Source organism: Nicotiana tabacum, chromosome 17 (assembly GCF_000715075.1).
Source record: "Nicotiana tabacum cultivar K326 chromosome 17, ASM71507v2, whole genome shotgun sequence".
Classification (NCBI taxonomy): Eukaryota; Viridiplantae; Streptophyta; class Magnoliopsida; order Solanales; family Solanaceae; genus Nicotiana; species Nicotiana tabacum.
Window position 1 is genome coordinate 107732488 of NC_134096.1, and position 72089 is coordinate 107804576.

The 72089-nt window shown below is 40.2% G+C and overlaps 1 non-coding gene and 1 pseudogene across 1 annotated transcript; one reads left to right on the forward strand and one right to left on the reverse strand.

The window, feature by feature from the left end:
* Positions 1-21813: 21813 nt before the first annotated feature.
* On the reverse strand, positions 21814-21920 carry LOC142172202 (small nucleolar RNA R71). Its single transcript, XR_012701578.1, has one exon. It is a non-coding gene; the product is annotated as a small nucleolar RNA R71 (small nucleolar RNA).
* Positions 21921-69885: 47965 nt separating this feature from the next.
* LOC142172273 (small nucleolar RNA R71) lies at positions 69886-69984 on the forward strand (annotated as a pseudogene).
* The last annotated feature ends 2105 nt before the right edge of the window (positions 69985-72089 follow it).

A 72089-nucleotide genomic window follows, 5' to 3' on the forward strand; every position in this document is an offset into this window, starting at 1 on the left:
GTACTAAGAATGTTCAGGTTTGGGATGATGGAGTAACTTGGTATTTTCAAGCGTGGTGAAATCTTCATACGTGATATGGTGTTGTAGTCCTTGATTGAATGTGTTAAGTTTGCCGGTGTTATGGCCTTCTTCAAATCGCCTTTTGGGCAGAGTATTGTGAATGGTGCCGGGGAAGAGGCTGTCAGAGGTCGCAGTGTGCTGTGGTTCAGAATCGAATCGGTGATCTTAATGTTGATGGCTCAAGGAAGATGATCTTCGGGGAGGTTTAGAGTTGGCGGCAATCTATTGGTTCAGGTTCTACAGAGATGAATTTTGATTTAAGGCAACAACTGGGCAGTGAATGATGAGGAAGGATATGTGGGAGGTGTCTTGCGGTGGTTAAACTTCTAGAAGGCCAAGTGTAAGAAAACAGAAGTTGAGTAGTTTCTTAAAGGAGAGGGTTTGACCAAAGTGGGAGAGTGGCCGGGTAGCATATGGGTTCGGTGGTAGGATTGCTACACGCGTTGAGGAAAGTTTAAAGAGATATGGAACTCATGGTGGATAGTGATTAAATATACGAACTTAATTTGGAATATTGGCTGCTATACGGAGAAAGGTTGGATACAACTGAAAGGATTTCCTTGATATGAAAAAGGATACAATATGACTTTGGATTGGAATGTATTGTCGCACCTTTAGTTAATGTCCATGAGAAGTGAACGAGATTGTACAACTGGTGAATGAACACAGGCTCGAGATGGTTTATTGGTTTCGTGGTAATTGTACTCGGTGCAGTGTTGTTGGAAGATATCGGCATGGAATTTTCAAATGTGGGTTATGTCCAGTAAGAAGGTTAACGGCTGTGTGGTGTTGACAAAGCTTCTGCGAAGAATTCTACTGGCTAACCGGTAAGAGGTCGAACATGTGAATGATGGCTAGTGATTCGGAGCATTCATGAAATAGTTAACATGAAGATTTTAAGGAATTTGTCGGGTCGATTGTGCGAGGTCATGTAAATGAGGAAGATGGAATCTTGGAAGGTTCCAGGGTTATGTAATTGTAGCTTGAAGCTAAGTGGAAGAGCCTCACCGCCTACAATTGGATTGCATGGTTGTCTACTTATGAGGTTTCTGGTTATCGACATATTGGTGGGTTATTATAACTAAGGAAATAGAACATCGGTGGTGAACTGAGCAAAGGATCACATGAATGTGTGCTATAATTGGCCTTATCGATTCATGTTCAGGCTTTGGGAGGACTCAGGATTTATGCTTCGTGTAGATATGATGTACAAGAAAGGTGATTTAGTCGGGTGCTTCTTTGAGAGGGTGTTCATGTGCTAGCAGAGCCTTGGAGTTGATTATATTCGGGACAAAGTCAGAGTGGGTGGCTCTCAACAATGGTCCTAGTGGATTTAAAAGTTAAAGTGTGGTGCCTATGGATTTTGAGTCCGTAGTATGGTTAAGTATCGAGCTGTTGTAGTGGAGTATGAAAGAAACTTGGAATGTTCTATGTTATCATTGGATATGCGGTGCAGTATTGTAGGAAGGGAAGAAGTAGCTTCAAATTTGTGGAAGGTCTTGCAGAACGGGTATACCAGTTGGCGATGCTATTGTGCGCTTAAGGAGAACATGAAATGGTTCATGGGTATTGAAACGACATGGTCTCGTGAAATAAGGTCATCAGGATTAGTGTGAATTGAGTTCGTTATAAGTTGAATGGAGCTATTGTTATTTCCAAGTCAAGTCTAGAGTAAATTAGAAGAAGTCGGATCGGTTATCAATGGTTGAATTGGCATGATAGTGGCAATGATAAGTTCCTTCAGCGTGTTAAGTTATACATGTGCTTTATGGTGGTACGTGCGAGGCATGACGACCGCCGTAATTGATTTTTATTTGGAGGCATTCGAGTATTATGGCATGTTATGCGTAGATGGATCCCAGAAGAATTATAGTGGTTTATACCACTACTTGAGGTTTGTATTTTCTGCGGGTATGGGAATTTAGTCACGTGTTGCAATGGTTCTCTTGAAACGAGTAAAGTGAAAGGTTTATATATGATGAAATTTTTGGGCTCTCGCATGTTGGTAATATAGGTGCGGTGAGCGTCATGAAATTTGAAAGTAGAGGATCAAGGTTGCAGTTCAGTGTTGACAGGGATGTCACGAGCTCGGATTAGCAGGGAAGGATTCAGATGTTTAGAGTAAGCTGGTATCATTTTTAACGTCATATGAGATTAGTGCCTTGCGTGAGAGGCTTTGTGTACTAATTTGCGGATTCTTATTTGCTCTACAGCATTAGTATGGTCGGTGGTATGGATGTCCAGACTTGTTACCTGGTGCGGAAGGTCGGGGTAGCGTATTCTGCGGGAGGATTGTATAAGTGTGACATGTAGTCACTTGATTGATTAAAGATTGAAATCAAGTATGGAGATTATGGTACTATCGCTAATGTGGGAATTTGTGCCTGAAGGGTGCTTGGTTCATTTGGTTATGGACTGTGGAAGGTTGTTCCGCATTTGACGACTGTTCTTATGTGTCATGGGAAAAAGGGTTATTGTGGATCCTTAAAAGTTTATTATCCCAGTACGGTGTGATCAGAATCAGCTTGAGGTCCATGGATGGATCTAAATATGATCGTGGGCTCTATATCAGGCCAAATGTGTTCATCTCAGCTATTCCGTGTAATCTCTATTGTGTCGTGTGGGTTGTGAGGCAGTTTGATTATTTGCACTCGTATTGAGATTTTCTTGCAGTTTGTGGTGTTATATGAGCGGAATGGCTCTCGAGATACAAATCATATATCGTACCTTAGTCGTGCTTGAGTTTTGTAGCATAAGGAGCTATCAGTCGCCCTAGGGATGGTATTATGCACTTGGCGTGCTTGTGGTCGATATTCGGGTATTTCGTAGTTATGAGCATTTTTTCTCGGTAAGTATTTCCTTATAGATTGTTATGTGTGGATCGGGTGGCACGCCTCCACGGGTATCATAGTTAGATCGGGTTGCACGCCGCAACGGCATCATGTGTGGATCGGGTTGCACACCGTAATACTGTGATGTTGAGTACAATTCCCCATATCAATTCTTGTGTGTTTTGTTTCCTATTTCTGAAGAAGGTTCATAGCATCCTTTCGGCTGTTTAATTAGTTATGTGGGCTGAGTAGTTCTTTCCAGGTTTCATTTTTCTTATGTATCACATTCGAGTTGGTAGCTTATGGGCACATTGTGTCATCATATGAGATTTTTGGCAGTATCGGAGGTGGCTTATTGCCTGAGCAGCTTATACTGGATGAGACGAGATTATTGGACCTGGGATCAGTAGGATCAGATTTATATGAAGCATATTAAAGAGAAAATATCGTTACTTAGTTTATAATGAGGTAATAGTTCTTGTCAAGAGGAGAATCTCAATGATTTGTTGACTCAACAGTAGGTTATGAATTTCTACACATCTCTTCCGTCGTGGTAGCATTGCAAGAGTTGGAACAAGACTTATATGTGTCATGCGGTGTGCTGTGGGCGTCAGATTCATGGAATTTCGGCTATTGTTATCGGAGGATGTTATTATGGTCATGTGAATTATGCGGTGTGTGGTGTGAATTCAGCAAAGGTATGCAATCATGTATTTGTGCATCGCGTAGTGATTGATACGGTATTCGTGTGTTGGAAACAAGCATGGTGGAAAATTCTAGATGTTGGAATTTGGCTCTAAGGCTTATTTGACTAAATAAAAGGGAGGATCTTCAGACTGGATCAAGCTAATGTGCTCAATTGGGTTGTGGTAGCATGAGTAGGTGCACGAGATGTTAAACAGTGATTTCGGATAACTCCAGAGCAGTTCTTAGCAGGTTCGAGGGCGAACGTATGTTTAAGTGGGAGAGAATGTAACGCCCGACTAGTCGTTTTGAGCTCTATCTTGTCATTCGGCAGTTTGAGGCCATGAGTAGCTTCACTTCGGGTATTATGACTTGTTCATGTGGTCGGAATTGAAATTTGGGAAGTTCAGAGTTGATTTGGAGAGAAAATTCTAATTTCAGAAGGTTTAAGTTGGAGGAGTTGGATAAGGGTTGATTTTTTACTAAACGGCCTAGGAATCGGGATTTGAAGGTTCCAACAGGTTCGTATGATGATTTTGGAGTTCAGCGTATGTCCGGATCAGGTTTAGGATGATTCGGGAGCGTTTCAGCGCCTATTGTGAAAAGTTGGCATTTGGAAGAATTTCATAAATTTGGGTTGAAGTGCATTTCAATATTATCGATGTCCGTTTGGGATTCCGAGTCTTAACACGTTCAACCATTTCAATATTATTATGTTGGCATTTGCAAGCTTAACACGTTCAACACGGACGACGATACCACATCAAAGATGAAAATTTCACCCTTCTCGAAAATACCAAGTCTCGCCACTCCACCAACCTAAACTTGAACATTCTCAGTCCGTTTGTCTTTCCTCCACTGGAAATAAAATACTGAATATTTGATTCATGCACTGAGTAAAACCTCCTTTCAAGTTATTCGTTGCCTCAATGCATAGTCAAGCGTCCCACTATTACACAAATACTGTGCGATATCAACACACGAATTATCATTACAATTAATGCCAAATCTCAAAACCATAGAAAATACTGATGCTGAGCTGAAACGATAGGACGGCCTTCCGCAAGGCGACGGTAATAGCCCAATCAAACACGCAGGTAGAGACATCCTGCACTACTTCCGTAGTACCATGACAATTCCTCGATTCCCATTCTATAACAAGCGCTTCACGTTGGTTAAGATTGAATAGGAAAGAAATGAAGGTACAAGACTCAAAAGAATCAATTCGCACGATGAGGAATCAAGAAGGGAAGTGCTCCTAATAGCCTTGTAGCCTCTCGAAGATAAGTACAGACGTCTATGTACCGATCCGCAAGACTCTACTAGACTCGCTCATGACTCGTGAGATCTAAGTGAACCTAGTGCTCTGATACCATGTTGTCACGACCCAAAATTCATAAAGGTCGTGATGGCGCCGGATACCACTGTCAGGCAAGCCAACAATAATTACTTAATTGGGTTCTTATTTTATTATTTTTTATATCATATTTTTCCTTCAATTTAAATAGTAAAGAATAGAAATTTACAGAGTAAATAATAATACTTTTAACAAATTCAATACAGAACAACCCATAATCATCCCAAAACCCGGTGCCACAAGTGCATGAGTATCAACTAGTAATGTAAAATAAAATATAGCATCTGTCCGAAAGACAAATTTGGGCAGAAGAAATATAAATACTCTGAAGGAGACTCTGCCAGCTGCGGTCGTAATGTGGAATGTAGCTCATGTAAGTCCCCATATGCATACATGCCTCTGCTCTCTCAAGGCCACTAGTCACATATGTACCTGCACAAAAATGTGTAGCAAATGTAGCATGAGTACGTAAACAACGTGTACCCAGTAAATATCTAGCCTAACCCCAGAGAAGTAGTGACGAGGGATCGACATCAACGCTTACTAGTGGTCTAATAAGGCCAATACAGTAAGAAGTAAAACAGATATGGGAAAGAATAAATACGCGAATTAAACAAATATAAATATGTGGTACAATCTTCCTCTCAACAATAAACTCAACTCTCGATTAGCAGTCACCTCCTCCCCCGATGTACATATATATATAATGGACCTACCAGATGGGTCGCCATAATTCAAATCAGGAAAGGACCTCACCAGATGGGTCGCCATATTTCAAATCAGGAAAACTCCCAAATACACTGGCCCTTTGTACAATTAATATGCACGATTCGGTAGAAGGAGTTTTTATAGAAATGCCGAGGCGTATATCTCGATCCCATCATAATCTAGTATATAACCATAGATATATCTATTATATATATTGTCGAGGAGAACGGCCCGCTCCTATGAGAGGGTGGTACATAATCATGCCGAGGCGAATGGCTCGATCCCATAAAGTGTGCACACTGCCGAGGGTCGAACAACACGAACCATAGATGTATCTATCCTGCCGAGGCAAACGGCCCACTCCCATTAGAATAAGAAAGCTTTGATGGGGCCTTGACCCCACTCATGAAGGGACACGTGAGTTTTAGGAAAGCTTTGGGGAAAGCCCTTCGATGAGAATGCGTAATGCGGAAGAAATTCCTAAGAGGAGTACAATTATTTCGTGGCAAGTCATAAAGTTCATGCGATCTCTACAATAACGAGTATACCGCTCTACACAAGTCTAGTCTTTTAACATGTAATAAGGAACCTAATAGGCAAGAGACAACTCGAATAGTACAGCTATAGCATGGCATGAACCTGAATCTACCCGGACAATAACATGAATATAGCTACGTACGGACTCTCAGCATCTCATGCGTATGTAGCCCCCGCAACAAGTAGAAAATATCAATTACAACAACTAGGGGTAGTTTCCCCCTCACATAGTTAGACAGGAGACTTACCTCGCTCCGAAGTTCCATAACCGGCTCCAACGTCGCTCTAACACCTCAAACCGATGACCGTCGATCCAAAACTAGTCAAATAAGATGCAACCCAATCAAAATATACTCTAGTACTCATAATTAATCAATTTATAATAAATTTCCAACTCCGCTCGAAATATGGATAAGGCAACCCTCGGATTCAAAAAATATTCGAAGATAAACACTACCCAAAGAATTACGAACTCCAATATATAATTTATTCTCAATTTCATGTCCAAATTCGTGATCAAATTCCAAAAATATCAATTTCTAAGTTTCTTTCTTCAAAATCCCAAATTTCTACAATTTTCATGCGTGAATCCATGTAAAACCCATGTATTTAACTCATAGTGTGAAGAAATCAGTTACCCCATTATAGTTGATGAAGATGGCACTAGAAAAGTGCTCCAAAATCGGCTCCCATGGACAAAATGAAGTGCAAAATGAGCCAAAACCCCGTTTTATAAAACCTCACTGCCCAGCAATCCTCGTACCTGTGGTGCAATAGCCTCCTCTGTGGCTCCGCACCTGCAGAAATTCAACCACATGTTCGGTACAAACTTAGCCCAACGCTCCCGCATATTCGCGTCTGCTTCTGCGGTTCATGCGCCGCACCTGTGCCCATCGCCTGCTCCTGCGTTGCCCACTTCGCACCCGTGCCTTCGCAGGTGCGCCCAAATGATCCGCACCTACGGTTGCTGACCAGCCTCCTCTCCTTCGCACCTGCGATCCGTGGCTCGCACCTGTGGTTCTCGAGAGGTCTTTCTATATTGTTAACGATTCTTGAGAGGTAGTCTAATTATGTGATTAACCTTGCCCTATGCATCTGTTTCCTTATTTTTGTGTCTTACTAGTTTTCAACTATGTATACTATTTTATTGTGTTCTTCTTTTGTGCAATCCAAATACTCTGGGCAGAGGATAAACCATAATAATAAGAATTAAAAGAGTACAAAGTTTCTACAAGTACATCTGTTTCTGTCAAAGCTTACTTCCCTTACCTAATGCACTTCTAATCAACTATTGGCTTTTAACAGTTCTTGTGTTACTGAATTGTGTTTCATCTGCATTCATGCATCAGAGAATGAGAATGAGACAAAGGTATATTCTTTTTATACAAGTGCAAAAAATAGCCATACCCTGCCACCAATTTCCTCGTGAAGCACAGTTTGAATTGTTTCCATTTTGATCATCATCTTCCCCATCTTTCTTGAATTGACCAAGCAAGCATAAACAATTTGAATAAATCAAATTGGTTGAATTAGTCATTCAAAGATTTTGTATCCCATGTTTAGAGCCTCTTAACAGATCTTGATTAAAATTCCTTTATATTTCTTTTTTGATTCTCTTCTGATGCTTGAAGCTTTATGTCTATGTCTCATTTTTTAAAGTTCTCTATATGTTTGTCCTTATTGGATTTACAATAAAATTAGTTTGTGATACTTGTAGCTTTATGTCTACATCTTATTTTGAAAAGTTCTCTGTATTTTTGTCCTAATTAGACTGAATGAAATTAATTTGTAATGTTTGAAGCTTTAATTTCATAATAGGATCAATGGTGAAGTAAAATTAGTGAATTAATATTTTCTCTAGTCTGATCAATTATTTTTGTTTTATGTGATGCAGGAGATGAAAGAAACTGGACGAGGAAAAAGTGACGAGTTGTGGTCGTGAAAATATTCAAGGATGTGGCAATTTTTGAGCGACGTCTTAGCCACACATACAAACCGGACGAGTATCTGATGCATCTGTAGAGATAGGACAACATGTAACCCAAGTCAAGGACCTTTACAGACCGGACGAGTATCTACTAACTCTCTCCAAATACCTTCTTTAGAAACACAATCGTCACAAAATGTAGCAGAAAATGTGCATCGCTCTCCAGAGGCTGAAAATGGTGCAAGTTAGTTTTTCTATTTTTTATTGTTTTGTGAAAATTATTTTTATTGATTGAGTGGAGCTACTAATGAACAATAGTATCATTTTACATTGCAGTTTCTTCCAGCAATAGAAAAAGAGGAAGAGGAAAATATATATCTAAAAGTTTAGATGTAAAAATTAAGTATTGTGGCAAAATCAAAATAATGATTCCAGATGACATTGATAGAGCAGTAAGTTCTGGGGCAAGAGATATCATTAATTACTGTTGTTTGATCATAAGGAGCACTATCTCCAAGATGGAAATTGGAAAAAAATAGCTCTGAAACACGGAGAAGCAATGTGATTAAAGGTTAAGGTAATAAGTTACTTTTAATATTGTATTCACTTTAAGTTGCAAGGTTTATTTAAGTGGTTAGGATATTGAATATAATGTTACATTTATTGTCAGGATAAATTTGAAGTTCGCAGCGGGCTGCGAGAGCATAGGTTTCGGGCCTTTGTAATTAGCACTATGCAAAGGCTTTTTAGAGCATGGAAAGCGCAAGAAACCTACTAAATTAGACTCAAAATCCGACTCCCGGCCCCACGTCTCGAAATATGACAAAAGTCACAAAAATCAAAAGCCCATTCACTCACGAGTCTAGCCATACAAAATTCATCAAAATTCGACATTATTTGGTCCCTCAAATCCTCAAATTATACTCTCCAAAATTCCAAGCCCTAACCCCCAATTTTCACTTCAAACCCCCATTAATTAGCTTAGAAATCAACGGGAAAGCACTATAGCTACGAGTATTAGAGCTCAAGCAACTTACCTCTGTGAACACCCTTGAATCCCCTTCAAATATCACCCCAAAAGCTCAAAAGTCCGAGTTATAAATGGTGAAAATAAGCAAAAATCACGAAGTCCTCAATTTATACATTCTGCCCAGTGAAACCGCACCTGTGGTCCTTTTTTCCGCTTATGCGATGCCTCACCTACGGAATTTCCATCACAGATGCGAAACTCACTTAAGATCCCAGGTTCTGCATCTGCGGCCAAATCTCGCACCTACGAAAGTGCAACTGCGCATCTCCCTCCGCTTCTGCGATACCAGCCAAATTCCTCCTCTCCGCATCTGCGCCCTAGGTATCGCACCTACAGGCGTACAAATGCGACAACCTTCTCGCACCTGCGGTTCAACAACGCACCTGCGCCCCATAATCCGCTTCTGCGACCATCGCGGGTACGGGAACTTCATCGCACCTGCGCCTTCTACCCAGATCCTCCAATATCGCATCTGCGATCTCCCGCTCGCTTCTGTGGTCTCGCACCTGCGATGAGACATTCGCAGGTGCGATTTTGACAGCTGAGTTCAACTTCAGCAATCCTCCAATTTCTAAACTAGTCCCATTAATCACCCGGAATCACCCTGAGGCCCTAGGGACCTCAACCAAACATACCAACATATCCCACAATATCATACAAACTTAGACAAATCATCAAATCACTCAAAACAACATCAAAACACCAAATTACACTCGAATAAACTAAGGACTTCTAAACTTCTAAATTCCACCAACGATGCCGAAACCTGCTAAACCACGTCCGAATGACCTCAATTTTTACACACAAGTCAAAAATAATACCGCGAACCTATTCTAACTTCCGGAATTCCATTCTGACCCCGATATCAAAATTTTCACTACCGACCAAAATTGCCAAAATTCTAACTTTCGCCAATTCAAACCTAATTCTACCACGGGCCTCCAAATCACATTTTAAATGCGCTCCCAAGTATAAAATTACCTAACGGAACTAAAGGGACCATAAAAATTTAAATCCGAGGTCGTTTACACATAAGTGAATGTCTGGTTGACTTTTCCAACTTAAACTTCTACTATATAGACTAAATATCTCAATTCATTCCGAAACTATTCTGTACCCAAACCAACTAGCTCGATATATCATAATATAGTTGAAAAGCACAAAAGAAAGCAGAAATGAGGAAAACAGGGCTATAACTCTCACAATGATCGACCGGGTCATTACATGAAGATTCTGCCAAACAAAGGGCACCATTCAGATCTTTGAATGGTGATTTATTAATTTGTTGACTTACAGGTTGTAAGTGAGCGGAACAAAAGAAGTAGAGAAGAACAAATAACTAAGCATACTTGTGTTACAAAGTCTTTTGCAGAAGTAAAGGAATCTACAGTAAAAATATATTTTGTCCCTTACTATCACACATGCTTATTTGTTATTTACATATTTATACATTTGCTTATATATTTTTTCTCTGGAACTATATTGCAGAGAAATCCTATTACTGGAGAAATAGATACACCGGATAAAGTTTGGGAGATCCAACATACATGCAAGGATGATAGAGGAGAATTGGTGTGGTTGAATTAACAATCACAACAAATTCATGTAATTATCTAAAAAGACTTATTATATTTCTGTAAGTTACATTTAAAATATTTTATTATGTTTTTTGTAAATGATTATGCATAAACGCAGGGTCAACTCCAGGAAGTTGTCGCTCAGCAACAATTTGAAGAGATCGAGCATCCCATGACTAGAGATGAGATTTTATCCTTCATTCTTGGTGAGATAACATGCTATGTTCGTGGAAAGGGATACGGAAAAAGCCTCCTAAAAAGAAAACATTCATTAGGCAAACATAGAGGCCAGTGTGTCTTCTGCTATGGATATTGTGCGTCAAGAGATACAAGCCGAGATAGATCGGAAGTTGCAAGAAGAACATGGACAAATGGCCACTGAGTTGCGAAGAAATATGAAAATTGAGTTTGAAAGGAAGTTGGCAGAGGAGCGTGAACACGCAAATGTAGAAGTAGGCAAGAGGATCCATCTAGAAGTGGACAAGAGGATTCATGAACCGTTTTCTAGTTTCATGACCAGAATGCAACAGGTACTTGCTCCGCTCCTTCTTAACAATTCTTCTTCCTTCTCGGCATTTCTTTTTCCTTCCTTCTGGACAATTCTTCTTTCTCGATAATTCTTCTTTCAATATTTGCTCTTCTTTCACGATTACTTGTCATGATTGCAATTTGCTTGGAAGATTTGAGTGTGATTGTTGTTCCTTCAGTTTATTTGATTTTTTTTAATTTATAAAATTTGTATGAGTAATTCTGCCAAGAAACTACCATCAGTATTTATTTTCACAACTCCATGAGGTGGTTTATCCTAGCAGATAAGTTTCCACCTAGGAATAGGCTTAAGACTATCTACTAAAACACACCATTCAAGCTATGAAATAGGATCTTCACAAGAGGGGAAGTCTATAGCAGCCTTCATATTCCAAAATATCTAGTGCTTCATGTTGATACTCGATTTTTTCCTCATATTTTTAAATATCTATATATAAAATAGTACGTATGCATCATCATTTAGTTTATAAGCATATACAAGCATTTTTCATAATTATTTTTTTCATAATTTTTAAAGGCTTTAAATCAATTTATTTCTGTATTTTATTATATAAATATCTAATAATTACCATATAAATTATTTTATAATTATTTAACCATCTAAACTTATTATTTATACTAATATGAGGTTTTAAATATTTTCAGTGCATTTATCATAATTACATTTGCATTATTTAGGGCCAAATTGCACATTTTACAATAATAGCCCATATGCATGTATAATTACCTTATTTATGCAGAAAATGACTTTTTATTTTTTTAAAATATTAAGAAATTATTTTTAATCATCTTAGTGCATAAATGATATTTTTTATATTTATTAATTACTTTTATAAATTATTTATTTATTAAATATTAGATATTTAAAATCTGGCCCCAAATTTACCTTAATTTCGGACCTAAACTATCTAATCCCAGCCCAATAACCTTTGATCCCAAACCAAACAACCCCCAACCCAACCAATTAACCAACCCGACCCAGAACCCCCAACCAATTGGTCGCTACAGAAAAATATTGTGTCTTTCACGGTTTAATATTTTGTGGTGACACCTGTCGCTACTAAAAGCAATTTGTAGTGGCGACAGAATCTTGCCACTGAATATAAATATTTTTGTGGTGATGCTAGTCGCTGCTAAAGGTGAATATACAGTGGCAACCCATCTAATATTTGTTCTTATAGAATAATTTTTTGTAGCGTGTTTTTCAACCTTTTGTGGCAACTATGTCGCCGCAAAATATGTTCATTTAGCGGCAACTTCAATTGTCGCCACAAATAACCTTCAGTTATGATTGTGCTTGTGGCAATACAAATGTCGTCACTGATACCTTTTAGCAGCGACCAATGGAGATATTGTAGCAACTTTGGTTGCCACAATAAGGCTGATTTCTCGTAGTGGGTGATGTGCCTTCATCTATCTTGTGTAACATGAGGGAAGCAAATTTTGAGGATGTAGCAAAACGGAGATGGATTTGGTGTTCAAGATCGAGAACAAATCTTATCTTCCTTGGTTGAACCTCTTCTTCTCAAATGAGAGAAATAGTAAAGAAATTAGTTTTCAAGCATCCAAAGAAAAAAAAAGGTATAATACATAATTACTTTATTGGGTTGTCCCACTTTACCAGATGCACTTATACTTTGCGGAGGTCCTATGACCCCCTGACTTTGTTTGAACTTGTCACGTCTCCAAATTCCGTATGTAGGATGTCGTGACGACACCTAGTCTCTAAGACTAGGTATACGTAAAAACGTGCAAAATAATTGAAATAAAAACTAAAAATTTCAAAACTTCAACAACTGCATAAATAGAATATGTAGCTCAAAATGTACAACTCCCAAAACCTAGAGAAGTATAAGTCACAAGCTCTACTAAAGTTTCTGAACAATCTTATACATCATTGTCTAAAATAGTATAATGACATAAGGGAAAAAATGATAGAAGGGGACTCTGAGGCCCGCGGACGCGGATATGTGTACCTTGAAATCTACAAGGCAACCTCAGCTCACTAATGCCGAGACTGATAGGAAGTACCTGTATCTGCACAAAGCGACTTGCAGAAGCATAGTATTAGTATACTACAACGGTACCCAGTAAGTGTCAAGCCTAACCTCAGTAGAGTAGTGACGAGGTAATCTCAATGCCCTGCTGGAGATAATATGAAACAAGAAAAAATATATAATAATATAATGACAATGACAATAGAAATGAAACAATAAGAAGTTTATGGAAATTTAACAACACAGAATCAAGGCAGTTAATAGAACATGGAAGGAAACAAGGATTTACAAGCTAAGGAAACAAACAACCAAGGCAAATATAGCAAATAGAGAAAGATCAACAAGGGCCACTACTGAGGTACCTCCTAGTAGTCCCAAATCATAAAAGTAAATCATAATCTTTCCTTATAATACAGCGGGAGCCTTTACATTTAGTTTTGAAAATTATTTTTTTTCCGAAATAGCATCCCTTGGTTTAGCCCACCTTGTCACACCGTATGACTTTTAGTAGTTCTCCTATTAGCCATGCGTATCAAGCACACCTTATCTCACTGCATTAGTTTCAACACCCAGACCTTATACCACCGCATGCGTATCAATATCACAATGTATCACAATTCACACCTCAAGTGCCCAATATCACAACTTGCCAGAAAAGCCAAACAATAACATAATTTCACAATAAGGAGTTCACGGCTCAACCAAAACATACACAAAGTCTCAACAATAACAACCGTATAGTGACACATTAAAATGATATTTCACAACTTACACTCTGCCTCAATAGGATTCACGGCCTTTGCAACTCAGTACCAAACTCAACGGTAAGATATTCCAAGAATAGCAATTTCAAATAAGGATTCACAGTTGAATAATGAATTCGGAATAAAAGAAAGCAAGTAATTCAACTAAAAATGTAGGTCAATTTGAAAATAAGAGATAAACAAGTAGACATGTGAAACTAGACTAAATATGATGACTACAACATGTTAAAGCAACTCAATTAAAGAATGAAAGGGAACTACATAACTAAAATCGAAACATTTATATTTAGCCCGTGTACCCACTCGTCACCTTGTGTACATGACTTTCACATATCATAATTATCACAACAATACCAAATCCTAAGGGAAATTTCCCTCACATAAGGTTAGATAAGTCACATATCTCAAACCAAGCTAAATCAATCAACTAGAAGGCTTTTCCCTTGATTTTCCAACTCCGAACGGCTCGAATCTAGCCAAAATAATTTCTTACTATAAATAAAACTATTGGAAACTAATTTAAACAATGAAATTACGATCTTTGCAAAGAATTGAAAAATTACCCCAAAACGTCACCCTGGGCTCGCGCCACGCAACCCGACCAAAATTACAAAAAATGAACACCCAATCGATATTGAGTCCAACCATACAAGAATTATTCAAATCTGACCTCATTTCGCCTTTCAAAACTCAAGCATTTAGCCTAAGGAGTTTCTACCATTTTTTCCCAATTTCAAACTCCAAAATACTAATTAAATAATAAAATTATCAATAGATTCATGGGAATTAATCAAAAACAAGTTAGAATTCCTTATTCCAAAGTCCTCTCTGAAACTCCCTCAAATTTTGCCTCAAACCGAGCTTTCAAAGTCCCAAAATGAATTATGAAATCAAACCCTCGAATTTCCCCTTTCTATCCAGCGATCCCCGCATCTGCGACCCTTGTGATGCTTTTGCGACGCCGCACCTTCGAAAAAACAATTGCATGTGCGGATTCCACATAAGTCCAGAGGTATATCTTCCGTAGTCCATGATTCGGACATGCGAGACCGCTTCTGCGGAGATGGATATCGCACGTGCGGTCCTATGCCAAGCCCCCTCCTCAACTTCTCTTCTGCGGAGAAACGTGTCGCGCCTGCGGAAGCGCATCTTCCCTTAGGCGTCCACACCTGCGAACCCAGGCCTGGGCTGGCTCCTCTACTTCAGCGATGACCAAGGCGCACTTGAATGACCGCACCTGCGGCCAGCCCCTCCGCAGGTGCGATGACACCGGAAGAACAACACTTCACTAAAATACTAAATCAAAAAATGATCTCATTTCCATTAGATTCACACTCGGGGCCCCCGGGACCCCGTCCGAATATAAAAACAAGTTCCAAAACACATAACGGACCTATGCTTGGCCACAAATCATATTAAACAACACAAATTCTATGAATCGCAACCCAAACTCAAGCCTATGAACTATGAACTTCCGAATTCCGAAACCAACGTCGATTCTTACCAAAACAACTCTTATTGACACAAAATTTTGTGCATAAGTCATAAATGATATTACGGACCTATTCCAACTTCTAAAATCGAGATCTAATCCCGATATCAATAAAGTCAACTCCCTATCAAACTTTCCAGAAATCTTTCATTTTCCATCTTTCGCCAAATCGTGCTGAAACGACCTAGGGACCTCCAAATCAATATCTGGACACGATCCCAAGACCAGAATAATCATACGAAGCTATTGGAACCGTCAAAACTCCATTTATGAGTCATCTTCACACAAGTCAAATTACGGTCAACTCCTACGACTCAACCTTCCAACTTAGGGACTATGTGTCCCATTTCACTCTGAATCTCAATCGAAACCAAAACCAAACACCACGGTAAGTCACGTAACTACAATATGACACATAGGAGACAATAATTAGAAGATCAGGGCTAGTACACTCAAAATAACTAGCCAAGTCGTTACATCATCCCCTCTTAAAACAAACGTTCATCCTCGAATGAGTAAAGAGACATACCTGAAGTGGTGAAAAGAGCAAGACCCACTCCCCAACCATGAATGCAATGTCGTGAACTTTCTTATCCACATAACATTTCTGTCTAGAATAGGTTGCGCAAAGTCTATCTTGAATCAATTTAACCTTTTTCCAAAGCATCCTGAACCAAGTTTGTACACAATAGCCTAGCCTCACCCGGATCGAACCAACCCATCGGAGACCGGCACCGCCTACCATTCAAGGCCTCATACGAGGCCATCTGATTGCTCGATTGGTAATTATTGTTGTAGGAAAACTCCTCAAGAGGCAAGAACTGATCCCAAGAACCCCCAAACTCCATCACACAAAGCATATATTCCAATATCTGAATAGTGCGCTCGGATTATCCGTCCTTTTGAGGGTGAAAAGATGTACTCAACTCCACCTGAGTTCCTAACTCATGCTGAACGGCTCTCTAGAACCGCGATGTAAACTGTGTGCCCCAGTCAGAGATGATAGATACCGGCACACCATGAAGCCTTACAATCTCGCAAATATAAACCTGAGCCGGCTACTCTGCAGAATAAGTAGTCACAATGGAATGAAATGAGATGACTCAATCAATCTATCTACAACTACCCATACTACATCAAACTTCCTCCGAGCCTCTGGGAGCCCAACAACATATTTCATAGGGATCCGCTCCCATTTCCACTCTAGAAACTCTAACCTCTGAAGTAATCCACCAGGTTGTTGATTGTCATACTTGACCTACTAACAACTTAGGCACCGAGCTACATATTCCACCATGTCCTTATTCATCCGCCTCAAGTCTTGATATGTCTCGGCAGTACCCGGATGAATGGATTATCGCGAACTGTGAGCCTCTTGGAGAATCAACTCATGCAAGCCATCTACGTTTGGAAAACATATCTTGCCCTACATCTGTAATACACAGTCATCCCCAATAGTGACCTCATTGGCATCACCGTGTTGAACTGTGTCCTTGAGGACAAGCAGATAGGAGGGTCGTCATACTGATGTTCTCTGATATGATCATAAAGAGAAGACCTAGAAACCACACAAGCCAAAACTCGGCACGGCTCAGAAACATCCAATCAAACAAATTGCCAAAACTCTCCGCCTTGCGACTCAAGGCATCGGCCACCACATTGGCCTTCCCGGGATGATATAGAATGGTGATATAATAGTCCTTAAGCAACTCTAACCACCATCGTTTTCGCAAGTTAAGATTATTCTATTTGAAAAGATATTGTAGATTCCGGTAGTCTGTGTAGATCTCACAAGGGACACCATAGAAATAGTGCCGCCAGACCTTCAAGGTGTGAACAATAGCTGCTAACTCGAGGTCATGGACATGATAGTTCTTATCATTCACCTTCATCTGTCTACACGTGTAGTGATGGTAGGCTATAATTGCGTATTTAAGCCTCTTATTGCATTGTAATTTACTGTACTTAATTCATGATTGAGCTTTAATTGATAGTATTTAGCACTTATTGTGTGTGTTATGCCTTGTAGGAGTGATTCCGAGCTATGTAAATGTTACAGAATGAACTCTAGTGTTTTAGAGTTTTGAAGTCCAAGTAAAAGACCAAGGGATTCAGCCGGTATTCTGTTCAGGGGTCGAGGACCAAGTTTGGACGTCAAAACGCACGAAAAATATGTACTCTGAGAAATCTTCACTACCGCGGAGCATGGGATGCCACGGATGTGCAAATATCTGTTGTCTATCATAACTAGCTCTCTGGATTCCCCACTAATGCCCTGCATGGCGCGTCGCCCCATGCAGCGCGCTTGTACAAATTTTACAGAGTGAAAATACTATTTCGGCTGAGAAAAGATGATTTCGTCTCTGCCCAACACTACTTGATATAAATGCATGGCAAAATATTATTTTTGGGACTTTAGACACATATTAGACCTAAGGATAATTTGGAAGAACATGAGCACACGGATTTCATCATTCATTCCTCAGTCATGACCCGAGTTTGGATCGAATTTATGTTTTCCTATACTTTAATGATATTTGTGATGAGTTGCTCCATATCTATGGAGTAAATCTCTTTAGGGTTTGATGGATTTAGTGTATTGATGATTGTTTGTGGATTAAAACTCTAGTGTTATGTATTGAATAATTTTTGGATGATTTAACTTCTGCATCTATATTCACTTGTTCATATAATCGAGAGAGGCATAACTTGTGATATCTTTTTATTATATTGTTGGTTGTGTTTATTTATTTTTCTTAGTAATTGAAAGAGGCTAGTTGAATCATTTACTAAACCTAGTTTGGAGAATAATTGAAAGAGGGTTTCCTAAAGACCAAAGACCAATCCACTATGCATTCTTGCATATCTTCACGTGCGTAAATTGGTTCATCTTGTAAGCTTAAGACTTAATCGAGAGAGGAGTTTTTACTGAATGTTTTAACTAATAATTGAGGGAATTCAAGAGACTCACTTTAAAATTAGAAGTGAATTGTCTAGAGTTAGATCCCAAATAATTTCTTGCACCTATCCTAACAACCCTTATCTTCTCCCACTGATAATCTTATTTGCTCATTCCCTGTCTCGAGAGACATTAGTCAGTAGATTTAGATTCTTAGTTAATTTTAGATATTAATCATAGACATCTTAATTATTGATCATCTTGGATATAAATCAAGCTAGAAACTACGAGAATAATGTTTAACTCCAATCCATGTGGATACGATATTATACTATACTATATTTGATTAGCGAGCATAATTTAAGTGTGTGTTTTTCGCTCGTTTAATTTTGGCGTCATTGCTGGGGATTGGTAATTAATAGTGTTTGAAATAGTTTGTAGTGATAATTCAGGAATTTTGTTTCTTTTTATTTTATTTTTCTCCTTTTACGTTTGGTGTTTTTTGGTTGTCTGTAGGTTATAGGTTAAGATTGGTGCTTGACTCGAGCTTCTGCGAAAGTAGTGCTACCATACAAGCCAGAGTAAGAAATAAAACTGCGACAACTAAGGAAGGAAAAAGATCTCACCGAAAGGCTAGAAAAGGTTAGGCAATCCTCAACCCAATAAACTATGCCCGAAAATGGTGATGATAATGTAAAATTAGCCGCAAGAGAAGAAGCCCAACAACAAGAAAAAGCAGCACGGGATGCTGAGGAAACAACTATTAGAGATGCGCAAAACATCTATGAAGACGAGAGGGGTCACATACTTAATCAACATCAACCCTTGGTTGTTGAACACTTCGGAATAATAGCTCCCAGTCATGGGAGAGCACTTGGTGATTATGCTAGACCGGTCTACAATCAAGGATTATCCAATGTTAGACCACCTCCAATTGCAGCAAACAATTTTGAGTTGAAGAAAGGGTTGCTTCAAACCCTTCAGAATTATTGTGTCTTTATAGGGAAGCCAAACGAAAATCGAAACACACATCTAATGGACTTAGAGGAGATTATGAACACCTTTCAATACAATGGGGTGTCACAAGATGCATCATACTTAAGGAATTCCCCATTTTACTTAAATATGATGCCAAGGAGTGGCTTCGGAGTTGCCCAATGGATCGATCAAAACTTGGGAGGAGATCACTAGAAAATTCCTAGATAAATATTTCTCCTCGGCTAAGAAGGGCAAGATTAGAAGAGAAACACATAACTTCTGTCAGAAAGAGACCGGAACTATTTTTGAAGCATGGGAGAGGTTTAAGGAGATAGTTAGAACGTGTCAACATAGCGGAATTGAACTCTGGATGCAACTCCAAGATATCTGGGAATGATTGACATCGGCCTCCTGTAGAATATTGAGCAATGCAAATGGAGGTCCTTTGATGAAGAAGACTCTAGAGGAGATAGTAACAATTCTTGATGAGGTATCTGAAGATACTAATCTGTGGCCCTCTTTGAGCGATGAATGATGAAGATCAACTGATGTTCACCAACTGATGCTAATACATTTGTACAGGTACAACTTGATGCTATGGCTAAGGAAATATGAATGTTGTCCTTAGCCTTGATACAAAACGAGGCTCACACCGCTTATGATATATGTGGAAGAGGACCCCCTAATCATGAGTGTTAAGCCTCAACTGAGGAAGTGAATGATGTGGGAAAATACAATTTTAATGCTATGGTTCATAGGCACCCCGGTTATTTATGGAGTTCACCTGGGGGTACCGCGAATGCATGGTTACAAAATAACTCTATGCCCCAGGAACAAAGAGCTCCAGCATTCCAAAGTCAGCAGAGGCTGCAATTATAGCCTCAACAACCCTTTCAGTCTGGAATTCAAAAGTTAAGGTTTGATGGATATAGTGTATTGATGATTGTTTGTGGATTATAAATCTAGTTTTAAGAATTGAAGCGTTTTTGGATGATTTAACTGCTGCATCGATATTCACTTGTTCATATAATCGAGAGAGGCATAACTTGTGATATCTTTGCATTATATTGTTGGTTGAGTTCATTAATATTTCTTAGTAATTGAAAGAGGCTAGTTGAATCTTTGACTAAACCTAGATTGAAGAATAATAGAAAGAGGTTTTTCTAAAGACGAAATACCAATCCACTATGCATTCTTGCATATCTTCACGTGCTTAAATTTGTTCATCTCATAAGGTTAAGACTTAATCGATAGAGGAGTTTTTACTGAACGTTTTAACTAATAATTGAGTGAATTCGAGAGAATCACTTGAAAATTAGAAGTGAATTGTCTAGAGTTAGATTCAAAACAATTTTTTGCACCTATCCTATCAACTCTAATCTTCTCCCACTGATAATCTTATTTGTTCATTCCCTGTCTCGAGAGTCATTAATCAATAGTTTTATATTCTTAATTAATTTTAGATATTAATCATAGATATCTTAATTATCGATCATCTTGGATATCAATCAAGCTAGAAACTACAAGAATAATGTTTAACTCTAATCCACGTGGATACGATATTATACTATACTATATTTGATTAGCTAGCATAATTTAAGTGTGTGTTTTGCGCTCGTTTAATTTTGGCGTCGTGGCTGGGGATCATTAATCAATAGTGTTTGAAATAGTTTGTAGTTCTAATTCGGGAATTTTTTTTATTTTATTTTATTTTTCTCTTTTTACGTTTGGTGTTCTTTGGTTGTGCGCAGGTTATAGGTTAAGAATGGTGCATGACTCAAGCTTCTGCTAAAGAAGTGCTACCATACAAGCCAGAGTTAGAAAATAAACTGTGACAACTGACGAAAGAAAAAGATCTCACCGAGAAGATAGAAAAGGTTAAGCAATCCTCAACCCAAGAAACTATGGCCGAAAATGGTGATTATAATGTAGATTTAGATGCAAGAGAGGCAGCTCAACAACAAGAAAAAAAGCACGGGATGCTGAGGAAGCAACTATTATAGATGTGCAGACCATCTACGAAGAAGAGAGGAAGCAACCCTTGGTTGTTGACTAGTTCGAAAATATAGCTCCTAGGGCTGGGAGATCACTTGGTGATTATGCTAGACTGGTCTCCAATCAAGGATTATCTAGTGTTAGACCACCTCCAACTGCAGCAAACAATTTTGAGTCAGAATTGTTGTGTTTTTAGAGGGAAGCTAAAAGAAAATCGAAACACAGATCTAATAGACTTAGAGGAGATTATGACCACCTTTCAATACAATGGGGTGTCACAAGATCCATCGTACTTAAGGGCATTCACCATTTCATTTAAATATGACACTAAGGAGTAGCTTCAGAGTTTTCCTAGTGGATCGATCTGAACTTGGGAGGAGCTGACTAGAAAATTCCTAGATAAATATTTCTCCTCGGCTAAGATGGGCAAGATTAGAAGAGAAATACATAACTTCTGTCAGAAAGAGACTGAAACTGTTTTTGAAGCATGGGAGAGGTTTAAGGAGATAGTTAGAACGTGTCAACATAGCGGAATTGAACTCTGGATGCAACTCCAGGATATTTGGGAAGGATTGACACCGGCCTCGCGTAGAACATTGAGCAATGCAAAAGGAGGCCCTTTGATGAAAAAGACTCTAAAGGAGATAGTAACAAATCTTGATGAGTTATCGTAAGATGCTAATCGGTGGCCCTCTGAGAGTGCAGAAAGAAGATCAACTGGTGTTCACCAAGTTGATGCTAATACATTTGTACATGTACAACTTGATGCGATGGCTAAAGAAATATGAATGCTGACCTTAGCCTTGATACACAACAAGCCTCACGCCATTTATGATATACGTGGAAGAGGACCCCCTACTGATGAGTGTCAAGCCTCAACTGAGGAAGTGAATGATGTGGGAAACTACAATTTTAATGCATTGGGTCAGAGGCACCCCAGTTATTCATGGATTTCACCTGGGGGTACCGCGAATGCATGGCAACAAAATAACTCTACGCCACAGGGACAAGGAGCTCCAACATTCGAAAGTCAGCAGAGCCAGCAATTTCAGCGTCAATAACCCATTTAGTCTGGCATTCCAAAGTTAAGGTTTGATGGATTTGGTGTATTAATGATTGTTTGTGGATTATAACTCTAGTTTTATGTATTGAAGCATTTTTGGATGATTTAACTTCTGCATCTATATTCACTTGTTCATGTAATCGAGAGAGGCATAACTTATGATATCTTTCCATTATATTGTTGGTTAAGTTCATTAACTTTTCTTAGTAATTGAAAGAGGCTAGTTGAATTATTGAGTAAACCTTGTTTGAAGAATAATTGAAAGAGGTTTTCCTAAATAAAAAAGACCAATCCACTATGCATTCTTGCATATCTTCACGTGCTTAAATTGGTTCATCTCGTAAAGTTAAGACTTAATCGAGAGAGGAGTTTTTACTGAACATTTTAACTGATAATTGAGTGAATTCCACATACTCACTTGAGCATTAAAAGTGAATTGTCTAGAGTTAGATTCTAAACAATTTTTTGCACCTATCCTATCAACCCTTATCTTATCCCACCGATAATCGTATTTTTTCATTCCCTATCTTGAGAGTCATTAGTCAGTAGCTTTAGATTATTAGCTAATTGTGGATATTAATCAAGCTAAAAACGATGGGTATAATGTTTAACTCCAATCCCTATAGATACGATATTATACTATACTATATTTGATTAGCGAGCATAATTTAAGTGTGTGTTTTGCGCTCGTCAAATTTTGGCATCGTTGCTGGGGATTATTAATCAATAGTGTTTGAAATAGTTTGTAGTTCTAATTCAGGATTTTTTTTTTCTCTTTTTATGTTTGGTGTTCTTTGGTTGTGCACAGGTTATAGGTTAAGATTGGTGCATGACTCGAGCTTATCCGAAAGTAGTGCTACCATACAAGCCAGAGTTAGAAACAAAACTGCGACAACTGAGGAAGGAAAAAGATCTCACCGAGAAGCTAGAAAATGTTAGGCAATCCTCAACCCAAGAAACTATGGCCGGAAATGGTGATGATAATGTAGATTTAGCTGCAAGAAAGGCAACCCAACAACAAGAAAAAGCATCACGGGATGCTGAGGAAGCAACTATTAGAGATGCGCAGAATATCTATGAAGAAGAGAGGGGTCACAGACTTAATCAACATCAACCCTTGGTTGTTGACCAGTTAAGAAATATAGCTTCCAAGAACGGGATACCACTTGGTGATTATGCTATACCGGTCTACAATCAAGGACTATCCAGTGTTAGACCGCCTCCAATTGTAGCAAATAATTTTGACTTGAAGCAATGGTTGCTTCAAACCCTTCAGAATTATTGTTTCTTTAGAGGGAAGCCAAACGAAAATCCAAACACACATCTAATGGACTTCGAGGAGATTATGAACACCATTCAATAAAATGGGGTGTCACAAGATGTATTGTACTTAAGGGCATTCCCCTTTTCACTTAAAGATGACGCTAAGGAGTGGCTTCAGAGTTTGCCTAGTGGATCGGTCAGAACTTGGGAGGAGATGACTATAAAATTCCTTTATAAATGTTTCTCCTCGACTAAGACGGGCAAGATTAGAAGAGAAATACATAACTTCTGTCAGAAAGAGACCGAAATTGTTTTTGAAGCATGGGACATATTTAAGGAGATAGATAGAACGTGTCAACATAGCGGAATTGAACTCTGGATGCAATTCCATGATATTTGGGAAGGATTGGCATCAGCCTTGCGTAGAAGATTGAGCAATGCAAATGGAGGCCCTTTGATGAAGAAGACTCTAGAGGAGATAGTAACAATTCTTGATGAGTTATCTGAAGATGCTAATCAATGGCCCTCTAAGAGTGATGAAAGAAGAATATCAACTGGTGTTCACCAAGTTGATGCTAATACATCTGTACAGGTACAACTTGATGCTATGGCTAAAGAATTATGAATGCTGACCTTAGCCTTGATATAAAATGAGCCTCACACCACTTATGATATATGTGAAAAAGGACACCCTACTCATGAGTTGTCAAGACTTAACTGAGGAAGTAAATGCTGTGGGAAACTACAATTTTAATGCAATGGGTTAGAGGCTCCTCGGTTATTCATGGACTTCACATGGGGTACCGCTAATGCATGGCAACAAAATAACTCTAGGCCCTAGGGACAAGGAGCTCCAGCATTCCAAAGTCAGTAGAGGCAGCAATTTCAACCTCAACAGCCCATTCGGTCTGGCATAGAAGATCTCATGAAGGCATTCATTCTGAAAACAGATGATTGGCGTGAAACTCATAACACATCTATACAGGAACATAGAGTAGCTATCAAAGAAATAGGCACTGGTCTTCGTAACCTGGAAAGACAAGTTGGGTAACTAGCCACTCTATTGTCTGAGAGGATTCCAGGAACTCTCCCTACTGATACTGAAAGAAATCCTAAAGAAATAGTGAATGTTGTAACTCTGAGAAGTGGGCAAGTGTTGAAAGGTCTCACCCCAATCCAAAATGATGTGAGACATAAAACAGAAAGAGGGGAGTAGCTGGAAAGTGAAGTTTATAAGAACAAGAAAGACCAGATGAAAGCTGAGAAGAAAACGAAGGATGAAAACTCAATAAGGGAGGAACCTAAGGAGAGCAAGTATATGCCTGCTCTACCTTTTGCTCAAAAGAAAAGTAGAGAAAAGCAAGACAAGCAGCTTGGGAGATTTCTAGATGTGCTAAAATAGGTTCATGTAAACTTACCATTCACATAAGTGCTCTCACAGATGCCTGCTTAAGCCAAATTCTTGATAGAGATCCTTACAAAGAAGAGTAAACCTCAGTGGTCAAGCTCACAGAGCATTGCAGCGCGATATTGCAAAACAAACTCCCACAAAAGTGTGGAGATCTAGGGAGTTTTACTATACCTTGCTCTATCGGAACTATTCATTTTAATAAATCATTATGTGATTCTGGTGCCTCAATTAATTTAATGCCATAATCTATTTAAAGGAAACTAGAGAAGGAGGTCGGAGAGATAAGGTATGCACCAAAATCTTTGCAACTGGTAGACCAGATGACTCTAATACCCGAGAGGATAGTGGAAGATGTGTTAGTTCAGGTGGATAAGTTTGTATTTCATGTGGATTTTATAGTGGTGCATATGGAGGAAAATAAGGAGGTCCCTTTTATCCTAGGAAGTCCATTCTTAGCAACGGGCAGAGCGATACTAGATATACACGAGAGAAAACTCATACTTAGAGTGGGTGAGGAAACTGTGTCGTTTAAGATGGATGGAGAAAACAGGGTGCAAAAAGGAAAACAAGATGCAAGTGTTGAATGGAAAGTGAAGGGCTCGAAAGAGAAGGCTGCGGTGAGCAAGAAAGATAAGTGTGGGTTGTACCCCAAGAAGGCTGAGAAGAGGCTGTCTACATGGATGTGTGTATTAGTTCGGGAGCGGAGAATAGAGCCTGACTTCGACTCAGACCCCGACTAAATATTCAAAAAAGTTTCCTTTACCTTATGCTTTTTAATTGTGTGTCATGGGGACATGCCACAACTTAAAGTGTGGGGTGGGGGATGTTTTGTATGTATGTATATTAAATTTTTGTTTGGTAATTGTAGTAATTAGAGATAGAAAATAATTTAAAAAACCATAAAAAATTTATATTTTTTGATTTTTCGCGACGATGGATATTATCGACAGGTTTCTTGACGGATTAAAGTAGAAGAAAAGAGACAAAAACAAATTCTTTTCTTAAGTAGTGTAACAAGTCCCTTTTAATTTTCTTTGTACCGTGATTCTTTTCCATGGATTTTGTTTGATCTGGGTGTAGTTAGTTTTTATTTTGTAGAGTAGTAGGAAACCTTGTGCTATGGTTTGAATTGGAGGAAATATCTCTTGACTTTATTAAACCTTGAGAATGGTGAGTATTTTAGTTGTGACACTTAGGCTCAAATTTTGACACTTGTATAAGTACCTTAAATTGTATGATCTTAACCTTGCTTAACTATTTTGACTAGAGTGTCTTGATAGTCCAATGTTGAGTGAGTTATGTTACATATGTGTGTGAGAGGTTTTGTATTATTCTGTGCATTGCATTTGATGTCTAGAACTTGCCCCGTGTATTTGCAAAGAGAAATAGTAGTTTTATTCAGTCGTGGAAGGGATATAGGTATTACTTTTTTGATCCAGTTATATGCTTTTACCCACCTAATTGTTATGTATCGTAGTTAACCCCTTCGAGCCTGTAATCTTGTTTATTTGGCAACAACATTACAATCCCTACCCATTTGTTTGAATTGACTATCTATTTGAACCTTTTACCTCTCGTCAACACTTGAATTCGTTATGAACTTTGTAAAAGTTGAAGTGTGGGGTGGTTGGTTTGACTTTTGAGTGGAACTATTGAAATAAGGAGAAAGGTGCAATGTTTTGAAAAAGAAAGATCCACTTGAATTGAAAAAGAAAAAAATAATTAAGTGTATGATTGTGAATTATATTCCTTTATGGTGACTCTTGATTAATTGTTCTTAAAGAACTAGTGAGTTAATGTATATTGATGTGAAGGTGGAATTATGGGTTGACATAAGTGTGGGGTTTTGAATGAAATGTATGTATTAAAGTGCTTAGGGAAGTGTAATCACTCTTATATCCAAATGTATCCTACCTATCCCGCAACCTACATTACAACCAGTTAAAGTCCTACTTGATCCTTGACTGAATGAGCTCAATTAGTAGAGTAGTACACTATAGGCAAGCCTATGGTACGCCATTTGTGGCATATGAATGTTACTTCTGAGAGTGAGTGAATTCTTTCTATCTTGAGTTCCTGATTGTTCTTAAATTTCATTGTGTGTGCAACTACTCTCTATTGTTGTGTGAGGGCACTTGATTCATGAAGGAAAGGTAATGTCGTTGACCTTTGTGTTAGAGTAAGTGAGCGGGTTATAAATAATATGTGGTGCTTTTGAGTCAAATCTTGAGGCTAGGATGTTACCGTATTGTAATTAATCTGTTTTAAATATTCTCGGTGTGCTGAGTTATGAGAGTTGTTTAAAACGGTCATGTCTATATGAAGTATAGTTTTATAGCTCGACGACGAGCAATGGTTTAAGTGTGGGGTATTGATGGTAGGCTATAATTGCGTGTTTTAGTCGCTTTTTGAACTTTAATCCAATGCACATTATTCATGTTTGAGCTTTAATCAATAGTGTTTTGCACTTATTGTGTGTCTTTTGCCTTGTAGGAGTGATTCCGAGCTATGCACGTGTACTGGAATGAATTCGAGTGTTTTGGAGCTATGAAGTTTGAGTAAAAGCCCAAGGGATTAAGCCAGGATCATGTTCGGGGGTCGAGGACCAAGTCTGGACGTCAAAATGCCCGAAAAATCTATACTCTGAGAAATCCTCTCTGCCGCGGCACGTGGGGAGCCACGGCTCTGCAAATATTTGCTGTCTGTCAGAACTAACTCTCTGAATGTCCCCACTAATGCCCCACATGGCGCGTCGCCCCATGCGGCGCGCTTGTGCAATTTTTTTTTACAGAGTGAAAATCCTATTTTTGCTGAGAAAAGGTGATTTCATCTGGGCCCGACCGTACTTGTTATAAATACATGAAAAACGTTATTTTCTGGACTTTTGACACATATTCGACCTAAGGAGAATTTGGAAGAATACGAGCACAAGGATTTCATCATTCATTCCTTACTCAAGATTCGAGTTTAGATCGTATTTATGTTTTCCTATACTTTAATGATATTTGTGATATATTGCTACATATCTATGTAGTAGTTCTCTTTAGGGTTTGATGGATTTGGTGTATTGATGATTGTTTGTGGATTATAACTCTAATTTTATGTATTAAAGCATTTTTGGATGATTTAACTACTGCATCTATATTCACTTGTTCATGTAATCGAGAGAGGCATAACTTGTGATATCTTTGCATTATATTATTGGTTGAGTTCATTAATTATTCTTAGTAATCGAAAGAGGCTAGTTGAATCATTGATTAAACCTAGTTAGAAGAATAATCGAAAGAGGTTTTTCAAAAGATCAATCCATTACGCATTCTTGCATATCGTCATGTGCTTAAATTGGTTCATCTCGTAAGGTTAAGACTTAATCGAGAGAGGAGTTTTTACTAAATGTTTGAACTAATAATTGAGTGAATTCGAGAGACTCACTTGAACATTAGAAGTGAATTGTCTAGATTTAGATCCAAAACAATTATCTTGCACCTATCCTATCAACCCATATCTTCTCCCACTGATAACCTTATTTGCTCATTCCTTGTCTCGATAGTCATTAGTCAATAGCTTTAGATTCTTAGTTAATTTTAGATATTAATTATAGACATCTCAATTGTTGATCATCTTGGATAGCAATCAAGCTAGAAACTACGACAATACTATTTAACTTTAATCCATGAGGGTACGATATTATACTATACTATATTTATTGAGCAAGCATAATTTAAGTGTTGTGGTTTGCGCTCGTCACGTAGGCAATCACCATACCATTCTGCATTAACACCGCGCCGAGACCGATACGCAACACATCACAGTATACAGTATAGGACCCCGAACCCGAAGGCAACACCAACACCGGGGTTGTAGTCAAAGCTTTCTTGAGCTTTTGAAAGCTCTCCTCACACTCCTCTGTCCACCTGAACGGAGCACCCTGCTGGGTCAATCTAGTCATAGGTGTTGCAATAGATGAGAAACCCTTTACAAATCAACGGTAATACCCCGCCAAACCAAGAAAAATCTGGATCTCCGTAGCTGAAAAGGGTTTGGGCCAACTATGCAATGCTTCAATCATCTTCGGATCCACCTTGATCCATTCACTCGACACTCCATGACCCAAAAATACCACCGAATCAAGCCAGACTTCACACTTTGAAAATTTTGCATATAACTTCTTTTCTCTCAAAGTCTGAAGCATGGTCCTTGGGTGCAGCTCATGATCCTCCCGGCTACGAGAGTCCCCCAGAATGTTGTCAATAAACATAATGACTAAAGAGTCGAGATAATGCTGGAATTCACTGTTCAACAAGTGCATGAATGTTGTTGGGGCGTTGGTCAGCCCAAAAGACATCACAAGGAACTCGTAATGACCGTGCAGAGTCCTGAAGGCAGCCTCTGGGATATCTCGCTCCCGAATCATCAACTGATGATAGCCTGAATGCAAGTCAATCTTGGAGAACACGGTGGCACCCTGTAGCTAATCATATAGGTCATTAATACGTGGTAATGGATACATGTTCTTCACTGTAGCCATGTTCAACTGACGGTAATCAATGCACATTCACATAGAACCATCATTCTTCTTTACAAACAAGACCGGAGCACCCTAAGGTAATACATTGGGCCAAATGAAACCCTTATCCAGCAAATCCTGCAACTACTCATTTAACTCCTTCAACTCTGGTGGGTCTGTACGATATGGAGGAATAGAAATAGGCTAAGTGACCGATAACAAATTAATACCAAAGTCGATATTCCTATCGGTCAGTATGCTCGGAAGATCCGCCAGGAATACATCTGGATAATCCCTCACTACCGGCACTGACTCAACGGTATAAGTATCAACATTGATATCTCTCACATATACTAAATACGCATCACATCCCTTCTCAACCATCTGCTGAGCCTTTAGAAATGAGATAACCCTGTAGGACAATAATCTGAAGTACCTTTCACTCTAACCGTGGTAACCCTTGCAAAGCCAGTATCACGGTCTTGGCGTGACAATCAAGAATAGCATGATAGGGAGACAACCTGTCTATTACCAAAGTAATATCAAAATATACCATGGTGAGCACCAATAAATCGGTTGTGGTCTCAAAACCACTAATAACAATCAAACACGACTGATACACACGGTCAACAACAAAGGAATCTCCCACAGGTGTGGACACATAGAAAGGAGAACTCAAGGAATCACGGGATATACCCAAATATGGAGTAAAGTAAGATGACACATAGGAATAAGTGGATCCTGGATCAAATAAGACCGATGCATCTCTATGACAGACCGGAACAATACCTGTCCGACCTACCTCCGTCCTAGGAGGAAGAGAATAATATCTTGCCTAGCTTCCCCTTCTAGGGTGACCTCTACCTGTCCGACCTCCAGTTCTAGCTGGTTGTGCAGATGGAGTGGCAATTGGTACGACAACCATGGACTAAGAAGCCTAAGGACCCCGTGGAATACGCGGATACTAAGTAGTCAGTGAAGGTGCACCCCTCCTGAGTCTGGGGTAATCCCTCACCTTATGATGAGTGTCACCACACTCAAAACAAGCTCTCGAAGAACGTGCTCGGTCCTGAATGGCTGGATTAACCATTGAAAGCACCCCGTGTAGGGGGGTCACTAGACAATGGTGGTGCATAATAGGGACCGTGGGGCCTGGGAAAGGCTGGAATACCGCTGGAAGATGGAAATGCTGAATAAATAGGGCATCTCACATAACCCCTACCATGACGAGCTGCAACTAGGGCACGGGCACCACTATATGTGCTAGAGTCTCGAGGCCTCTTGGCCTCCCTCTCCTCTCTCTCCCAGCCCCACACACCCTCCAATCTCCTAGCGATCTCTACTACCGGCTGGTATGCGATATCCATTTCCAATTCTCGGTCCCTACTAAATCTGATACCAATGTTGAGCCCCTCGATAAATTGATGGACGTTCTCTCTAACAGTAGCAACCAAGGCTAATGCATGCTTGGTCCAATCACTGAACCGGACCGCATACTCTGATACGGTCATAGAACCCTGGCGCAACTACTCAAACTTTGCGCGCCATGCATGAATTATGCGTATTAATTGCTACTTGACATTTAGCATATTAAATATTAAAGTGCCTATTTTCTCCATGATTTCCATAATAAATTGTTATTTGTCATTGTTTGTTTCATAATTAAATCATAATTATTCTATGCTTGTTGTCTTAAAATTTTATATTAATTGTTGCATTTATTGGGGTAATTTCTTTTATAAGAATTGGTAAATGAATATATTGGGGGATCGGGTTGCACTCCGCAACAGACTTATTAAAAAGTTCATATTGGAGGATCGGGTTGCACGTCGCAACAGACTTATTAACAGTCAATATTTGGGGAATCGGATTGCACGCCGCAATAGACTTATTTAAAAGTCAATATATATACTTGATTAAATAATTATATGACAGGATTGAAAATGAATATATTGTGAGAGCGGATTGCACGCTGCAACAGGAAATTGATGGAAATGATAATTGGTTATGACTGTTAAGTTGGCTTCAATTATTATAAATGAGTTATCTGATTTATTTCTATTATTTGTTGTTGTTACTAATATTGCGTACAGGTTAATGTAAGTGACCTGCCTTAGCCTCGTCACTATTTTGTCGAGGTTAGGCTCTGCACTTACCAGTACATGGGGTCGGTTATACTGATACTACACTCTGGACTTCTTATGCAGATTTCGGAGTTGGTTCCAGCGGCGTACCATACACTTTCTCGGATTTCAGCTACTCGGAGGAGACTTGAGATATAACTGCACAGCGTCCGCAGTTCTGAAGTCCCTGTCTATTTTACTTTAGATGCGTGTTTGTCTCCAGACAGCTTTATTTTATTCAGACCTTTATTTGTATTTACTCTAGAAGGTCGTGCACTTGTGACACCAATTCTGTGATGGTATTTAGACACTGTTGCGTTATTTTATGGATTATTCACTATATTTCAGAATTTACTTCTGCAATTGTTCTTTGTTATTAATAAATTAATTTTTTTTTTAAAATTGGATAATATTATTCTAACGTTGGCTTGCCTAGCAAGTGAAATGTTAGGCGCCATCACGGTACCAAAATCTGCGCAAGAAGTGCAGAGTATAATATGAGTACAACCGACCCCATGTACCCATAAGTCTCAAGCCTAACCTCGATGAAGTAGTGACGAGGCTATGACAAGACACCCACATATTAAACCTATGGATATAATAGTATATGTATAAGAAAAAAATAATAACAGCTAAACATGTACTATTGGGAGGGGGACATTGTCACGACCCAAAATCTAACCATGGTCGTGATGGCGCCTATCGTGTTACAAGGAAAGCCTATTTCCCAAAATATGTTTACTAATCTGATTATAAGAATTTAATAAAACATTTCAACATTTGAATTTTTCATGAACTAAATCAACTCTAAATATAATTATAGAAAAATACAGAAACAAGCCCCAAACATTGGGGTGTCACTAAGTCATGAGCGTCTAAATCTATGAACTAAGAATGAAACTGTCTAACTGTCAATACAATCCAGAAGAAGAAATGATAAAAGGAGTGACAAGATCCTGCGGATGCTAGCAGCTACCTTGCAATCTCCATAGATAACCATCCTGAAATCAACGATTGCCGCGCTCTAACTCACCTGAATCTGCACATAAAGTGGAGGGTAGCATGAGTACAACCACCTCAGCAAGTAACAGAAATAACTAAGGAACTCAGCAATAGTGACGAACTAAGTAAAACAGTCCAATTATTTATTTTCACAATTTAAAAATAAACAAAAATAAACAGGTAAATTCCATAACTCAGTAAATGCCACAAAGAAGTTTGACAGATAAATGCAGCAACAACACAATTAAATACAACCTCACAGCAGTGTCACTCCATCACTCGCACTCAGCTCTCAATACTCAAAACACTCAACACTCTGCGCTCACTGGGGTGTGTACAGACACTGGAGGGGATCCCAAAGCCCAAGCGCTAAGCACAGACAACTCACGTGCCATCATATCAATACCTGGATCCGCACGGTCAACTCACGTGCTACGCGGACAACTCACGCGCTATGGTATCAATACCTGGACCCGCACAGTCAACTCACGTGCTATGCGGACAACTCACGCGCTATGGTATTAATATCCTCACAACCAAGCCCTCGGCCTCACTCAATCAATATCAATACCTGGATCTGCACGGTCAACTCACGTGCTACGCGGACAACTCATGCGCTGTGGTATTAATACCTGGACCCACATAGTCAACTCACGTGCCACGCGGACAACTCACGTGCTATGGTATTAATATCTTCACAACCAAGCCCTCGGCCTCACTCAATCAATATCAATACCTGGATCTGCACGGTCAACTCACGTGCTATGCGGGAAACTCACGCGCTATGGTATCATTACCTGGATCCAAACGGTCAACTCACGTGCTATGCAAACAACTCAAGCTCTATGGTATTAATATCCTCACAACCAGGCCCTCGGCCTTACTCAATCATGTACCTCACTAGCCTCGCCATCATCAACAATAAGGGAACACAACCCACATCAAGTATCACCGCATATTAACAATTAATAGAGACTGAGGTAAACACGTACAATTATTTCTATGACTGAGTACAAATAATGTGAGCATGAATAAAGCCTAAGCATGATCTCTAACATGAAGGCAAACAAGTTCAACAACAAATAAACACATAACCACAGATAATAGCCATTAGGCCTCATGGGATGGACCAAGTCTCAATCCCTCGTAGTGCACACCCTCACGCTCGTCACCTAGCATGGGTATCACATCCAAACAATCACGTGATATCAAATCTCCGGGTTTATACCCTCAGAGTCAGAGTTAAAACTGTTACTTACCTTAACAACGTAAAAATCCTACTCCGAGATGCCCTCATCTCTGGAACCGGTCTCCAAATGCTCCGAATCTAATCACAATCAGTACAATACCATCAATATATGCTAATGGAATGAATTCCACAAGAAAAACTACAAAATATGCCAAAAATCCAAAACCGACCAAAACCCGACCCCCGGGCCCATGTCTCGAAATCAGTCAAAAATGGCAGAATAATAAACCTTGTCTTCTCCCGAGTCTAACCATACCAAATTCATCAAAATCGGACTTCATTTGGTCCCTCAAATCCTTAAATTAAACTCTTAAAAATTCCAAGCCCTAACCCCTCATTTTCACTAATTACAATGATTAAACAATGGAGAATCACCACATATACAAGTATTAGGGCTCGAGTAACTTACCTCAATGAAACCCCCTTGATTCCCTCTTCAAATCTAACCCAAAAGCTCCAAAAACCGAATAGAAATGGTGAAGAATGCACCAAAATCGCGAAGGGTTCTATTTATGGTTTCTGCCCAGGTTTCTCGCACCTGCGGCCTTTTTCTCGCACCCGCACGACCGCACCTGTGGTCCAAGGTGCTGCACCTATGCAGCTCACTCAATTTCCCAGCTTTCGCACCTGCAGACACCTTTCTCACACCTGCAGACTCGCATCTGCGGTCCCAGGTGCGCATCTGCGAAACCAGCCCAAAATCCTCATCTCCGCATCTGCGCTCAAGGCCTGGCACCTGCGGGCTCGCAGATGCGGCCAATTCTTCGCACCTGCATTCCCAGCCTTGGCCTAGCGTCGCCCGCACTTGTGCACTCCCCACGCACACTAGCGGCCTCACACCTATGAGACTTTCTTCCGCATGTGCGAAAATAGCAGTAGCAGCACCTCCAGTTGCTAATTCCAACTTCGACAAATCCGTTAGCCACCCGGAATCACCCCGAGGCCCTTGGGACCTCAACCAAAAATACCAACCAGTCATATACCAACTTACCAACTTCATCGAACCTTCGAATCACTCAAAACAACATCAAATCATCAAATTATCCTCAGATTCAAGCCTAAGAACTTCTAAATTTCCGAATTCGGCAACCAGTGCCGAAACCAACCAAACCACGTCCGAATGACCTCAAATTTTTCACACACATCACAAATGACACTACGAACACACTCCAACTTCCGTAACCCCATTCCGACCCCGATATCAAATTTTTCACTGCCGACCGAAATCATAAAATTTCCAATTTTACCAATTCAAGCCTAATTCTACCACGGACCTCCAAATCACATTTCGGACGCACTCCTAAATTCAAAATTACCTAACGAAGCTACTGGAATCATCAAAATTCGAATCCGAGGTCGTTTACACATCGATCCATATCCAGTTAGTTTTTCTAATTTAAACTTTAAACCTTGGAACTAAGTGTTCTAATTCATTCTAAAACCTCACCGGACCCAAACCAATTACCCCGGCAATTCACACAACGACTGTAAGGTACAATTTAAGCAGTAAATCGTAAAACGGGGTTGTAATAGTCAAAACGACCGGTCGGGTCGTTACAGACATGCTAAAGGGGCACAAGATATAAGAGATACAAAAGAAATGCTAACTAGAATAGTCAACATGGTTTTAACTAGTGAAAACAACTAAACACAATGAAGAAAATTGCATGGCATCACCCTTCATCCTTTTACTCTCAGCCTCACAATATAAATCAATAGATGTTGCACGACATCACCCTTCGTGTATTAACTCTCATAACATGGCACGGCATCATCCTTCGTGCATTAACACTCATAATATGGCACGACATCACCCTTCGTGCATTAACACTCTTCCTTACCACATAACAATGAACAAGTAATATCAGAGAGATAGAATCAACAAGAACAAGCCTTATTATATCAATGGTTCCACAATACCAATCTCAATATTGGAATCAATACTCAATTATCACAAAATCCCGTAAACACAATATGAACGATCAATTAGTAAGTAAGTAGTCTAAGCATGGATAACAAGATCAAAGTAATCAATAAACGACAAGGAACAAGTCCCACCCGCATGATTTAACCCAACAACAACACATAAGTACTCGTCACCTCACATATATGTTGTAACCAACATCTAAACATATAGAAAATAGGCAAACAAGTCATAATCCACCAAGTCAAGGTTAACCACGACACTTACCTCGCTCCAAGGTCCACTCAAAGCTCAATCACAACTTTTCCTTTCAAACGAGCCTTTGAACCAATAGAATCTAGCAAATTACCAACCAAACGATTCAAATTAAGCCTTAGGAACTACCCACGATTGCAAAGGATTCAATTTAGGTCATTATTGAACAAGTCAACAAAAGTCAACTCCCGGGCCCGCTTGGTCCAAACCCAAATTTGGTACCAAAATCCGATTACCCATTCACCCCCGAGCCTGGTTATGTAATCTGTTTCGATATCCGACCTCAATTTTAGGTCTAAATTCCAATTTTACAAAAATCCCTAATTCTACTCAAACCCCTAATTTCCACCATGAAAATACTAGATTTTAGGTTGATGTCTTATGAAATGTAGTGAAAGATTGAAAAAAATAGGTTAGAATCACTTACCAATGAATTGGGGAAGAAAGAGCCTTGGAAAAACCGCCTCTAAGGTTTTAGGTTTTAAACATTTGAAGAATGAACCAAAACTCCCGTCTAAGTCTTATTTTGATCAGTTGCAGGTGTCGCATTTATGACCTGGGGTTCGCAATTGCGAGCCCCGCAAATGCGAAGAATCCATCGCAAATGTGAAGATCATCACACCCCTGCTTTCTTCGCAAATGCGAAGAATAGTTCTCAAATGCGAACTCTAATCCCTCCGCAATTGCGACCCATTGATCGCATTTGGGAATACTGCCTACCCCGCTCCCACTTCGAAAATGCGAAGTTATGTTCATAAATGCGAACTCTGGCCTCCCCAGCTACTCTTCGCAAATGAGATGAGTAGATTGCAAATGTAAATCCAGCAGTGACCGCAAATGCGATGATTGACCTCGCAATTGCAAGATTTGAGGCCTGCAACAAAAGCTGAAGCACACCAGCAATGTTTTAAGTCCAATTCACTCCGTAGCCTATCCGAAACTCACCCGAGCCCTCGGGGCTCTAAACCAATTATGCACACAAGTAAAATAAATCATAAGAACTTGCTCGTGCAATCAAATCACCAAAATAACATCTAGAACTATGAATTTAGCATCAAATCAAAGGAAATTTCAATAAAACTTATGAACTTCTAATTTCACAATCGGACGTCTGAATCACGTCTAACCAACTCCGTTTCTCACCAAATTTGAAAGACAAGTCGTAAATATAATATTGGATCTATACCGGGTCCCGAAACCAAAACACGAACCCGATATCAATAAAGTCAAATATTGGTCAAACTTTCAAGGTCACTAAGGTTTCAAACTTTCAAACTTTCAAATTTCAACAAACTTCGATAACTCGGGTTAGGGACTTCTGAATTCGATTGCGGGCATACGCCCAAGTCCCAAATCACGATACGGACGCATCGGGGCAATTAAAATACGAATCCGGGTCCATTTTCTCAAAAACGTTGACCGAAGTCAACTCAAATGAATTGTAAGGCAAAATTTTTATATTTTCTCTGTTTTTAACATAAAAGCTTTTCGGCAAAACACTCGGACTGTGCACGTAAATCAAAGAAGGCTGAAATGGGGTATTTAAGGCTTCATAGTGCAGAATTAGGTTCTAAAATATAAGATGACCTGATAGGTTGAAATCAGAACATTTGGTTCCTTAGTTTGGCTTTAAAAGGCCAAGTTTGACTTTGGTCAACATTTTTAGAAAAACTACCTTGGAATCGGGATTTGACAGTTCCAGTAGGTTCATATGATAATTTTGGACTTGGGCGTATGTTTGAATCGTGTTTTGGACAACCCATGAGCGTTTCAGCGCTTAATAGTGAAAACTAGCTATTCAAAAGTTTTATGGTTCTTTAAATTTGGTTTGGAGTAGGTTTTAGAGTAATCAAGGTCTGTTTGGAATTCCGAGGCTGGGAATAGTTTCGTATGGTGATTCCAAGTGAGGTATTTTCCGCATATGCGGAGCCGCGGAAGCAAAAATGTTGTCTGTGCAAAACGTTTTAAAGGGGCGAGGTTCAACCATTTTTGCCCATATTTCCTCAATTCTTGGGTGATTTTGGAGCTTTTTGAGAGGGGATTTCAACTAGAAACTTGAAGGTAAGTTAATTCTACACACTTTGAGTTAAATACATAGATTATGGGTAGAATATAACTTGTAAATCATGGAAATCAAGGGTTTAGATGAAAAACCTAGATTTTGATAAAAATAAGATTTTAACCACGAAAATGGCTATGAAATTGGATTTTAACCACGAAAATGGCCACGAAAAACTGAGGTTCCAGACGAGGGAAGAGCTGCTCCCTCAGTTGTTAGAGGCCGAGGGAGGGATCCAACCTGTGGTAAAGGACGAGGACGTCCTATAGCTGTTCCAGTTATGCCACCAGTGGATCCAGTGGAGGATCCTATTATTGAGGGGCAGGGCGAGGTGCCCGCAGCAGAGCCAACTCTGGTGGATTTCACATCCGCACCAAGATTTCAGGAAATCATAGGTCGTATGCTGCGGTTCATGGACACTATGACTTAGGCCGGTCTATTTCCGGCAGAACAACCACATCTCAGGCGAGCGGGGGAGCACAAACCCCTACCGCACATGCCCATGGGCAGACATCTGCTGTATATCAGACCCATGGTGCACTACCCATGGGTGGAGCCCAGCTAGCAGCATTAGATACACCTGAGCCCAGACCAGCTGCGTCCGCCGAGCCACAAAAGCTATTGGACAAATGGACCAGGCTACATCCTCCTTTCTTTGGGGGTGAGCAACATGAGGATCCCTAGGACTTCATTGTTTGGTGCAGGGACAGACTACACAATATGAGGATATTGGATTCTCATGGGGTAGACTTTGCTACTTTTCAGCTAGAGGGCAGGGCCCGTAGATGGTGGAAGTCCTATATTCTTGGCAGACTAGCAGATTCTCTTCCAATGACTTGGGACAGGTTCATTCGTATTTTCCAGGATAGGTATATTCCACCCTACCAGAGTGAAGAGTTGCGATTTCAGTTTGAGAAGCTCTAGTAAGGTCAGATGTCAGTGACCGATTATGAGGTGAGGTTCTCTGAGTTATCTCGTCGTGCACTTATGATACTCCCTACTGATGTAGAGAGAGTATATAGGTTTGTTGCGGGTTTACATACTGGCATTCAGGCAACTATATCCCGAAAGGTTGAGATAGGGACTTCTTATGAGTTGGTTGTCGAGATAGCCCAGAGTATTGAGGGTGTGCGTCAGCGTAGCCAAGAGCAGGTTATGAGAGATAAGCGGTTTAGATATTCTGGAGATTTCAGAGGTGCCCCTTCTAGGGGTAGAGGTCAGTTCGTGAGAGGGCAGTCCAGCAGGCCCCCATATCCAGCACCATCGCCTCCTCGGGGTGCTCCAATGCGACCATATTTCAGTGCTATGACATAGAGTTCTTATCGCCCACCGGCTATTAAGGGTTCTTCCAGTGGGTATTCAGGTCATCAGGGCCAGACTTCAGGTCAGCAGTCCATCGTACCGAGATGTTGCTTCGAGTGCGGGGATTTCAGTCACATGCGATGATTTTGCCCCAGGCTTCGGGGTAGACCAGTGCAGCAGGGTCAACAACTTATGATTATCGCACACGTTGCTCCACCAGCCGTTCGGCCGCCCAGAGGTGGAGGCCAGCCAGGTGGCGCTCCAGCTTGATTCTATGCTTTTCCGGCCAGACCAGACTTAGAGGCCTCAGATGCCATGATCACAAGTATTATATCTATTTACGGCAAAGATGCCTCCATATTATTTGATCCAGGGTCTATATATTCCTACGTGTCATATCTATTTGCTCATTTCCTGGGTGTTTCTCGTGAGTCCTTTGGTACTCCTGTTTATGTATCCACTCTGTTGGGCGATTCTGTTGTTGTGGATCGGATCTACCAGTCCTGTATTTTTACATTATGTGGTCATGAACTTAGAGGAGATTTTTTGCTGCTTAAGATGACCAACTTCGAAATCATCCTGGGCATGGACTGGTTATCTCCATATCATGCCATCCTATATTGCCATGCCAAAACTGTTACCTTGGCAATTCTTGCATTGCCTAGGTTGGAGTGGAAGGGTTCGTCTGTCAGCTCATCTAATTAGGTTATTTGCTTTCTGAAGGCTCAACACATGGTCGAGAAGGGTTGTTTAGCTTATCTAGCCTATGTTAGGGACACTACTGCAGAGACACCGCTGATTGATTCGGTGCCTGTAGTCCGAGAGTTCTTCGATGTATTTCTTTCAGATCTTCCAAGCATGCCACCAGATTGTGATATTGACTTTTGTATTGACTTGGCTCCGGATACCCAGCCTATATCTATCCCACCGTACCTCATGGCTCCCTAAGAATTGAAGGAGTTGAAAGAACATTTTGAGGAGTTGCTAGCCAAATGGTTCGTTAGACCGAGTGTATCGCCTTGGGGTGCACCGATATTATTTGTGAAGAAGAAGGATGGGACTAGATGTGTATCGATTATTTCCAATTTAATAAAGTTACTATTAAGAACAAGTACTCGTTGCCGCGTATTAAAGATCTATTTGACCAGTTGCAGGGTGCTAGGGTGTTCTCTAAGATCGACTTAAGGTCGGGATACCATCAGTTGAAGATTCAGGATTCAGATGTTCTGAAGACTGCATTCCGTACTAGATATGGTCATTATGAATTTCTGGTGATGTCCTTCGGTTTGACTAACACCCCGGCGACTTTTATGGATTTGATGAACAGAGTGTTTAGGCCATATATTGATTTATTTGTCATTTTTTCACTGATGATATTTTGATCTACTCGCGCAGTAAGGAAGAGCACGAGCATCATATGAGAGTGGTGCTTCAGACGTTGCGGGAACACAAACTATATGCTATGTTCTCCAAATGTGAGTTTTGGCTAAATTCTGTAGCACTTTTAGGGCATATTGTATCGGGCGGGGGTATTAACATTGACCCCAAAATAATTGAGGCAGCTTAGAATTGGCAGCGTCCCACTTCGGCGACTGAGATCAGGAGTTTCCTAGGGTTATCAGGCTATTATCAGCGTCCCAATTGAGGGTTTTTCAACGATTGCACTTTTGACCAAATTAACCAAGAAGGATGCTCCGTTCCGATGGTCCGATGATTGTCACATGAGTTTTCAGAAGCTCAAGACAGCATTGACTAAGCACCAGTGTTTGTGTTGCCTTCCAGTTCAGGGATTGTATACAATGTAGTGTGATGCTTCACGTGTTGGTTTAGGTTGTGTATTGATGAAGGAGGGGTGAGTTATTCCATATGCCTCACGTCAGCTGAAACCTCACGAGAAGAATTACTCGATACATGATTTGGAGTTAGCTGCGATTGTTCACGCTCTTAAGATTTGAAGGCATTATCTTTATGGGGTTTCTTGTGAGGTTTACACTTATCATCACAGTTTGCATCTTTTGTTCAAGCAGAGGGATCTAAATTTGAGAAAGTGCAAATGGCTTGAGTTACTAAAAGATTATGATATTACTATCCTGTATCATCCGCGCAAAGAAAATGTAGTTGTAGATGCCTTAAGTAGAAAGGCTGAGAGTATGGCTAGTTTGGCTTTTATTTCAGCAGATGAGAGGCCATTAGCGTTGGATATTCAGTCCTTGGTTAACAAACTTGTGAGGTTGGATATTTCAGAACCCAGTCAAGTTCTTACATGTATTGTTGCCCAGTCTTCACTATTTGAGCGGATCAAGGCTCGCCAGTTTGCTGACCCACACTTATTGGTTCTTTGAAAAAACAGTACTACGAGGTGGTGCCATGGAGGATACTATCGGCGAAGATGGTTTTCTTCGACTCCAGGGTCGTCTATGTGTTCCTAATGTAGATGGGCTGAGGGAAAATATCCTAAAGGAGGCACATAATTCTTGGTATTCTATTCATCCAGGTGCTACAAAGATGTATTACTAGTGGTGACGAATGAAAAAGGATATAGTTGAGTATGCAACTAGGTGCCTAAATTGCCAGCAAGTTAAATATGAGCACCAGAGGCCAGGTGGCCTACTTCAGCAAATGACTATACAAGAGTAGAAATGGGAACACATTACTATGGACTTTGTAGTTAGGTTGCCGCGGACCTTGCGGAAGTTTGATGCAGTTTGGGTCATTATCGACAGGTTGACCAAGTCAGCACACTTCATTCTAGTTGTGACTACGTATACTTCAGAGAGGTTGGCCAAGATTTATATCCAGGAGATAGTTCGGTTGCATGGTGTGCCAATTTCTATCATATCAGATAGAGGCCCTCATTTTACTTCACATTTCTGGAGAGCAGTACATAGTGAATTGGGGACCCGTGTAGAGCTCAGCATAACCTTTCATCCACAGATCGATGGGCAGTCGGAGCGGACAGTTCAGATTTTGGAGGATATGCTCAGGGCATGTGTGATTGACTTCGGAGGTCAGTGGGATCGTTTCTTACCTCTAGCCGAGTTTGCTTATAACAACAGTTACCAATCCAGCATTGAGATGGCTCCATTCGAGTCTTTATATGGTTGGCTATGTTGCTCATCCATTAGATGGTTTGAACTGAGGCTAAGTTATATGGTACTGATGTGGTGAAAGATGCCTTGGAAAAGGTAAAGTTGATTCAGGAGCGACTTCGTACAGCACAGTCCAGACATAAGAGTTACGCGGATCAGAAAGCGCGTGATTTATCATTTATGGTGGGTGAAAAAGTTCTTTTGAAAGTTTTGCCGATGAAGGGAATCATGAGATTCGGGAATAAAGGCAAGTTGAGCCCAAGGTTTATAGGCCCATTTGAGGTGTTGAGACGAGTTGGGGAGGTTGCTTATGAGCTTGTTGCCTCCCAATCTATTAGGAGTTCATTCGGTTTTCCATGTATATATGCTCCGGAAGTATCATGCCGACCTATCACATGTGTTAGACTTCAGCACAATTCAACTAAATAATAGTTTGGGCTATGAAGAAGAACCAATTGCCATTGTTGATAAACAGGTTCGCCAGTTGAGGTCCAAGAGGATTTCTGCAGTAAAAGTCCAGCGGAGGGGCCAACCAGTCGAGAAATCTACTTGGGAGGCCGAAGAAGACATGCAGAGCAGATATCCACACTTATTCAGCACTACAGGTATAATTCTAAACCTGTTCGAGGACGAACGTTTGTTTAAGAGGTGGAGAATGTAACGACCCAACCGGTCGTTTTTCATTCTAGAACCCGGTTCCCCTAAATAAGACTCTCATATGTTCTTTTACTGTTTTATGACTTGCGAGGATGGTTAATTCGGGATTTAGAAGTGTTCAGGTTGAAATCAGAATACTTGGTTCCTTAGTTTGGCTTTAAAAGGCCAAGTTTGACTTCGGTCAATATTTTTAGAAAAACGACCCCGGAATTGGGATATTACGGTTCCAATAGGTTCGTATGATGATTTTGGACTTGGGCGTGTGTTCGAATTGGGTTTTGGACAACCCCGGAGTGTTTCAACACTTAATAGTGAAAACTAGCTATTTAAAAGTTTTAAGGTTCTTTAAATTTGGAATTCCGATGTAACGACCCGGTCGGTCTTTTCGAGAGTTATAGCCCCGTTTTCCCCATTTCTACTTATTTTTGTGTTATTCAGCTATATTATATTATATCAGGTTAGTTGGTTCAGGACCGGAGTGGTTTCAAAGTGAATTGATACACTTAGTCTCTTAAGTAGAAACTTAAGTTGGAAATGTCAATCGGATATTGACCTATGTGTAAACGATATCTGATTTGAATTCTGATGGTTTTGTTAGCTCCGTTAGGTGATTTTGGACTTAGGAGTGCATCCGGAATGTGATTTGGAGGTCCGTGGTAGAATTAGGCTTGAATTGGCGAAAGTGGAAATTTGGCAATTTCGGTCGGCAGTGGAAAATTTGATATCGGGGTCAGAATGGAATTCCGGGCAATTTCGGTCGGCTGTGCAAAATGTGAGGTCATTCGGACATGGTTTGGTTGGTTTCGGCATCGGTTGCCTAATTTGGAAATTTAGAAGTTCTTAGGCTTTTATCTGAAGGTAATTTGATGATTTGATATTGTTTTGAGTTATTCGAAGGTTCAACTAAGTTGGTATGTTGATATATGACTTTTTGATATTTTTTGGTTGAGGTCCCGAGGGCCTCGGGGTGATTCCGGGTGGTTAACGGATGTGTCAAAGTTGGAATGTAGCTGAAGCTGCTACTTCTGCTATTTCCGCACCTGCGGAAGGGGGAGTCGCATGTGCGAGGTTGCAGGCGCGGAGGGATGGTGTGCATATGTGAAGAATAGGGGGTTGGTCAGTTTCCGCAGAAGCATAGTATGAGCGCGCAGGTGCGCTTTCGTAGGCGCGAGAATTTGCTGCGCAGATGCGGAAAAATGTGAGGCCAAGGCTGGAGCGCAGGCGCAAAGGATTTGGCCGCACCTGCGAGCTTGCATGTGCGAGGCCTAGAGCGCAGGTGCGGAAGCTGGGGAATTAAGTGAGTTCCGCACCTGCGATGGATTTTCCGCAGGTGTGGTGGCGCAGAAGCGTGAAATTGTCCGCAGGTGCGAAATGCCTTGGCAGAAACCATAAATAGAACCCTTCGCGAATTTGGTTCATTTCCACCATTTTCAAGTCGGTTTTTGGAGCTTTTGGAGTGATATTTGAAGGGTGATTCAAGGGCTATCAGTGAGGTAAGTTGCTTGAGCCCTAATACTCGTATGTATGGTGATTTCCCGTTGTTTAACCATGTAATTAGTGGAAATGAGGGGTTAGGGCTTGGAATATTTGGAGAGTAATTTAAGGATTTGAAGGACTAAACGATGTCGGATTTTGATGAAATTGGTATGGTTAGACTCGTGAGTGAATGAGATTTCTAATTTTGTTAATTTTGTTGGATTTCGAGACGTGGGCCCGAGGGCCAGGTTTGAGCCAATTTCGGGTTTTGGTCTAATTTTATAGCTTTTCTTGTGGAATTCATTCCATTAGCGTATATTGATGGTATTGTACTGATTATGAATAGATTTGGAGCATTTAGAAGCCGAGTCCAGAGGCAAGAGAATTGCGGGATAGAGATTTGACCGGTTTTAGGTAAGTAACAATTGTAAATCTAGTCCTGAGGGTATGAAACCCAGATTTCGTATCATTATACTATTTTGAAGTGATGCACATACTAGGTGACGGGCGTGTGGGCGTGCACTATTGGGGATTGTGACTTGGTCTGCCCCGTAGCAACTGTAAAGTTGCATATTTTGTGGAAATTATACGATACTTATGTGTTTGTAGAAAGAGTTTCTGTTAATTGGGTTGAATGCCATGTTTGGGCCTTGTGCCAGTACTGTTTGGACCCTTAGGGGCCTTTTCTTACTATCCTCTCACTATTTTCGATTGAAAATCTATAATCAGTCATGGTTATACCTGTTTACTGCATAACTCAATTTTATTACTCAATTTTGATGTATATAAATGTTGTTTTTGGGCTAAGCACCCTGTTTATTTACTGAAATGCCCAAGTGACTTGAGAGGTTTATGAATGAGTGAGGCCGAGGGCCTGATTTGTGAGGATATTTATAGGACTGGGCTGCACGCCGTAGCATGTTGCATATTTATGGGATCGGGCTGCATGCTGCAGCATGTTTGATATAGGCCGAGGGCCTAAGTGATTATGCAATGATTTGGCTTGATATAGGCTGACGGAGCCCCTCCGGAGTCTGTACACACCCCCAGTGAGCGCATGTACCTACTGAGTGTAACTACCGAGTGCCGAGTGCTGAGTGACTGGGAGGCATGAGTGATTGTGAGGAATGCCCGAATGGCAAGAGTGATTGTGAAGTATGCCCGAGTGGAACGAGTGACTGTGAGGTTTGCCCGAGGGGCTGTTTATGATTTCTATATTTTTGCTCACCTTTGTATTTTTCCTCTACTTGAAAACTGTTGAAAAATATTCTTAAATGATTTTTGTTTTTGGAAATGGGTTTAAAAGAGGTATTTTGATTCAAATCCAGATTTTAAAAGTATGAGGTGTTTTACTGAGATTTCATGATATGAATGTTATGTGATTTATTGCTCGTCACTACTGCTCAATCTTTATTTATTGTTGTTACTTACTGAGTTGGCGTACTCACGTTATTCCCTATACCTTGTGTGCATATCCAGGTGTAGCTGGACATGGTAGCGGTTGTTGATTTTTCTGGTTGCAGATTTTCTCGGAGATAGCAAGGTAGCTATTTGGCGATCGCAGCCCCTGCTCTTCTCCCTCTTATCTTCCTCTAGTTGTATTTAGCTATTTTCCAGGCTGAGTAAGCTTTGATATTGTTAGAAAGATTGTAATAGATGCTCATGACTAGTGACACCCCAATGTCGGGCTTCTCCTTCCGCACTTTTATTTTGATTTGAACTCTTTTACGAAGGTTTTTATGTTAAATAACATTAAAATTATCTTTCAAATGAAAACATCGATTTGTTTTGGAAATGAGTCAGCTTGCCTAGTCCCACGGTAGGCACAATCACGACATGGGTTAGTTTGGATAGTGAAAGGTTAGTAATAGAGCCTAGGTTACATAAGTCTCACGAGTCATGAGCGGGTTTAGTAGAGTCTTGCAGATCGGTACAGAGACGTATGTACTTATCTTCGAGAGGCTGCAGAACCTTTAGGAAACTCCACATTCTTGAACTCTTGTCGTGCGAACTGTTGATTCTAGTAACTAAACATCTGTTGTTTCATTCTCTCACAAATTGTGAGGACTCGTGCTACCAGTCAGGAGGGCCATCCACCAGTAGCACCAGCCAGGGCCGCGAGAGGCCGAGGCCACGGTACCAGGCAGAGGTGCAGCCCGTACAACAACTAGGGCAGTACCTACAGATCCACTAGTTTTCCCAAATCAGGACCAGGTTCCAGTTGTTGATGCACCAGCTCAGGCACCACCTGTGCCTATTGTGATTCCAGGCCTTCAGGAGGCCCTAGCTCAGATTTTAACAGCATGTACCGGCCTTTCTCAGGCGGTCTCTATTTCGACGCTGCAGCCACTTCTCAGGTCACGGGAGGCATTCAGACTGCCATCGCTCGCACACCCGAGCAGGTTATTCAGGGACTTCAGACACCGGAGGCACCACCAGCCCAGCTGGTTGCAATTGCTCTAGATTATGTAGTTCCTACTATGCCTGAGGATGATCAACGTAGGTTGGAGAGGTTTGGGAGACTCCAGCCACCTTTCAGTGGCACACATAGAGAGGATGCTCAGAACCTTTTGGACAGGTGTCAGAGGATACTCTGTACTGATGGTATTCTGGAGACTTGTGGGGTCTCATTCACTACCTTTCAGTTCTCTAGGGTTGCACTTAGATGATGGGAGACTTACGAGAGGCGAAGGCCTGATGGCGTAGCACCCTTACTTGACAACAGTTCTCCATGGTCTTTTTGAAGAAGTTTGTGCCTCGATCCCGCAGAGAGGAGCTGCGCAGATAGTTTAAGCGGCTTTGCCAGGGTGATATGTCTATGACACACTATAAGATGCGGTTCTCCAAGTTGGCCCGTCATGCAATCTGGTTGGTTCCCACAAACAGGGAGAGGATCATGAGGGTTATTGATGGTCTCACTTATCAGCTACAGTTGCTCATGACCAGCGAGAGGGTTTCAGGTACTACGTTTGATGAGGTTGTCGACATTGCTCGACAGATTGAGATGGTTCGCGGTCAGGAGAGGGTTGAGAGGGAGGACAAGAGGCCTCGTGGTCAGGGTGGATTCAGCGGTGCTCCTTTTGGGGGTCAGTTCCAACACGGTAGAGGTCATCATTTCAGACAGGCTCAGTCAGCTCGGCCATTTCATTGGGGTACATCATCTGGCCACGGTTCTCACAGTTCTAATCAGGGCCACTCATCACTTAGTGCCCTTCCAGCTCAGAGTTCGTCCCGTGCTCCACATGTTCAGGTCTCTTCCATGCCGGGTTCTTCTACCAGTCATCCCGGTGCTAGGGGTTCCCTTCAGTTTCTTCCACCAGCACCAGAGAGTTATTTTGAGTGTGGGGAGCTTGGGCATAGGTGGAGGCATTGTCCTCGTTGTCATAGATATCTATCTCAGCGGAGGAGTCAGCCTCCGATTTCAGCACTATTTACCTCACCACCCGCCCAGTCAGCTCGGGGTAGAGGTAAGTCAGCTAGGGGTCGCCCTAGAGGGGGAGGTAGATCAGGGGGTGGCCAGGCCCATTTCTATGACCTCCCTGCCAGACCAGACACTATTGCTTCAGATGCTGTGATTACAGGTATTGTCTCAGTTTGTCACCGAGACGCCTCAGTATTATTTGACCCTGGTTCCACGTATTCATATGTTTTCTCGTATTTCGCCCATTTTCTGGATATGCCCCGTGAGTCTTTAGTTTCATCTTTACATGTATCTACTCCTGTAGGCGATACTATTATTGTGGACCGCATATATCGGTCATGTGTGGTGACTATTGGGGGTCTAGAGACCCAAGTGGACTTTTTGCTGCTCAGTATGGTCGACTTTGATGTGATATTGGGTATGGATTGGTTATCTCCACGTCATACTGTTCTATATTGTCACGCTAAGACGGTGACGTTGGCTATGCCGTGAATTTCGAGGGTTGAGTGGAGCGGTTCTATAGATTATGTGCCAAGTAGGGTGATTTCATATTTGAAGGCTCATCGCATGGTTGAGAAGGGTTGCCTATCTTATTTGGCTTTTGTGAGGGATGTTAGTGCAGAGACTCCTGTCATTGATTCTATTTCGGTGGTACGTGATTTTTTCGAGTATGTTTCCTGCAGACCTTCCAAGCATTCCTCTTGACATGGATATTGACTTTGGTATTGATTTGGTGCCGGGAACTCAGTCCATTTCTATTCCACCGTATCGTGTGGCACCAACGGAGTTGAAGAAATTGAAAGAACAACTTCAGGAACTCCTGGATAAGGGGTTTATTCGGCATAGTGTGTCATATTGGGAAGCACCGATTCTATTTGTGAAGAAGAAGGATGGTTCCATGAGAATGTGTATTGATTACAGGCAATTGAACAAGGTCACAGTCAAGAACAAGTATCCTTTGCCTCGTATTGATGATTTATTCGACCAGTTTCATAGAGCGAGGGTGTTCTCCAAGATCGATTTGAGGTCCAGTTATCACCAGCTGAAGATTCGGGATTCAGATATTCTTAAGACAGCTTTCAGGACCCGATATGGCCATTATGAGTTCTTGGTGATGTATTTTGGGCTGACCAATGCCCAGACAACATTCATGCATTTGGTAAATAGTGTATTCCAACCCTATTTAGACTCATTCGATGTTGTATTAATTGATGACATCCTGGTGTACTCTCGTAGCCAGGAGGAGCACGCTCAGCATTTGAAGATTGTATTACAGAGATTAAGGGAGGAGAAGCTTTATGCAAAGTTTTCCAAATGTGAGTTTTTGGCTCAGTTCAGTAGCATTCTCGGGGCACGTGGTGTCCAGTGAGGGTATTCAGGTGGACTCGAAGAAGATCGATGCAGTGCAGAGTTGGCCCAGACTGTCCTCAGCCACAGATATTAGGAGCTTTCTTGGTTTGGCGGGTTACTACCGTCGCTTTGTGGAGGGATTTTCATCAATTGCATCGCCCTTGACCAAATTGACCCAAAAGGGTGCTCCATTCAGGTGGTCGGATGAGTGTGAGGAGAGATTTCAGAAGCTCAAGACTGCTTTGACCACATCTCCAGTGTTAGTTCTGCCATCAGCTTCAGGTTCTTATACCGTGTATTGTGATGCCTCGAGGATAGGCATTGGTTGTGTTTTGATGCAGGAGGGTAGGGTGATGTAACGACCCCAAATTATCGCTCCGTAAGGTGTCGTGATGGCACCTAGTCTTTACGAATAGGTAAGCCTAATATTGCAAAAAATATAAAGAAACCCAACATTTTAAAGATAAACAACATATTATAAATAGCCAAGAGTAGTACCACTCGGCATATATAAAATAATTTTCCAAGACCTAGAATATCACTAAGTCGCAAGCTGCTATAATCTATATAGCTCTATACAAAAGTTTGAAGATAATAAAGAAAGTATCTAGGCGAAGGAGTAGAAGGGGACTCCGAAGATCTGTGGACGCAAGCAGAAGTACCTTCAAGTCTCCTAGAATCAGCAACACGTACTAACCCCGAGGCTAATAGCTCGCACCTTGGATTTGCACACGAAAACATGTGCAGGGAAGGGGATGAGTACACCACAATGGTACCCAGTAAGTGCCAAGTCTAACCTCGGTCGAGTAGTGACGAGGTGAGGTCAAGGCCATACCGGAGCAAATATAATAAATTAAACAGTAAAAGATATAAGTGAAATTTACGGTAACATAGTTAAAGAAATTCTCGAAAATTTAACAGTTAAGGGGAGCCCTCGGCTCAAAACAAGGTAAACACAATCGGAAAATCTCTCGGGATACCGTCCCGTAGTTTCAAATGAATATGCAGTACAGGGGTATCTCCCGAAATACGTTCGTAGTCCCAAAGTAAATATGCAGTACATGGGGGATCTCCCAGAATACGTCCGTAGTCCCAAAATAAATATGCAGTACAGGGGGATCTCCCGAAATACGTCCGTAGTCCCAAAGTAAATATGCAGTGCTGGGGGATCTCCCGAAATACGTCTGTAGTCCCAAAGTAAATATGCAGTACAGGGGGATCTCCCGGAATACGTCCGTAGTCCCAAAGTAAATATGCAACGCAAGATGATATGACAGGTATGACATCGAGTTATACAGTTTATACTGGACACAGATAAGGCAAATAAGGACTTAGCTAAACATGACGCACGGAATGTCAATTAGGGAGATAAAACACGTAAACATGCTTTTCTAGTCTAAACTACACAATTAAACATATTAGTATGATTTAATAAGAGAAGCAATTTATGATTTAAAACGGATAAATAGGATTTTTGCAATAATATCCTGTGTACGCACTCGTCACCTCGCGTACACGGCGCCCACACACCAAAAAATATCAAGATATCCTAAGGGGGAAGTCCCCAACACAAGATTAGGCAAGACACTTACCTCGAACCGCTCAAATCACCTCAATAACACGTTCTTGCGATGAGTATCCGACTCCAAATGGCCCGAATCTATTCTAATAAATTGCATAATGTAAATATAACTACGAGTAACTAATTTAGCTAATTAATTCAAAGCTAAAGCGTGAAATTAGGAAAAACATCCAAAAAGTCACCCCGAACCCACATCTCGGAATCGGGTAAAAGTCACAAAATATGAACACCCATTCACTCACGAGTTTACTCGTACCAAAATTGCTCAAATCCAATACCAAAATCTCGATCAAAACCCCAAAATTCGGCCTAAGAATCTTTCTCAAATTTTCACCCCAAATCTAAAATTAAATGATGAAATCAACCATAGATTAGTGGAATATAACTATAAAGGAGTTAGGAATCATTACCCAAAAACTTCCTCCGAAAATCTCTCCAAATTTCGCCTTCTACCGAGCTCTCAATCTATTTTTAGTGTTATGAACTCAACCCTCGTTTTTGAACCTTAAATTCTTCGCAGGTGCGTTCTTCTTCGCGAACGCGACATCACGATCGCGAACGCGATGAACAATCTTCCACGGGTCCAAAATTCCTCCTTCGCGAATGCGAGGGGACTCCCGCGAACACGTACCTTCCACTGCCGGACCCTTCGACAACGCGGGAATCTCTTCACGAACGTGTAGGCTTAATGCTCGAAGCTTCCTCTGCCCCGCTCCTCTACGCGAACGCGAGAACCATATCGCAAACGCGTAGGCTTAAGGTTCCACACCTTCGCGAACGCGGGAATAACATCGCGAATACGAAGACTAACTTCGCTGCCTTTCCCAGATGCTCTACGCGATCGCGAGGTACCTCTCGCGAACACGATGGGGGATTTTTCTGCAATAAAACACAAGAAATCTGCCACTTCTCTAAGTCCAAAGATGACTCGTTAAGCATTTGAAACATACCCGAGGCCCCCGGGACCTCGACCAAATATACCAACCAATCCTAAAAATACCGTACGAACTTAGTCGAGCTCTCAAACAACGCTAAAATCATGAATCACCCTCCAATTCAAACTTAAAGAACTTGAAACTTCAAAATTCTACAACCGATGCTGAAACCTATCAAATCACGTCCGATTGATCTCAAATTTTGCGCACAAGTCATAATCAATATTACAGACCTACTCCAACTTTCGGAATCGGAAAAGGACCCCGATATCAAAAATTCCACTGTCGTGTCTAACTTTGGCTTGAGGGAATCGGTATTATGTGTTCATTTGCTACGTGTTTGGTTGTTAAATACGATGTATAGGTGAGGTGACGAGCATCTATGCATAGTTGTCGAGTCATCGCATGCGAGTGAAATTTTATTCTTGTGTATTTTGTAGCCTTAAATTCTACTATCCATGCTTAACGGATTATTTGAAATGTTGGGTGACTCATATCTGGTTTCACTAGGATTTGGTAACTTTCGAATATTGATTCAAGGTTGAGATTACATTGTGCAATTGATTATGGGAAAAATACTTGTTTCTTTGTGATACTCTTATCTATCCGTTGTTATTGATTATGTGATTTGTGAGGAGGAGTGTAAAGCACGAAGGGTGATGTCGTGCTTGCATTATTTATATTGTGAGGAAGAGTGTAAAGCACGAAGGGTGATGCCGTGTATATTACGAGAGGTTTAATGCATGAAGGGTGATGCCATGCCGTTCTATTTATTTATTTGGTGAGGTTGAGAGTAAAAGCACGAAAGGTGATGCCGTGCAGCTCTATTTATTTATTTGGGTGAGGTTGAGAGTAAAAGCACAAAGGGTGATGCCGTGCAATTTTCCATGCTGTTTTAATGGCTCAACTAGTTCAAGGATTTTCGGTGTACTTATGTCTTTTCATTATTCTCACTCTTTATGTTGTATTCCCCCGCTCTATGTCCCCTTCCTATTATTTCTGCGTTATTTTTTTATTTACTCTTGTTGCCACTAGCATGATTATATTGTTCAGGTTATATGTGGGTGTCTTGTCCTAGACTCGTCACTACTTTGCCGGGGTTAGGCTCGACACTTACCAGTACATGGGGTCGGTTGTATTGATGCTAGACTCTGCATTTTCTATGCAGATTTTGATATCGGCTCAGGTTGATCGAGATTTGCTATTGGTCCGATGTCCGGAGACTCAAGGTAGATCTGTCGGCGTTCACAGACCTTGAAGTCTCCGTCTATCTTTTATGTCCTACTGTTTTATTTCATTCAGACAATTGTATTTTTTCAGACTATTACTTGTAGTAAATTCTAGAATGCTCGTGAATTATGACTCAATATCCGGGCGGTAGTAATTAATAGAGTTTTATAATATTCTGCACTTATTATATTTCATCTCAGTAAATTATTGTTATTTAATGAATGGAAATAAGGAATTAGTTTAATGATTTTCTAACATTGGCTTGCCTAGCAAGTGAAATGTTAGGCGCCATCGTGGTCCCGTCGGTGGGAAATTTTGGGTCGTGACAATTGATCCAGTCGAATGAGGAGCTTTCTTTGCACAAGAAGCCCAATCAAACAGTGTCCTTTGACACCAAACTGTTTTGGTAGAATTGTAAGCAAGTCTTGCAAATCTGGAGCATTAGGAGATAGCTTCACAACAATTGCTTGATGCAATCCTTCCTCCCTTGGAAAATCATCCCGTTCCACCACTGTAAAATGCAGAGTTGGAATTCCATGAACAACTTCAGTTTTCTTGATAATTGTCTTCATTAGATTTGTTGCGTCTTGTGTTTGATTCAAACGACCAGCATATGATTCTTGTTTGGTATCATTGTGGGTACTGTTGTTAGGGTGTAAAGCAGAGTCGAAGTGGAAAAATTCAGATCTGCCCTGGTGACCGTTTGCTATAGTAATCGCGGATCCATTCGCAAATTGACCTAGATGTTTAGTTGCAAATTGACCTACATGTTTAGTTTAATTACTTTCTTTCATTTATTCCGTATTTATTATTTAATTGTGAATACTTATTTTAAATTGCTATTCTTGGAATATCTTACCGTTGAGTTTGCTATTGAGTTGCAAAGGCCGTGGTTCCTATTGAGGCAGAGTGTAATATGTCAAATATCATTTTATTGAGTTACTCTCCGGTTGTTATTGTTGAGACTTTGTGTATATTGTGGTTGAGTCGTAGGCTCCTTATTGTGAAATTCTATTATTGTTTGGCTTTCCTAGCAATTTGTGATATTGGACACTAGAGTTGTGAATTGTGATACATTGTGATATTGATAAGCATGCGGTGGTATAATGTTTGAGTGTTGAAACGCATGTAGTGACATAAGGCGGGCTTGATACACGTGGCTAGTAGGGGAACTACTAGAAACCATGCGGTGTGATAAGTTGCGCTAAAACGCATGATGCTATTTCGGGAAAATTAGTTTTCAAAACCAGGTACTTCCTATCAGTCCCGACATTAGTGAGCTGATGTTGCTTTGGAGACTTCAAAGTACACCTGCGCATGTCTGCAGGCCTCAGAGGGCCCTTCTATCCTGATTTTCATTATGTTATTACACTATCCTAGATAGTGATGTATAAGATTGTTCAGAAATGTTACTAGAGCTTGTGACTTATACTTCCCCCGATTTTAGGAGTTGTATATTTTGAGTTACCGATTCTATTTATTTCAATTACTCTGCACATTGTTAGGCTTACCTAGACTTAGAGACTAGGTGCCTTCACGACATCCTACAGAGGGAATTTGGGTCGTGACAAGTTGGTATCAGAGCTCTAGGTTCATAGGTGTTATGAGTCACAAGCAGTTTTAGTAGAGTCTCGCGGATCGGTACAGAGACATCTATGATTATCTTCAGGAGGCTATGGAACTGTTAGGAAAAGCTTCACTTATTTGATTCCTTATCGTGCGAATTTGTTGACTTCGGGATTCTAAATAACTGTCTTCCAACTTGGTGAAGACACGTATAACTCGATCGGATGACCGGACACTCGTGCCCCTTGCTAGAGCCACGAGAGGTTGTGGCCGGCGCCGGGGCTGGGGACGGAGTAAGGGCCGAGGATTTCCACATGGTACAGCCAGAATGCCTGCACAAGCTGCTACAGACAAGCCACCTATAGCTTCAGTTGGAGAGAAGGCCCCTGAGTTGCCTCTTACTGCCCCAACACTTTAGGAGACTCACCTAGTTTTTGGGCATGTTCAACACTTTAGCATAGGCAAGGTTGATCCCACTTACTCCTGCCAGATCTAAGGTGGGGGGAGGAGCATAGACTCCCACCGCCCGTATCCTAGATTAGCGGGTCCAGGTTTACCAGCTCCTAGAGGTCATACCAATGCAGCTGGCCGCCCCAGTTCAGCCCGAGGCTAGGGCATCGGCTTTTGAAAGGGGACAACTCAAGCTCGAGATGTACAAGAAGTCTCACCCTCCTACATTCAATGGCTTGGCTTTAGAGGATGCGCAGGGTTTTCTTGAGGAGAGACACAATATATAGGGTATTATGGGTATTGTGGACTCTAGTGGGGTTGCTTTCACTACGTTCCAACTTAAGGGAGAGACTTATCAGTGGTGGCGAGCATATAAGTTGGGTATTCCGTCTGAGGCAGCTTCACTCACTTGGGCTAAGTTCTCAGATATGTTCTTAAGGGAGTTCTTCCCCCAGAGTCTCAAAGAAGCATGGCGCACAAAGTTTGAGCAGTTGTGCCAGGGTTCTATGACCAATCAGAGTATGCGGTCCGGTTCAGTGATTGGACCAAGCATGCATTAGCCTTGGTTGCTACTGTTAGAGAGAACGCCCATCAATTTATCGAGGGGCTCAACCTTGGTATCAGATTTAGCATGGACCGAGAATTGGAAATGGATATCGCATACCAGTAGGTAGTAGAGATCGCTAGGAGATTGGAGGGTGTGTGGGCCTGGGAGAGAGAGGAGAGGGAGGCCAAGAGGCCTCGAGACTCTAGCACATATAGTGGTGCTCGTGCCCTAGTTGCAGCTCGTCATTGTAGGGGTTATGTGAGATGCCCTATTTATTCAGCATTTCCATCATCCAGTGGTATTCCAGCCTTTCCCAGGCCCTACGGTCCGTATTATGCACCACCATTGTCTAGTGACCCCCTACACGGGGTGCTTTCAATGGTTAATCCAGCCATTCAGGACCGAGCTAGCCACAATAATCACGTCCTTCGAGAGCTTGTTTTGAGTGTGGTGACACTCATCATAAGGTGAGGGATTACCCCAGACTCAGGAGGGGTGCACCTTCACTGACTACTTAGTATTCGCGTATTCCACGGGGTCCTTAGGCTTCTTAGTCCATGATTGTCGTACCAATTGCCACTCCATCTGCACAACCAGCTAGAACTAGAGGTCGGACAGGTAGAGGTCACCCTAGAAGGGGAAGCTAGGCAAGATATTATTCTCTTCCTCCTAGGACGGAGGTAGTTGGATCCGACTGAGTCATCACAGGTATTGTTCCGGTCTGTCATAGAGATGCATCGGTCTTATTTGATCCAGGATCCACTTATTCCTATGTGTCATCTTACTTTACTCCATATTTGGGTATATCCCGTGATTCCTTGAGTTCTCCTTTCTATGTGTCCACACCTGTGGGAGATTCCTTTGTTGTTGACCGTGTGTATCGGTCGTGTTTGGTTGTTATTAGTGGTTTTGAGACCACAGCCGATTTATTGGTGCTCAGTATGGTATATTTTGATATTACTTTGGTAATAGACAGGTTGTCACCCTATCATGCTATTCTTGATTGTCACGCCAAGACCGTGATACTGGCTTTGCTAGGGTTACCACGGTTAGAGTGCAAGGTACTTCAGATTATTGTCCTACAGGGTTATCTCATTTCTAAAGGCTCAGCAGATGGTTGAGAAGGGATGTGATGCGTATTTAGTATATGTGAGAGATATCAATGTTGATACTTATACCGTTGAGTCAGTGCCGGTAGTGAGGGATTATCCAGATGTATTCTTGGCGGATCTTCCGAGCATACTGACCGATAGGAATATCGACTTTGGTATTAATTTGTTATCGGTCACTTAGCCTATTTCTATTTTTCCATATCGTACGGACCCACCAGAGTTGAAGGAGTTAAATGAGCAGTTGCAGGATTTGCTGGATAAGGGTTTCATTTGGCCCAATGTATTACCTTAGGGTGCTCCGGTCTTGTTTGTAAAGAAGAATGATGGTTCTATGTGCATGTGCATTGATTACCGTCAGTTGAACATGGTTACAGTGAAGAACATGTATCCATTACCACGTATTAATGACCTATATGATTAGCTACAGGGTGCCACCGTGTTCTCCAAGATTGACTTGCATTCAGGCTATCATAAGTTGATGATTCGGGAGTGAGATATCCCAGAGGCTGCCTTCAGGACTCTTCACGGTCATTACGAGTTCCTTGTGATGTCTTTTGGGCTGACCAACGCCCCAACAACATTCATGCACTTGTTTCGGTGGTATTTTTATTGACAACATTCTGGGGGACTCTCGTAGCCGAGAGGATCATGAGCTGCACCCAAGGACCATGCTTCAGACTTTGAGAGAAAAGAAGTTATATGCAAAATTTTCAAAGTGTGAAGTCTGGCTTGATTCGGTGGTATTTTTGGGTCATGGAGTGTCGAGTGAATGGATCAAGGTGGATCCGAAGATGATTGAAGCATTGCATAGTTGGCCCAAACCCTTTTCAGCTACGGAGATCCAGATTTTTCTTGGTTTGGCGGGGTATTACCGTTGATTTGTAAAGGGTTTCTCATCTATTGCAACACCTATGACTAGATTGACCCAGCAGGGTGCTCCGTTCAGGTGGACAGAGGAGTGTGAGGAGAGCTTTCAAAAGCTCAAGAAAGCTTTGACTATAACCCCGGTGTTGGTGTTGCCTTCGGGTTCGGGGTCCTATACTGTATACTGTGATGTGTTGCGTATTGGTCTCGGCACGGTGTTAATGCAGAATGGTATGGTGATTGCCTACGCGACGAGCGCAAAACACACACTTAAATTATGCTTGCTCAATAAATATAGTATAGTATAATATCGTACCCTCATGGATTAGAGTTAAATAGTATTGTCGTAGTTTCTAACTTGATTGATATCCAAGATGATCAACAATTGAGATGTATATGATTAATATCTAAAATTAACTAAGAATCTAAAGCTATTGACTAATGACTATCGCGACAAGGAATGAGCAAATAAGGTTATCAGTGGGAGAAGATATGGGTTGATAGGATAGGTGCAAGATAATTGTTGTGGATCTAAATCTAGACAATTCACTTCTAATGATCAAGTGAGTCTCTCAAATTCACTCAATTATTAGTTCAAACATTCAGTAAAAACTCCTCTCTCGATTAAGTCTTAACCTTACGAGATGAACCAATTTAAGCACATGACGATATGCAAGAATGCGTAATGGATTGGTCTTTTGAAAAACCTCTTTCGATTATTCTCCTAACTAGGTTTAATCAATGATTCAACTAGCCTATTTCGATTACTAAGAAGAATTAATGAACTCAACCAATAATATAATGCAAAGATATCACAAGTTATGCCTCTCTCGATTACATGAACAAGTGAATATAGATGCAGCAGTTAAATTATCCAAAAATGCTTTAATACATAAAATTAGACTTATAATCCACAAACAATCATCAATACACCAAATCCATCAAACCCTAAAGAGAACTACTACATAGATATGTAGCAATTTATCACAAATATAATTAAAGTATAGGAAAACATAAATACGATCTAAACTCGGATCTTGAGTAAGGAATGAATGATGAAATCCTTGTGCTCGTATTCTTCCAACTTCTCCTTAGGTAGAATATGTGTCAAAAGTCCAGAAAATAACGTTTTTCATGTATTTATACCAAGTACGGTCGGGCCCAGACGAAATCACCTTTTCTCAGCAAAAATAGGATTTTCACTTTGTAAAAATTGCCCAAGCGCGCCGCATGGGGCGACGCGCCATGTGGGGCATTAGTGGGGACATTCAGAGAGTTAGTTCTGACAGACAGCAAATATTTGCAGAGCCGCGGCTCCCCACGTGCCGCGCCAGAGAGGATTTCTCAGAGTATGGATTTTTCGGGCATTTTGACGTCCAGACTTGGTCCTCGACCCCCGAACATGATCCTGGCTTAATCCCTTGGGCTTTTACTCAAACTTCAAAGCTCCAAAACACTCGAATTCATTTCAGTACACGTACATAGCTCAGAATCACTCCTACAAGGCAAAAAACACACAATACGTGCAAAAAACTATTGATTAAAGCTCAAACATGAATAAAGTGCATTGGATTAAAGTTCAAAAAGCGACTAAAACACGCAATTATAGCCTACCATCAATACCCCACACTTAAACCATTGCTCATCGCTGAGCTATAAAACTATACTTCATATAGACATGACCGTTTTAAACAACTCTACGTTTTAAACAACTCTACCGAGAATATTTAAAACAGATTAATTACAATACGGTAACATCATAGCCTCAAGATTTGACTCAAAAGCACCACATATTATTTATAACCTGCTCACTTACTCTAACACAAAGGACAACGACATTACCTTTCCTTCATGAATCAAGTGCCCTCACACAACAATAGAGAGTAGTTGCACACATAATGAAATTTAAGAACAATCAGGAACTCAAGATAGAAAGAATTCACTCACTCTCAGAAGTAACATTCATATGCCACAAATGGCGTACCATAGGCTTGCCTATAGTGTACTACTCTACTAATTGAGCTCATTCAGTCAAGGATCAAGTAGGACTTTAACTGGTTGTAATGTAGGTTGCGGGATAGGTAGGATACATTTGGATATAAGAGTGATTACACTTCCCTAAGCACTTTAATACATACATTTCATTCAAAACCCCACACTTATGTCAACCCATAATTCCACCTTCACATCAATATACATTAACTCACTAGTTCTTTAAGCACAATTAATCAAGAGTCACCATCAAGGAATATTTTTCACAATCATACACTTAATTATTTTTTTCTTTTTCAATTCAAGTGGATCTTTCTTTTTCAAAACATTGCACCTTTCTCCTTATTTCAATAGTTCCACTCAAAAGCCAAACCAACCACCCCACACTTCAACTTTTACAAAATTCATAACGAATTCAAGTGTTGACGAGAGGTAAAAGGTTCAAATAGATAGTTAATTCAAACAAATTGGTAGGGATTGTAATGTGGTTGCCAAATAAACAAGATTACAGGCTCAAAGGGGTTAACTACGATACATAACAATTAGGTGGGTAAAAGCATATAACTGGATCAAAAAAGTAATACCTATATCCCTTCCACGACTGAATAAAACTACTATTTGTCTTTGCAAATACACGGGGCAAGTTCTAGACATCAAATGCAATTCACAGAATAATACAAAACCTCTCACACACACATGTAACATAACTCACTCAACATTGGACTATCAAGACACTCTAGTCAAAATAGTTAAGCAAGGTTAAGATCATACAATTTAAGGTACTTATACAAGTGTCAAAATTTGAGCCTAAGTGTCACAACTAAAATACTCACCATTCTCAAGGTATAATAAAGTCAAGAGATATTTCCTCCAATTCAAACCATAGCACAAGGTTTCCTACTACTCTACAAAATAAAAACTAACTACACCCGGATCAAACAAAACCCATGGAAAAGAATCACGGTACAAAGAAAATTAAAAGGGACTTGTTACACTACTTAAGAAAAGAATTTGTTTTTGTCTTTTTTCTTTTACTTTAATCCGTCAAGAAACCTGTCAATAATATCCATCGTCGCGAAAAATCAAAAAATATAAATTTTTTATGGTTTTTTAAATTATTTTCTATCTCTAATTACTACAATTACCAAACAGAAATTTAATATACATACATACAAAACATCCCCCACCCCACACTTTAAGTTGTGGCATGTCCCCATGATACACAATTAAAAAGCATAAGGTAAAGAAAACTTTTTTGAATATTTAGTCGGGGTCTGAGTCGAAGTCAGGCTCCATTCTCCGCTCCCGAACTAATACACACATCCATGTAGACAGCCTCTTCTCAGCCTTCTTGGGGTACACCCCACACTTATCTTTCTTGCTCACCGCAGCCTTCTCTTTCGAGCCCTTCACTTTCCATTCAACACTTGCATCTTGTTTTCCTTTTTGCACCTTGTTTTCTCCATCCATCTTAAACGACACAGTTTCCTCACCCACTCTAAGCATGAGTTTTCTCTCGTGTATATCTAGTATCGCTCTGCCCGTTGCTAAGAATGGACTTCCTAGGATAAAAGGGACCTCCTTATTTTCCTCCATATACACCACTATAAAATCCACACGAAATACAAACTTATCCACCCGAACTAACACATCTTCCACTATCCTCTCGGGTATTAGAGTCATCTGGTCTACCAGTTGCAAAGATTTTTGGTGTATACCTTATCTCTCCGACCTCCTTCTCTAGTTTCCTTTAAATAGATTGTGGCATTAAATTAATTGAGGCACCAGAATCACATAATGATTTATTAAAATGAATAGTTCCGATAGAGTAAGGTATAGTAAAACTCCCTAGATCTCCACACTTTTGTGGGAGTTTGTTTTGCAATATCGCGCTGCAATGCTCTGTGAGCTTGACCACTGAGGTTTACTCTTCTTTGTAAGGATCTCTATCAAGAATTTGGCTTAAGCAGGCATCTGTGAGAGCACTTATGTGAATGGTAAGTTTACATGAACCTGTTTTAGCACATCTAGAAATCTCCCAAGCTGCTTGTCTTGCTTTTCTCTACTTTGCTTTTGAGCAAAAGGTAGAGCAGGCATATACTTGCTCTCCTTAGGTTCCTCCCTTACTGAGTTTTCATCCTTCGTTTTCTTCTCAGCTTTCATCTGGTCTTTCTTGTTCTTATAAACTTCACTTTTCAGCTGCTCCCCTCTTTCTGTTTTAAGTCTCACATCATTTTGGATTGGGGTGAGACCTTTCAACACTTGCCCACTTCTCAGAGTTACAACATTCACTATTTCTTTAGGATATCTTTCAGTATAAGTAGGGAGAGTTCCTGGAATCCTCTCAGACAATAGAGTGGCTAGTTACCCAACTTGTCTTTCCAGGTTATGAAGACCAGTGCCTATTTCTTTGATAGCTACTCCATGTTCCTGTATAGATGTGTTATGAGTTTCACGCCAATCATCTGTTTTCAGAATGAATGCCGTCATGAGATCTTCTATGCCAGACCAAATGGGCTGTTGAGGTTGAAATTGCTGCCTCTACTGATTTTGGAATGCTGGAGCTCCTTGTCCCTAGGGCCTAGAGTTATTTTGTTGCCATGCATTAGCAGTAACCCATGTGAACTCCATGAATAACCGAGGAGCCTCTGACCCATTGCATTAAAATTGTAGTTTCCCACAACATTCACTTCCTCAGTTAAGTCTTGACACTCATGAGTAGGGTGTCCTCTTTCACATATATCATAAGTGGTGTGAGGCTCATTTTGTATCAAGGCTAAGGTCATCATTCATAATTCTTTAGCCATAGCATCAAGTTGTACCTGTATAGATGTACTAGCATCAACTTGGTGAACACCAGTTGATATTCTTCTTTCATCACTCTTAGAGGGCCATTGATTAGCATCTTCAGATAACTCATCAAGAATTGTTACTATCTCCTCTAGAGTCTTCTTCATCAAAGGGCCTCCATTTGCATTGCTCAATCTTCTGCGCAAGGCTGATGCCAATCCTTCCCAAATATCATGGAATTGCATCCAGAGTTCAATTCCGCTATGTTGACACGTTCTATCTATCTCCTTAAATATGTCCCATGCTTCAAAAACAGTTTCGGTCTCTTTCTGATAGAAGTTATGTATTTCTCTTCTAATCTTGCCCGTCTTACTCGAGGAGAAACATTTATCAAGGAATTTTCTAGTCATCTCCTCCTAAGTTCTGACCGATCCACTAGGCAAACTCTGAAGCCACTCCTTAGCGTCATCTTTAAGTGAAAGGGGGAATGCCCTTAAGTACAATGCATCTTGTGACACCCCATTATATTGAATGGTGTTCATAATCTCCTCGAAGTCCATTAGATGTGTGTTTGGATTTTTGTTTGGCTTCCCTCTAAAGAAACAATAAATCTGAAGGGTTTGAAGCAACCATTGCTTCAAGTCAAAATTATTTGCTACAATTGGAGGCGGTCTAACACTGGATAGTCCTTAATTGTAGACCGGTATTGCATAATCACCAAGTGGTATCCCGTTCTTGGAAGCTATATTTCTGAACTGGTCAACAACCAAGGGTTGATGTTGATTAAGTATGTGACCCCTCTCTTCTTCATAGATATTCTGCGTATCTCTAATAGTTGCTTCCTCAGCATCCCGTGATGCATTTTCTTGTTGTTGGGTTGCCTCTCTTGCAGCTAAATCTACATTATCATCACCATTTCCGGCCATAATTTCTTGGGTTGAGGATTGCCTGACATTTTCTAGCTTCTCGGTGAGATCTTTTTCCTTCCTCAGTTGTCGCAGTTTTGTTTCTAACTCTGGCTTGTATGGTAGCACTACTTTCGGATAAGCTCGAGTCATGCACCAATCTTAACCTATAACCTGTGCACAACCAAAGAACACCAAACATAAAAAGAGAAATAAAAAAAAAATCCTGAATTAGAACTACAAACTATTTCAAACACTATTGATTAATAATCCCCAGCAACGATGCCAAAATTTGACGAGCGCAAAACACACACTTAAATTATGCTCGCTAATCAAATATAGTATAGTATAATATCGTATCTATAGGGATTGGAGTTAAACATTATTCCCGTAGTTTTTAGCTTGATTAAGATCCACAATTAGCTAAGAATCTAAAGCTACTGACTAATGACTCTCAAGATAGGGAATGAACAAATATGATTATCGGTGGGATAAGATAAGGGTTGATAGGATAGGTGCAAGAAATTGTTTAGAATCTAACTCTAGACAATTCACTTTTAATGCTCAAGTGAGTCTGTGGAATTCACTCAATTATCAGTTAAAATGTTCAGTAAAAACTCCTCTCTCGATTAAGTCTTAACTTTACGAGATGAACCAATTTAAGCACGTGAAGATATGCAAGAATGCATAGTGGATTGGTCTTTTGTATTTAGGAAAACCTCTTTCAATTATTCTTCAAACAAGGTTTACTCAATGATTCAACTAGCCTCTTTCAATTACTAAGAAAATTTAATGAACTTAACCAACAATATAATGGAAAGATATCATAAGTTATGCCTCTCTCGATTACATGAACAAGTGAATATAGATGCAGAAGTTAAATCATCCAAAAATGCTTCAATATATAAAACTAGAGTTATAATCCACAAACAATCATTAATACACCAAATCCATCAAACCATAACTTTGGAATGCCAGACTAAATGGGTTATTGACGTTGAAATTGCTGGTTCTGCTGACTTTCGAATGCTGGAGCTCCTTGTCCCTGTAGCATAGAGTTATTTTGTTGCCATGCATTCGCGGTACCCCTAGGTGAAATCCATGAATAACTGGGGTGCCTCTGACCCAATGCATTAAAATTGTAGTTTCCCACATCATTCACTTCCTCAGTTGAGGCTTGACACTCATCAGTAGGGGGTCCTCTTCCACATATATCATAAGCGGCGTGAGGCTTGTTGTGTATCAAGGCTAAGGTCAGCATTCATATTTCTTTAGCCATCACATCAAGTTGTACATGTACAAATGTATTAGCATCAACTTGGTGAACACCAATTGATCTTCTTTCTGCACTCTCAGAGGGCCACCGATTAGCATCTTACGATAACTCATCAAGATTTGTTACTATCTCCTCTAGAGTCTTTTTCATCAAAGGGCCTCCTTTTGCATTGCTCAATATTCTACGCGAGGCCGGTGTCAATCCTTCCCAAATATCCTGGAGTTGTATCCAGAGTTCAACTCCGCTATGTTGACACGTTCTAACTATCTTCTAAACCTCTCCCATGCTTCAAAATCAGTTTCAGTCTCTTTCTGACAGAAGTTATGTATTTCTCTTGTAATCTTGCCCATCTTAGCCGAGGAGAAATATTTATCTAGGAATTTTCTAGTCAGCTCCTCCCAAGTTCAGATCGATCCACTAGGAAAACTCTGAATCCACTCCTTAGTGTCCTATTTAAATGAAATGGTGAATGCCCTTAAGTACGATGGATCTTGTGATACCCCCATTGTATTGAAAGGTGGTCATAATCTCCTCTAAGTCCATTAGATCTGTGTTTCGATTTTCTTTTAGCTTCCCTCTAAAAACACAACAATTCTAACTCAAAATTGTTTGCTGCAGTTGGAGGTGGTCTAACACTAGATAATCCTTGATTGGAGACCGGTCTAGCATAATCACCAAGTGATCTCCCAGCCCTGGGAGCTATATTTTCGAACTGGTCAACAACCAAGGGTTGATGTTGATTAAGTCTGTCACCCCTCTCTTCTTCGTAGATGTTCTGCACATCTATAATAGTTCCTTCCTCAGCATCTCGTGCTTTTTTTTCTTGTTGTTGCACTGCCTCTCTTACAGCTAAATCTACATTATAATCACCATTTTCGGCCATAGTTTCTTGGATTGAGGATTGCTTAACCTTTTCTATCTTCTCGGTGAGATCTTTTTCTTTCGTCAGTTGTCACAGTTTATTTTCTAACTCTGGCTTGTATGGTAGCACTACTTTAGCAGAAGCTTGAGTCATGCACCATTCTTAACCTATAACTTGCGCACAACCAAAGAACACCAAACGTAAAAATAGAAAGAAAAAAAAAATTTCCTGAATTAGAACTACAAACTATTTCAAACACTATTGATTAATAATCCCCAGCAACGACGCCAAAATTAAACGAGCGCAAAACACACACCTAAATTATGCTCGCTAATCAAATATAGTATAGTATAATATCGTATCCACGTGGATTAGAGTTAAACATTATTCTTGTAGTTTCTAGCTTGATTGATATCCAAGATGATCGACAATTGAGATATCTATGATTAATATCTAAAATTAATTAAGAATATAAAACTATTGACTAATGACTCTCGAGACAGGGAATGAACAAATAAGATTATCAGTGGGAGAAGATTAGAGTTGATAGGATACGTGGAAGAAATTGTTTTGAATCTAACTCTATAAAATTCACTTCTAATTTTCAAGTGATTCTCTCGAATTCACTCAATTATTAGTTAAAACGTTCAGTAAAAACTCCTCTATCGATTAAGTCTTAACCTTATGAGATGAACAAATTTAAGCACGTGAAGATATGCAAGAATGCATAGTGGATTGGTATTTCGTCTTTAGGAAAACCTCTTTCTATTATTCTTCAATCTAGGTTTAGTCAAAGATTCAACTAGCCTCTTTCAATTACTAAGAAATATTAATGAACTCAACCAACAATATAATGCAAAGATATCACAAGTTATGCCTCTCTCGATTATATGAACAAGTGAATATCGATGCAGCAGTTAAATCATCCAAAAACGCTTCAATTCTTAAAACTAGATTTATAATCCACAAACAATCATCAATACACTATATCCATCAAACCTTAACTTTTGAATTCCAGACTAAAAGGGTTGTTGAGGCTATAATTGTTGCCTCTGCTGACTTTCGAATGCTGGAGCTCTTTGTTCCTGGGGCATAGAGTTATTTTGTAACCATGCATTCGCGGTACCCCCAGGTGAACTCCATGAATAATCGGGGTGCCTCTGACCCATTGCATTAAAATTGTATTTTCCCACATCATTCACTTCCTCAGTGGAGGCTTGACACTCATGATTAGGGGGTCCTCTTCCACATATATCATAAGCGGTGTGAGGCTCGTTTTGTATCAAGGCTAAGGACAACATTCATATTTCCTTAGCCATAGCATCAAGTTGTACCTGTACAAATGTATTAGCATCAGTTGGTGAACATCAGTTGATCTTCATCATTCAGCACTCCCAGAGGGCCATTGATTAGTATCTTCAGATACCTCAACAAGAATTGTTACTATCTCCTCTAGAGTCTTCTTCATCAAAGGACCTCCATTTGCATTGCTCAATATTCTACAGGAGGCCGATGTCAATCCTTCCCAGATATCCTGGAGTTGCATCCAGAGTTCAATTCCGCTATGTTAACACGTTCTAACTATCTCCTTAAACCTCTCCCATGCTTCAAAAACAGTTCCAGTCTCTTTCTGACAGAAGTTATGTATTTCTCTTCTAATTCTAATCTTGCCCGTCTTAGCCGAGGAGAAATATTTATCTATGAATTTTCTAGTCATCTCCTCCCAAGTTTTGATCGATCCATTGGGCAACTCTGAAGCCACTCCTTGGCATCATATTTAAGTAAAATGGGGAATGCCTTAAGTATGATGCATCTTGTGATACCCCATTGTATTGAAAGGTGTTCATAATCTCCTCTAAGTCCATTAGATGTGTGTTTCGATTTTCGTTTGGCTTCCCTCTAAAGACACAATAATTCTGAAGGGTTTGAAGCAACCCTTGCTTCAACTCAAAATTGTTTGCTGCAATTGGAGGTGGTCTAACACTGGATAATCCTTGATTGTAGACCGGTCTAGCTTAATCACCAAGTGCTCTCCCATGCCTAGGAGCTACAATTCCGAAGTGTTCAACAACCAAAGGTTGATGTTGATTAAGTATGTGACCCCTCTCGTCTTCATAGATGTTTTGCGCATCTCTAATAGTTGTTTCCTCAGCATCCCGTGCTGCTTTTTCTTGTTGTTGGGCTTCTTCTCTTGCAGCTAATTTTACATTATCATCACCATTTCCGGGCATAGTTTATTGGGTTGAGGATTGCCTAACCTTTTCTAGCCTTTCGGTGAGATCTTTTTCCTTCCTTAGTTGTCGCAGTTTTGTTTCTTACTCTGGCTTGTATGGTAGCACTACTTTTGTAGAAGCTCGAGTCATGCACCAATCTAAACCTATAACCTACACACAACCAAAAAACACCGAACGTAAAAGGAGAAAAAAAAATAAAAAGAAACAAAATTCCTGAATTATCACTACAAACTATTTCAAACACTATTAATTACCAATCCCCAGCAATGACGCCAAAATTAAACGAGCGAAAAACACACACTTAAATTATGCTCGCTAATCAAATATAGTATAGTATAATATCGTATCCACATGGATTGGAGTTAAACATTATTCTCGTAGTTTCTAGCTTGATTTATATCCAAGATGATCAATAATTAAGATGTCTATGATTAATATCTAAAATTAAATAAGAATCTAAATCTACTGACTAATGTCTCTCGAGACAGGGAATGAGCAAATAAGATTATCAGTGGGAGAAGATAAGGGTTGTTAGGATAGGTGCAAGAAATTATTTGGGATCTAACTCTAGACAATTCACTTCTAATTTTAAAGTGAGTCTCTTGAATTCATTCAATTATTAGTTAAAACATTCAGTAAAAACTCCCCTCTCGATTAAGTCTTAAGCTTACAAGATGAACCAATTTACGCACGTGAAGATATGCAAGAATGCATAGTGGATTGGTCTTTGGTCTTTAGGAAACCCTCTTTCAATTATTCTCCAAACAAGGTTTAGTAAATGATTCAACTAGCCTCTTTCAATTACTAAGAAAAATAAATAAACACAACCAAAAATATAATGCAAAGATATCACAAGTTATGCCTCTCTCGATTACATGAACAAGTGAATATAGATGCAGAAGTTAAATCATCCAAAAATTCTTCAATACATAACACAAGAGTTTTAATCCACAAACAATCATCAATACACTAAATCCATCAAACCCTAAAGAGAATTACTCCATAGATATGGAGCAACTCATCACAAATATCATTAAAGTATAGGAAAACATAAATTCGATCCAAACTCGGGTCATGACTGAGGAATGAATGATGAAATCCGTGTGCTCGTGTTCTTCCAAATTATCCTTAGGTCTAATTTAAGCACGTGAAGATATGCAAGAATGGATAGTGGATTGGTATTTTGTCTTTAGGAAAACCTCTTTCTATTATTCTTCAATCTAGGTTTAAGCAAAGATTCAACTAGCCTCTTTCAATTACTAAGAAATATTAATGAACTCAACCAACAATATAATACAAAGATATCACATGTTATGCCTCTCTCGATTATATGAACAAGTGAATATAGATGCAGCAGTTAAATCATCCAAAAATGCTTCAATTCTTAAAACTAGATTTATAATCCACAAACAATCATCAATACACTATATCCATCAAACCTTAACTTTTGAATTCCAGACTGAAAGGGTTGTTGAGGCTATAATTGCTGCCTCTGCTGACTTTGGAATGCTGGAGATCTTTGTTCCTGGGGCATAGAGTTATGTTGTAACCATGCATTCGCGGTACCCCCAGGTGAACTCCATGAATAACCGGGGTGCCTCTGACCCATTGCATTAAAATTGTATTTTCCCACATCATTCACTTCCTCAGTTGAGGCTTGACACTCATGATTAGGGGGTCCTCTTCCACATATATCATAAGCGGTGTGAGGCTCGTTTTGTATCAAGGCTAAGGGCAACATTCATATTTCCTTAGCCATAGCATCAAGTTGTACCTGTACAAATGTATTAGCATCAGTTGGTGAACATCAGTTGATCTTCATCATTCAGCACTCCCAGAGGGCCACTGATTAGTATCTTCAGATAACTCATCAATAATTGTTACTATCTCCTCTAGAGTCTTCTTCATCAAAGGACCTCCATTTGCATTGCTCAATATTCTACAGGAGGTCGATGTCAATCCTTCCCAGATATCCTGGAGTTGCATCCAGAGTTCAATTCCTCTATGTTAACACGTTCTAACTATCTCCTTAAACCTCTCCCATGCTTCAAAAACAGTTCCAGTCTCTTTCTGACAAAAGTTATGTATTTCTCTTCTAATCTTGCCCGTCTTAGCCGAGGAGAAATATTTATCTAGGAATTTTCTAGTCATCTCCTCCCACATTTTGATTGATCCATTGGGCAACTCCGAAGCCACTCCTTGGCATCATATTTAAGTGAAATAGGGAATGCCTTAAGTATGATGCATCTTGTGACACCCCGTTGTATTGAAAGGTGTTCATAATCTCCTATAAGTCCATTAGATGTGTGTTTCGATTTTCGTTTGGCTTCCCTCTAAAGACACAATAATTCTGAAGGGTTTGAAGCAACCCTTGCTTCAACTCAAAATTGTTTGCTGCAATTGGAGGTGGTCTAACACTGGATAATCCTTGATTGTAGACCGGTCTAGCATAATCACCAAGTGCTCTCCCATGCCTGGGAGCTATAATTCCGAAGTGGTCAACAACCAAGGGTTGATGTTGCTTAAGTATGTGACCCCTCTCGTCTTCATAGATGTTTTGCGCATCTCTAATAGTTGTTTCCTCAGCATCCCGTGCTGCTTTTTCTTGTTGTTGGGCTTCTTCTCTTGCAGCTAATTCTACATTATCATCACCATTTCCGGGCATAGTTTATTGGGTTGAGGATTGCCTAACCTTTTCTAGCCATTCAGTGAGATCTTTTTCCTTCCTTAGTTGTCGCAGTTTTGTTTCTTACTCTGGCTTGTATGGTAGCACTACTTTCGCAGAAGCTCGAGTCATGCACCAATCTTAACCTATAACCTACACACAACCAAAAAACACCAAACGTAAAAGGAGAAAAATAAAATAAAAAGAAACAAATTTTCTGAATTATCACTACAAACTATTTCAAACACTATTAATTACCAATCCCCAGCAACGACGCCAAAATTAAACGAGCGAAAAACACACACTTAAATTATGCTCGCTAATCAAATATAGTATAGTATAATATTGTATCCACATGGATTGGAGTTAAACATTATTCTCATAGTTTCTAGCTTGATTAATATCCAAGATGATCAATAATTAAGATGTCTATGATTAATATCTAAAATTAACTAAGAATCTAAATCTACTGACTAATGTCTCTCGAGACAGGGAATGAGCAAATAAGATTATCAGTGGGAGAAGATAAGGGTTGTTAGGATAGGTGCAAGAAATTATTTGGGATCTAACTCTAGACAATTCACTTCTAATTTTAAAGTGAGTCTCTTGAATTCACTCAATTATTAGTTAAAACATTCAGTAAAAACTCCTCTCTCAATTAAGTCTTAAGCTTATAAGATGAACCAATTTACGCACGTGAAGATATGCAAGAATGCATAGTGGATTGGTCTTTGGTCTTTAGGAAACCCTCTTTCAATTATTCTCCAAACTAGGTTTAGTAAATGATTCAAGTAGCCTCTTTCAATTACTAAGAAAAATAAATAAACACAACCAACAATATAATGTAAATATATCACAAGTTATGCCTCTCTCGATTACATGAACAAGTGAATATAGATGCAGAAGTTAAATCATCCAAAAATTATTCAATACATAACACTAGAGTTTTAATCCACAAACAATCATCAATACACTAAATCCATCAAACCCTAAAGAGAATTACTCCATAGATATGGAGCAACTCATCACAAATATCATTAAAGTATAGGAAAACATAAATGTGATCCAAACTCGGGTCATGACTGAGGAATGAATGATGAAATCCGTGTGCTCGTGTTCTTCCAAATTATCCTTAGGTCTAATATGTGTCAAAAGTCCCAAAAATAATATTTTGCCATGCATTTATATCAAGTAGTGTTGGGCAGAGACGAAATCATCTTTTCTCAGCCGAAATAGTATTTTCACTCTGTAAAATTTGTACAAGCGCGCTGCATGGGGCGACGCGCCATGCAGGGCATTAGTGGGGAATCCATAGAGCTAGTTATGATAGACAGCAGAGATTTGCACATATGTGGCAGCCCCCGTGCCGCGGTAGTGAAGATTTCTCAGAGTACATATTTTTCGTGCATTTTGACGTCCAGACTTGGTCCTCAACCCCCGAACAGAATACCGGATGAATCCCTTGGTCTTTTACTTGGACTTCAAAACTCTAAAACACTAGAGTTCATTCTGTAACATTTACATAGCTCGGAATCACTCCTAC